This window comes from Blastomyces dermatitidis (assembly GCF_000003525.1).
Source record: "Blastomyces dermatitidis ER-3 genomic scaffold supercont1.4, whole genome shotgun sequence".
Taxonomy (NCBI): Eukaryota; Fungi; Ascomycota; class Eurotiomycetes; order Onygenales; family Ajellomycetaceae; genus Blastomyces; species Blastomyces dermatitidis.
In genome coordinates, this window is record NW_025544777.1 from 267,996 (window position 1) to 322,114 (window position 54,119).

The 54,119-nt window shown below is 33.7% G+C and overlaps 5 protein-coding genes across 5 annotated transcripts; 3 read left to right on the forward strand and 2 right to left on the reverse strand.

Annotated features, from left to right (window-relative positions):
* Positions 1-19,612: 19,612 nt before the first annotated feature.
* BDCG_16806 (uncharacterized protein) lies at positions 19,613-19,843 on the forward strand (the record flags this gene model as incomplete). The annotated part of the gene is made up of 2 exons (XM_045426003.1): positions 19,613-19,733; positions 19,767-19,843. 2 exons carry the CDS (start codon positions 19,613-19,615, stop codon positions 19,841-19,843), a joined length of 198 nt encoding a protein of 65 aa, XP_045280669.1.
* Positions 19,844-23,420: 3,577 nt separating this feature from the next.
* BDCG_03892 (proline-specific permease) lies at positions 23,421-27,121 on the reverse strand. The gene is made up of 11 exons (XM_045419561.1): positions 26,215-27,121; positions 26,101-26,128; positions 25,639-26,030; positions 25,392-25,572; positions 25,229-25,322; positions 25,128-25,169; positions 24,954-25,065; positions 24,376-24,874; positions 24,218-24,306; positions 23,926-24,139; positions 23,421-23,849 (listed from the first exon to the last, which is right to left on the reverse strand). Exons 3-11 carry the CDS (start codon positions 25,773-25,775, stop codon positions 23,637-23,639), a joined length of 1,581 nt encoding a protein of 526 aa, XP_045275830.1. The 5' UTR covers positions 25,776-26,030; positions 26,101-26,128; positions 26,215-27,121; the 3' UTR covers positions 23,421-23,636.
* Positions 25,975-31,971, forward strand: BDCG_03893 (uncharacterized protein). Its single transcript, XM_045419562.1, has 6 exons — positions 25,975-28,252; positions 28,331-28,915; positions 29,028-29,999; positions 30,052-30,855; positions 30,954-31,709; positions 31,769-31,971. The coding sequence occupies exons 1-5, from the start codon at positions 27,626-27,628 to the stop codon at positions 31,161-31,163; spliced, it is 3,198 nt and encodes a 1,065-aa protein (XP_045275831.1). The 5' UTR covers positions 25,975-27,625; the 3' UTR covers positions 31,164-31,709; positions 31,769-31,971.
* BDCG_03895 (zinc metalloproteinase) lies at positions 31,334-35,098 on the reverse strand. Its single transcript, XM_045419564.1, has one exon. It carries the CDS (start codon positions 34,852-34,854, stop codon positions 33,790-33,792), a length of 1,065 nt encoding a protein of 354 aa, XP_045275833.1. The 5' UTR covers positions 34,855-35,098; the 3' UTR covers positions 31,334-33,789.
* Positions 31,978-33,738, forward strand: BDCG_03894 (acetyl-CoA acyltransferase). Its single transcript, XM_045419563.1, has 4 exons — positions 31,978-32,146; positions 32,225-32,405; positions 32,472-33,051; positions 33,124-33,738. Exons 1-4 carry the CDS (start codon positions 32,070-32,072, stop codon positions 33,546-33,548), a joined length of 1,263 nt encoding a protein of 420 aa, XP_045275832.1. The 5' UTR covers positions 31,978-32,069; the 3' UTR covers positions 33,549-33,738.
* Positions 35,099-54,119: the final 19,021 nt, after the last annotated feature.

Consider the following 54,119-nt stretch of genomic DNA (forward strand, 5'->3'; position numbering starts at 1 on the left):
CCCAGCGAATGCCATGTATGAGATTGTGACAGATGAGATGTGAGAAAGAGGATGGAAGTGATGAACCAGATTCAAAGAAGTCCACTCCCTACTCAAAAGAAGGATAAAAGAGGGGGTGGTCATCACTGGAGTTGTACAATAATAACAGAGTGATATAGTGATATAATGATATAGTGATATAATGATATAGCGATATAACAATACAGTGATATAGTGATATAATAATACAGTGATAATGATAGACATTGTACAATCAATGAGAAATCACTGAAATGAATATCTTCTCTAGCTGATATGAATAATACTCTTCTCTGCTACCTGAATCAGAAGATATACAGAATCTCTCAGAGAGTTTACTCAAAGCAGTAAGAAAAGCAGCTGAGACTGCTGAACTGAAATCAAAGCTCTGTACACATACAAGGATTCTAAATGAGATTGAGACCTTGTGTACACAGTGGCAGATCAAGACAGAGGTCAAACAACAATTGACATTCACTGCAGACTAAGCATCTACTATGAAGAGCTTTGCTGATGCAATTGTCATCATCAATAAGAATAGAGAAAACCAGATCTTAGACCTGCAGCAGAAGATTGAATGTTTACACAGATAGATGACTATGCTGAACCTGAAGATCTCATCACAATTATTCACAATCTCTTCAGAAGTGTACACATCATCAGAGACTGCTGCACAGAATGAGAATCTGAGCATGAAATATATTAAGCTGAGAGATCTGTCAGAGCTATCAAGCTTCAATGACAATTAAAAAAATAATGCTGTAATCAGCTGGCTAAGTCAGATACAATTATATTATCAGATTGAATATGAACTCACAGACAGACAGTTAACAGAATTTCAACAAGTCTTAAGATCTGCTGTGTTTCTATGTGAAAAAGCAAAGTCATTATAAATGACTGATGAAAAGATGAATCTCACAGACTCAGAGCAATATTCATTCCCATGAACATGAAATAAGTTTTTCAAGTGAATCTTGTATAACTTTGAGAAAGTGAACACATGAGATAAGCATTATGAACACTTCACTGAGTGTAGACAAGTGAGTGATCTTACATTGTACTTCACACACTTCAGCTTATACTATCTCACATTGAATGAAGAGCTTTTAACATCTTTCTGTTTACAGATCTTCATTCATGATCTTACATCTGAGTTGAGAGTGAAATGAAAATGCTTAATCTCACAGTCAGACACAGTGAAGAAAGTATACAACATTCTCATTATACAGGAATAAGTGAGTCAATTGTGACAGAAAATACTGCAATTGAGTATGTCTCAGTGAAGAATGAGTAATCAGACTTCTATGACACAAGTCACATATCTGGACACAATGAATCTAGATCTGAATATCATCACTAAAGTGCTGAATTCTCTGAAAAAGAGATCTTCTGAGTGAAAATCTTGATGTTATAAGCATTGAGCTTGTTTCAACTGTGAATGTTAAAATCATGATACAAAAGATTGCACTCAGTGTGCACAGTCAAAAAACTAGCAGAATCAGTGAGCTCAGAGATACTCACTGATATTCTATGAAAAGTCTTCAAAGTGAAAGAGATATCTGCATTAGATGATTCTCTGAATTCTGTGAATATAAAGAAGAAGCAGACTTCTGACTGAGATATGAATGAGAATGAAGTGAACACTCATCTCAATACCTTGAGGCCTGAAATGTTAATATATAAGAGACACTTGAATAAGAATTGAGAGATGACTGCAAAAGTGTTAGCAGATATAGAAGCTTCAACACAATATATTAATAATTATATAATCTGAAGATTGAAAGAGGTCTGCTGAGTGAAGAATCTCTGATGTATAAGATTATCTGATAATCAATATTTGATATCACCTGTAAAAGTAAGAGTTCTCTTGCACTTCAGAGAATGATCTTGCTATATTTGAGTGTGAGAGCTGCAGAACATGAAATATAATCTTATTCTTGAACTCAATTGATTTCAAAGGTTCAATCTGCAGATTCAATGATGTATATATCATATGCAGTTGACTGATAGAAAGAAAATGGTTTATATGATTCTATCAACTGATATGAGAAGAACATTCCATGTCTCTGATATAAAAGGATTAAATCTGCTTACACATTAATAAGCAAAGAGAATGATTTGCAAGACCTTATCTGAAAGTATTCTGTATATCATATGAGACTCAGAAGTGAAGAAAACCAAGATAAAGAATATACAGAAGAACAAGTGTATGAAGAAGCTTCTGAAAAAGCATGGAAAGGTCTTCTGAACAGATCTTTCACTGGAATTGCTGCTGAAATGAGGATTTGTACATGAGATTGACACAGAGGATGCAAAACCAGTCAATCAGAACATGTACCCTCTGTCACAAACACATCTCAAAGAACAGAAGTGTCAGATCACTGACCTTCTAGAATATAGTCTCATATAACTCTCATCAAGCGCGTGAGGCTTTCCAGTCCTATTTGTGAAAAGGATGAATGAGAAGTGATAAATGTGTATTGATTACTGAGCACTTAACAAGCTTATGATCAAGAATGAATATTCACTGTCACAGATTCAACAACAGTTGAATACAGTTGAAAATGCCTGATATCTATTAAAGATTGATCTTCTCTCAGAATACTGGCAGATCTGTGTAGATGAACTGTCAGTCTTATAAACCATATTTAATACATAATGAGAGAAGTTTGAATTCCTGACAATGTCATTCAGTCTGACAAATGCACTTATTATCTTTCAAATGATGATGAATATAATTCTTCATAAACAGAATGAAATCTCATACCTTGTATATCTTGATAACATTCTAGTCTTTTCAAACTTATATAACAAACATCTGAAGCATCTTAATGAAGTGCTTACAACTCTGACAGAGTATAAGCTCTATGCTAAATCAATCAAGTATGTGTTTGAAACAGAAGAGTTGAAGTTCATAGAATATGTAGTGAGTGATGACTGTATACATCTCATTCTGAAGAAATTGAATGTTATAGTGAATTGACCACAGCTGAGAAATGTACATCATGTATGACAGTTTCTTGAGTTGGCCTCATACTACTGCAGATTCATCAAGGATTTTACATGAATATCTGCATCACTCTCAGATCTCTTAAGAGAAATGAATACAAATCTGTGAAAGAAGAAGTTTCATTCAATCATCTGAAATACTGTGTGTGAAGAGGCTTTTCTCACACTGAGAGAATGTATAACAACATTCTCAGTGCTTATTCAACCAGATCATGATAAACCTTTCTATATTGAGACAGACACATTTGAATGAGCTATCAGAGATGCTCTTCTACAGATAAGCAAGAACAGCAAGCTGCATCTGATGATGTATAATGATAGAAAACTATCAGATACTGAGCTCAATTACTCAGTGTATGAAAAGGAATTGCTAGTAATCAAGCACATGCTGGTGTTGTGAAATAGATATATTGACAACAGGTATACAACAATGATGATCACAGATCATGAAAGCCTTGTCTATCTATAATTAATAATAAAACCTTTCAAATATTTAGTATATTGAATCTCAGAGTTTCAAGCATACAATCTTTATATCAAATACTGAAAGAGATTGAATATAGTGATGCTGAATGCAATCAGTTGCAGATCTGATTTCATGAATGAGAGTTCTGTGAATCAGGTACAAGAGATGTTTGTATTAAATATGCTGAGGAAATGCAAGAAATCAGAATGAGTGAACATCATGATCTCTTACTTGAAGAATGACAAGATGTCAGATAATAAGCATCTTATGAAAATAGTAGAAGAGATGCTTCTGAACTTCAAGCTAAGGAAATTGAAAAACAACATTGTGCTTTACCATGATCTAGAATACATAGAAGCTCTCTATCTAGAACCTTCATTTTAATGTGACTTGATAGCTCACATGCACAAAGAATTCAGTCACTTAGAAAGTTCTGAACTCATGAGTGTACTCAAATCAAGAGCATACTGGTCAAGCATGACTGAGGATATTCAGATGTACACTCATGAGTGTCTGAATTATCAGGTTGTGAAAGAATCTAAGAAAGGATTAGAATGTGAAGAAGTATAATATCAGATGAAGTGTATAATACAACTGTTTAAACAATGAGAGATGGATCTCATAGACATATTACTGCAAACATCAAATGGAAATTGATGAATAATCACTGCTATTGATTACACTACTGACTGGTCAGTTATGAAAGCAGTTTCAGAGGTGACAGAGAAGATAATGATGAAGTTTCTACATGATGAGATCTATATCAACTATGGAATACTGTATGAGATTCTAACTGATAATGGTGTGAACCTCATAGAAGAAGCAGTGAGGCATTTTGTGAGCCAGTTACAGACAAGACATTGTAGAACAATGCCATATCATTCACAGATGAATGAGAAGATGAAACACTTGAATGAAATCTTGAGCAACATGCTGATGAAATATCTAGTGAGTAAGTCTATGAGACTATGAGATGAATATCTCAGGCAGGTGCTATTGGCCACGCGGATTCAACAGTATGCAGTCTTCAAGCATTCATCATTCTATCTGTTGTATGGATTGCATCCGCGCATCCCGGAGAATGCTTCAGAAAAGATGAAGAAGGAAGTAGTTACAGATACAATAGTAGCAGTTACAGATGCAACAGTTGTGAATGCAGAACCAAGATTGAAAGAGATCAGCCATGCATGTGCAAAAGCTAACAAGTTACTTCTGAACTGAGCAATTCAATCAAAAAGAATATGAGACTCACTTGTTAAGAAATTGAGTCTCAAGATGAAAATGTGAGTTTTTGTATACAATGAGAGTTCTGAGAAGTTTCAATCTAGATGATTTAAGTCATATAAGATACTTAAATCACATTCTCTGAGAATGTATGCATTGAAAGAATCAGAGAGATGAGTCTTATACAACTTAATTAATAATTCATAACTTATAAAAGTAAAGATGCAAGACCTGAGCAGATTATAGTCATCTGCAGCACTATCATCAGTGTTGAAAAAGAAGAGACTTATAATTGAAAAGTCTTGTGAAGTAAGAGAAATCATAGATGCTTACAAATCAGATAATCTCATTTATTCTGATCTTTTCACAATTATAAGGAAAGAATGAGAAGAAATGAAGAAATCAGGTGAACATCACACTTCAATAAGTGATGAGACTGTAGTCAGTTATATGATAACACATCACAGACAGTGAGTGCAACACAGTAAAGAGCAGTCTCAAAGTAGCAGACTTATACATGAATCAGGTTGCAGAAGAAAAAGAAATTCAAAGTTGAATTTAACTGTTTACATCAGTTCAATCATGAAGATTACAGAGAACAAACTATCTGAAACATTCATGAACATGTGAGATCAAGTCATCTTGACCTCTGAGAATGCTCAGAGATCAGGTGAGATTAGTTTCAATGAGCTGTTCACTGTAGTAATCTGAGTGAGTGAAGAGAGACAGTATAATACATGAGACAGAATCACAAAAAGTTGAAAGCTGCTGAACCTAGTCACTGAATGCTGTATTATATAGAGATTGTATAAGAGTAGTGACTAGCAGATAGAGAAAAAGTGTAAGAAAAGAAATGATGAATTGATTATCAACTGTAAGAATTAACTGTAAAAGATAAATATTATTATACATATCTCATTCATTTTTATACATCACATATTTAATCTATTTTCAATATCATGTCACCTGAAAAACATCAAAAACAAAGAAAATCTCAAAACTCAAGACTTACAAGGAATTTGAGAGTCACAAGCTGCTCTTGTAATAACACTGTGTATATCTCTGATTTCTCTATCACTCTGCATATAACATTAATGTCATTGATTGCAAGATTGACTGAAATGCCAATATAGAAATGCACATGTGTATGTGTAGAGAAATTGAAGAAGAGCATGAGACCTGCAGGACCAGAAGCCAGAGCAGAGAGGGTGAAGGTGAAAGAAACAGAAGAAGAAGAAGATACAGAACTGAATGAATGACAGAAGTTACTTGAAGCTGAATGCTTATAACTCAGTGTGTATACAACCTTCTCTGCAGAGAAGGGAGAAGAAGTGATGAAAGAAGCTTAAGAGTGAGAGAGAGTAGTCTCAGTGATGTTATCATCTTCAATTAAAATGGCCTCTAGTGCCAGAGTAACTAAGAACTATTATTAGCATATGAAACTGTAAAAACAGAGGTAACAATTACTGAATGAACATTCGCTGATCTTAGAATTGTATGTATAATTACAACACACATAAGGCTTCTCAGAAAGAGAGAGAGAGATACAGAGGAATGCAGGAAGCAGAATACAGCATGCGAACAGCTCATTCCCATGACAACACCTCAGACAAGGTGTACAAGCCTCACATCTGTGAGTGTAAAAGAGTATGACATCTGTGTTTCTGTTTCTGAAAACACAGATATCTTTTGCCTGCATCATGAAGTTGAATAACAGATGCTAGAGAATAGGCTGATACAGATCTATCATTCTGAAGAAATTCATTAGAGCAGATATCTCTGTGATGTTGAACTTTACAGTTGTAAAAAGTTCCTTAGTATCTGTGAACATCATGACTTTGTGCACAGTAAAACCTATAATGATTTTTCTTAAGAACAGAAAAATCAGCATTAGAAAGAAAAGATGAAAAAGAAAAAGACTTATAATCTCAATACTGTTAAGAGAAGAGATGATTCTCTGATATGAATGAACAATTGTCTCACTACAAATATTTAAAATGAATGTAATAATCAGTGTCTGTGACTGAGCTTCAGATAGTCATATCATACACAGTCTTCATACAATAAATCATTCTAGAGATCAGCAAGAAGGGTGAGAGTGTATGCACTGAGAAACATGATTCACTGAGTCTACACAACATCTTCTTGAAACAGAGAGAGCTGGTAAGAAAGGCAGAGGCAGTAAAACCAGGAGTAGCAGAAGTAGGGATCACGGGAACAGAGGTAGTGGGAGTGGGGGAACCAGACACAGAGACAAGTGTAGGAGATTGAGAGGGAGCAGCAGGGGAAGAAGTGACAGAAGAGGCAGGGAGGGACACTGAAGACTTAGTCACACATGACATGAGCAATTCCTTCATTATCACATTCTTCAAGTTCTCAATCAATGATTCAACACTGAGTTCACTATCATCAGTGAATGCAGATCTGTCAATGTGTGAAGATTCTACATGAATAAAAACAAACATCAGCATCTGTGTTCATGCAAAATTGTGTCAGAAAACATGATCAGAAACTCACTGAGAAGAAGAAATGATTGAGAATGTACAAGAAGATGAAGAAGATGTGTTATCATTCATGATAATACATCATTCTGATGATTGTTAGAAGATAAACAAGTTCTGATCATGTTTCACAACATGTTACACTTACTGCTAATGAACTGCTCAGTATGAGCACTATGATGACACTTGTTGTGGAAATAGAGAGTCATTGTCAGAAATGCATACAATGTGATAGATGAACAGATGAAAAGAGTTGAACAGAAGAAGGAGTAGAAATCTTGAATGAGATAGTGATGTTTGATGATGATGATGATGAAGAAGATGATTGAAGAATGAGAAAAGTTAGTGAATGAGTGATGTAATATAGTGAAAGTTTCTTTGTGAGAGCATACATGAGATGCTAGCTGAATCAGAGATAGGTCACATGATTGCAAAACACTAGTGATGAGCTAATCTGCATGAAGCTAGAGTGTATGACATGGTCACGTGGGCGTGACTGAATCTGGTGAGAGAGGATGTGATTCAGAAGAATGTATGACTGTCAGATAATAACACAGCTGCTTTCAAACTACTAGCATATGTATATGCTTCCGAACTACTAGTGTATGTGTATGAATGTAAAGAGGGCCCTAGCAGCCACTAATTAATTTAGCATACAAGATTCAATATATAAGAAGCCGGCGTATGCCTGTAATTGTACGCTGACTTAAGCAATCTTTGAATCACAAGAGTAGAGCTATCTTGACTGAATAATATTAAGATTGAGAGTGATACTGAATATTTTATGAAGAAAATATTGAATAAGTGAATATATTACAGTAAGCTTCAATATCTTGTGAAATGAGAAGATTATTCATTATCAGAGAATTTATAAGAATCACTTAAGCATTTGAAAAATGCTGAGAAAGAGATTACAAGCTATGAGACAGCTAGTAGAGACTGTTTCATTACATATTAGAGATATTGAATAAGAAATACTACTTAAAACTTCTCATTTTTCTCAAAGAGTTTTTTTAGAGATAATCTTACAGTGATAAGTCAGTGTCTTATAAGCTCTGTAGCACTCTTCTTCTATTTTCTCTTAAAGAGTTTTTTAGAAGTTTAATGAGACTACACATAAGTGTAAAATTTCTGAAGTGATTAATAAGAAAAGAAAGAGATATTTGAAATTAATAAAAAAGATTAATATTATTAACTCACAGATCACTGCTATTCTAATAAGACTGCAGTCTGCTGAAAAAGTAAAAAGAGAGAACTTCAGAGTCTATTTATTAATAATCACACTCTTATTAAACTTATTCTTCACTGTTAAAGTCTCTAATACTGATATCTTTATCTGCTGAGAAGTTAGTGCTGCAGTACTGTAGAGAAGTATATTGTAAAAGAGTATAAGAGATACTTAAAGTATCAACTTATCAATTTATAAAGTATCTCAGTCATCTATTTCAATTGATGTGAGATTCTCTTCAATCAGTAATTAATCTCTGTGATACTTTTAACAGTGATACTGACTAACTTCTTCTTAAGATCAGTTATTCTGAGATGTTTTTTCATCTCAGAGATTCATACTTTTATCTTCTTTTACAGATGAGTAAGAGAGATCTCTTCAGTCTTGATAGAATCTGTCAACACTTGAAGCTCTGAGACTCTTACTCTGTACTACTTAAATATCTGAGCTTCTTATCAGAGTTAACATAATGCTTTCTTATAAAGTAGGTAATACTTACAGAGAGATAGAAGTTATTGTTATAAATATAATAGAAACAACAGAAGTGAGAGAAGAGATAAATATATAAGATCTCTCTCTTCTTCAGCTGCTTAGTATAGTGTAGATAAATAGCAGTGTCAGTCAGAGACTGCACTGAAGCCTTCTTATAGAGAGAAGATAAAGAAACTGCAGAACTCTGCAGACTTAACTCAGCATCATTCTGAGCAGAACTCAGATATGCTGTGAAAGAGAAACTACAGATTAAGCTTCTCAGAGTCACTATCTCTGAAATCAAGCTCTCTCTGAGTTTCTCTTCAAATGGTCATACAGAGTCATACATTATCATGTTAACTGAGAGAAGAAGCAGTGTTACAACAGTAATGAAGAAGGCAGAGAAACAACTGAATATGAATGAACTGATCAGTAGAAGAAATGACACTTCACTACAAGACACAGTGACTATCATCACAGCTGTAAGAGAAGTAGAAGAAGAAGAAGAAGAAAATGTGATAATAAGAGCAGTACTCTCACAGTCTGTTGACACTGCTGTCTTCATCTTTAACTGAGCTTTCTTGACAATTACAGAGATCACAGCTATATCATGAAGACATTTACTCACTAGAAAATGTCAGAATAAGTCTTTTATTATTCTTCAAGAATAATACTCTCATGCACTCACTATTACAATTGAGAAGAAGAAAAGAAAAATGTTTCATAGAGAAGAAAGAATCTTTTCAAAAAATTCTGTTACTACTGTTAGCTTTGTCTCTAAAACACACTACTTTTGCAGAGAATTTCATATATAGAATGAAATATAATGAGAGATCTGTAAGTCACTTATTAACTACATTTTTCACATTTTAAATTAATATATAAGAAACTCACTTATCACATGTTTGATTTGAATGAGAGTGAGAAAAGAAAGATTTACACAGTCAGCAGAAAAACTCATCTATTTCTTTATATCATATGCAGTACATATGCTGGGAAATCAGTTGATAACTGTTATCATACAACAAAGATAATTTCTAATTCAGTAATCTTGAGAGCATCAGAACTATATTTTTAAAGAGAAGAGTATTATCATATCTCTGACTATGCTAAGACCTTACTGCAGTTTCATATAACTCATTGCTTTCATGCAGATGATTTCATTTATTATGCAGATTATCTGAACTAGACTGGCCGCCGGGATCATGAATTTCACATTTGATCTCATTTGATCTGATCTCATACATTTCTTGGCGTGAATTCTGCTGGGACTGACTATCAAAAAAACATGCAAAGTGACTATATATCAGATTTTAAAATGAGATCATGACTTGAAAAAAATGAGAAAGTGGTCTCATTTGATCTCATTTAGTCTCATTCTTAGCATAAAGTTACTATTTTTAGACATTTTAAGGTTTTTTTTAGACTATTTTTAATTTTTTAAAAAGTAACACTTTTTGGTAACACTCAAATGAGATTTAAAGTCATTTAAAGCAATAAAAATAATTTAAATTGAGAAGTGGAAATCATGATCTCATTTGAAAAATGTGATAAGAGTAGACAGTAAGTCTCACTGAGACAGTATGAAACTACTATCTAATGTTAAAACTGTGTAATGAGATCAGTTGAATTGATAATGAAACTATTAAAAAATCTGGTTCTAGTCCCAGACACAATCACACGGTCAGTCTAATCTGAACCGGTTTTCAATCACTCTATAACATTATTCAGATATATCATAGAAAGATTCAATTGATGAATATAAAAACTTCACTTCTATACAAGGTCAGTAGATTACTCTTTCTTAGCAATAAGACACTGCTGAGGTATTACTTCAGCTATTCTCACTCATGGAATGAGAGAAGAGTGTCTGCTCATTGTCTATATAGAATAGCTAGATGCTGACTTCTCATTAAAGAAGTCAGTGATTCATTTTTCTTCTACTGAAATATATATAAGAGTTACTGCATATCTTATATAATCTTCTTAGTATACTAAGTATCATATCTGTGATATTCTCACAATAACTCTGTAGCCTACGAGCTCACTATTCAAGCAAGATAGTCAAGCTCACTTATACTATCTCTACATAACACTGTTAACTAGCCACTGCTTCGGTTCCGCCACATTACACTAAGTCTGAAAAATATTATTATATAGAGATTTAGTAAGAAGCTGAATCTCTTCTAGATAGAGTCTTATAAGATTATAAAGAAAATTAGTTTATAGTTCTATATATTAATACTATTATCTGAGTTATAGATATATAATATTTTTCATATCTCTTTACTTTATAAATATAAGAAATTCTTAGAAAAGAATTCTGTGACTCATAACTCTATTTATAAAGTATTAGAGAGTGAAAGAGAATATCAGATTAAAGAGATTATTAACTCAGAGAAGTGAGATTATAAGCTCTGATTTAAAATTTAGTGATAAGAGTCTTCTGATAAAGTAAATGAGTTCAATTCAAAATTATTCAGATAGATAAGATATCTGCAGAAGCTGAGACATGACTTTCATACTATAAATTCTAATAAGTCAGAATGATATAATCTTCACTAAGAATATAATTATAACAAGAATATTAATACTGTTATTTATAAATTCTAGTTTATAAAGATAATAAGTTTCTACTGAGATAAATAGTCTGCAGTGAAAACAAAGAAAAGAAGAAATCATATTCTTATTAAAGTTAAAAAACAAGGAAAATAAAAAGTGAGCTGTGAACACAATTTAGTAACTAATAAAAGAAAAATAAAGAAAACTTATATTTACAATCTTATTATCTGTGATACTCAATCTCTCTATAACTATCAATTTCTCTTTTTAAAGAAGCAGAGAGTATTATATCTATGATATAGATAATTATTATATTTGATATAAAGCCTGCTGAAAATGCATAGACTTTTAGAGAGTCAGACATCAGAATATACATAGTTGTAGTAGAGTTTTAAGAGCTGAGTATTTATATATATTATCAGATATCTCTTACAAAGCTGTATTCACTCTCTCAGTTATAATGAAGTATTCAGCCTGAAAACTATTAAGATATGAAGAGAAGACTGATCTATTCAGATCAAATCTTAGCATCATTTCATAGCATTCATATTATCTTAATTATCTGAATTTTACAGGTATCTGAGAACTCATCTCTTGTTGATATTAAGATTATGAAAATGTGCTGTGATGCAAGAATCATTGATAGAGAATCTAGACATATTTGCATATATCTGATTAGAGATGATATAAATAGAAAAGAAGTGATTATAGATCTGCAGAGTTATAGAAAGCACTGATAACACTGAGATGTTCACAGAAACTGTTAGCTAGAGTCTATAAGAAATCACTTATAGAGAGACTTACAGCAAAGAATAGAACTGCACTGCTGAGAGTTAGAGACTGATCTAAGAGAGGTACAGAATTGACTACTGATCTGAAGATCAGATACAGTAATTATTATTATTATTCTTTAATTATAGATGTATACAGTTAGAGATTATGATATCTATCTAAGAACTTTTAGTTCTCAGAGATTTTCTAATATCTATCAAGTTAACTATTATACATTTATCAAGTTCAGATATTTAAAATCAGAAAATTTCAGCTCAGAATATAAAAACTTTTTACAAATTACAGTATTTTAACATCTTTTGATACTCTCAAATCATTTGAAAGTATTATGACAAAAGAAAAGAGAACAAAGTCTTAAAGATAGACATATTAAATAAGTAAATAGAAAAGAACAGAAAAGAAAAAGTAAAGTAAAGAGAGACTATAATAAAATAAAATTATTAAAGAATAGTGTATAGCTGTTTTAACAGACTATATCTAATCAATTTTCATCTCTTCATATTTAGATATTTCTGAATGCAGTTATTTTCTTAGAGCTGCTTGAGTTTCTGATAGAAAGTCTATTAAGTATTTAATTCCTGTCTCAGTTGAGAATAAGAATCTTACATTTAATTGATTTAAATCATACTTCTCTTTCAATCTTACTCTGAGACTATGGTATAATTAAACTGACCGCCGGGACCATGAATTTCACATTTGATTTCATTTGATCTGGTTTCAAACATTTCTTGGCGTGAATCCCGCTGGGACTAATCATTAAATAAACATGTAAAGTGACTATATATCAGATCTCAAAATGGAACCATGACTTGAAAAAAATGAGAAAGTGGTTTCATTTGATCTCATTTAGTCCCATTCTTAGCATAAAGTTACTATTTTTAGACATTTTAAGGTTTTCTTTAGACTATTTTTAATTTTTTAAAAAGTAACACTTTTTGATAACACTCAAATGAGATTTAAAGTCATTTAAAGCAATAAAAATAATTTAAATTGAGAAGTGAAAATCATGATCTCATTTGAAAAATGTGATAAGAGTAGACAGTAAGTCTCACTGAAACAGTATGAGACTACTATCTAATGTTAGAACTGTGTAATGAGATCTGTCGAATTGACAATGAGACTATCAAAAATTCTGGTCCTGGTCCCAGACACGGTCACACGGTCAGTCTAGGTATAATGCACAATGCATTATAATATACTCAGGATTTTCATTTGCATTGCAGAATAAGCATTTTATTGAATTAAATCTATTATTAAATCTTTGTATATAAGATTTAAAATACTCATGTTTTAGTTTCAGCTGAATTATAGATGAGAATATTTTCTTTTTACATTTAATTAAAGAAGATTTTCACTTGAGTTTTATCTCAAATTTTAAATAATGTATGCTCTTCTTTTGTTTCTGCCAGCTTTTATTTCACTTATTTAAACAAGATTTCTTTATCTTTCTCTTTATAAAAGATCAGGACACTGTTTTTTGAATAGATCTGCTTAATTCTGAACTCTTTTTTACTGCTAAATCAGCCAATTCATTGCCATAAATATTTATAAGATGCAGTGATAAGACTGAGAGAGATGAAGATACTATTACAGATAATAACACTCTCACTTCATTAGCTAGCAGAAAGTGATTAGAAGAGTTATAGAAATACTTATAAAAAGCTCAGTAAAAGTCAGACATTGTTTATAAAGATATTAAAATTAAAAAAAAATTTATTCTTGAGAAGTTCTTGAATTAATATATAAACATTGTCAGAAACACTTTCTCTCTGTCATTTAAGTGAAAACACTTTACAGATAAATGAGAATACTCACAGTTTATAGAAATAAGAGCTATTATAGAACAAGAGAAAAGAAGATAAGATTCTACATATAAATCTAAGATATTTATACTACTCTAGAGAGATTTATTTATACTATAAATAATTCTATAAAATAGTCAGATTACTCTAGTAAATAAAAAGTAATATAAATTATAAGTCTGAATCTTTCTATATAACTATAAAGAGTGATTACAGATTATAGATATCTTAATTCTACAATTCTACAGTGTTAATAAAAAAATGAAAAATTTCTTACAACTCTATAGTGTTAAAGAATGATGATTTATAAGACTAAGTAAAAGATTAACTTATAAATACTTCTTTTTAATAAGAATAATTTTATAAAAAGTAATTCATCTGTGAGATAAATCTGTATAATAGTTATATAAGAATCTTATAGAAAAATAATTGAATATTAACTGAAACTCTTTAAATTGAAAGATACAAAATGAATCTATATAATAATTATATATAAGAATCTCACAGCAATGATTAAAAGTCAATTAGAACTCTTCTATATAAAAGATATAAGATAAATCTGTATAATAGTCAGAGAAAGATCTGTAAATTATAAAGAATCTTATAAAATAAGAAATTAAGTAATAGACTCTTTTTTCTTTACAGTAATAAGAGATTTTTTCTCACTGAGATTTTTTTATAAATATAAAGAATTTTTAGTAAGTATCATTGCAGTACTGAGTCTGATTCTATAAAATTACTTAGTAAAAGACTTTATAAACAAAGTCTTAGAGAGAAGAAAGTATGTAAAAAATCTCACTTCTTACAGATTCTTTATCTCTATTTCTATCTCTTATATAATTAGTAGAGTTAGCAGCTCTTAACTATATATAACTATATAGACTAGAGTTTATAAATATTATTTATAACTCAGTTTGAATACTATTATACATTTAATTTCTATATTTATCTTTCTATTATGAATACTTCTAGTAGCTATCAGTATATATTACATCAAGTTGTAAACATCTGAATAATTGCTTATAAGCACTTATTCTCACAATAATATAATAGATAGATAGATTAAAAAGTATTGAACAAGAGAGAGAGAGAGTAGAAATCTTATATAAAATAATAATATTTAATAATAATAATAATGAGAATGATAATTGAAGAATGACAAAGTTAGTGAATAAGTAATATATTATAGTGAAAGCTTCTTTATAAGAGTGTAAGTGAGATACTAGTTAAATCAGAGATAGACTATATGATTATGAATATTAGCAGTGTGCTAATCTGCATGAAGCTAGGGCTTATATTATGATCACATGAGTGTGACTGAATCTGATGAGAGAGATGTGATTTGAAAGAACATACAGAGTACAGTCATCACTGAATAATAACACAGCTGCTTCTGAATAAGCTTATGAATGTAAAGGGGCTCTAGCAGCCGCTAATTATTTTACATATAAGAAGCCGGCGTACGCTTGTAATCTTACGCTGGCTCAAGCAACCTTTGAATCACAAGACTTTTAGTATTTGCGGAGCGAAGCGAAGCAAATATATGATGAAAACCCTGGTCATTAAAAGTGGAGAATTTTCTTTTTGAGGTTCTTGGCGTGAATACAGCTCACTGATTGATGTAGAATTAAGTGAAGTGCAATTTCATGACATTGCACTATGACTTCTTCTACACGCTCACAACGCGTTCATCTTTCATCTCATCAATTATATCATCAATCATATCATCTACTCTGTACAGATTCTTGAATAATAGATCACAAATCTCATCAACTATCTACTCTGTACAGATTCTTGAATAGATAACACATCTGATCAACCACCTTTCATAGATTCTCAAGAATGAATAACACATTAAAAGCCTGTATTTGCTGCTTGTGAAACCAGTCTCTTAATTAATTCATTTCTTTACAGTGTTCTACTACTTCTACAGCTGTCTGCCTTCAATGCTGCACTCAGAGAACTCAGATATTGTAATCTTCTCTCATTACACCTTTTCTATCACTGATTACCTCTTTACACTGTGTAGAACTGTAAACAGATGTGTGCAGTGAAATCAGATTCTTCTACAGTTATAGATTCTGTGATGAATGAGCCTGAACTTCTCTCATCATATTAACACTTCATGCAATCAACAGCAGCCTCTCAAGCCTGTGAATAGTCTATTGAAACAGATCTGTTATCTGAGGTTAAGTTTTATTACTGTGAGATTCATAGTTCTGATGCATCTTCATTGACAGCAGTCTGTAAAAAGAAAACTATCATTTAAAGAGCTCACTGTGTTGTCAGGCATTATAGAGAACATCTTTCATTAACTTCATTCTTAACTTAATTGAGAAAATGACTGCAGTTGTCATCTTTGACAATTAATTCATCTCTTAGTTCTGCAGATCTCTCTTCAGTCTTTCATCAATCATCTATATTATTATTCAACTCATTCTCAAGTCAATCTTATTTCACTTTTACAGGTATGCTTTCACTGCAGACATCTTTTACATCATTTTTCTTACTCTTAACTTCTCAAAGCTCTGTTTCTCAGAGCCCTGCAGATCTGTTCATTAATTAACTCAATAAAAGAGTTAGCAGTCTCTTGATATCTCAGCACTTTACATGACCTGAAAGCTCAATTGACACATTAAATATAGAAGCTCTTACAATTCTTCAAAAATATGATCAGTTACAGGCTGCAATTGTCTCAGACTCTTCAATGAACTCTCAGAGTTCTACTTATCTTACAGATTCAGCTGTTAATTCTGATGATTAGCAGTGTATACAGGAATTTCATCATATACTTGAAGATTTACAGATGAAGATCTGTAGCTGTTATCAAATTTACTGATTCAGAATGAATCTTCAAGATAACATTTGTACTCATTATCATGCTGTTGATTTGAGACAGCTATCTGATGAGCTGTTTTTATTCTCTTAAGAGAATAACCTTGATCTCAGTGATCTTGATTCAGATCTCCCTGTTCTCAATCAGATTGAAGAGATGTTAATTTCACATGTACATGTCTTCATTGAGATCTGTCAAGTCAGAGAACATCAGTATAAGTATAAAGATCATGTTGTTAGCTTTCTTAGAGACACTGACTATGTTTATAACACTCTTTCACTTCTTTCTAAGAACCTTGATATTATTATATTAAAGTCTTCAAATTCAAATGCAGATCCCTGCTTGCAATATCAGTTTCACTGAGATTTTATAATTTGTAAAGAAGCTGTTGCTCAATGACTAATCTATCTTTATAAAAATCATTCTGATTATCAGAACACTGTGATTGATAAAGAGACTTGAAATCAGTTATCTGAAAATGAAGATGTCTCTGATCAGATTTCTTTTCATGAGCTTGATAAGCAAGAATTGACAGTTATTAAGAATGAGAATTATTTGAATCTTAACAACTTGAATATCTCATCTGAATACTCTGATATTCCAGATCTTTTGATCTCATAGTTCAAAGTTAAGCAACTCTGTCATGAACTTGAAATGTCACAGTGAGAACAGATTAATTATCTCACTCTGTCTTCAGTCTATAATACATCACTTAGTGAGTTTAACAACACTCACTCACTCTTTTCTTGAGTCTTTTCAACACTTTTCTCACAAGGTGAAGCTGAATTCATTCTCTCTAGACAAAGAATAATTAGTCTTACAGATTACACACAGTTTCTTCTTAAATATCATAACAGTCACTTTGTCTATTATAGCTGTTTTCAATATATTCTTTTCAATTCTCTATTTCACAGATAAATTAATAATCAGGACTGCTTTTTCTACAATTAAACTGACTCTCTTATTAAGAATCTCACTCTAGAGAAGCTGCAGACTGCTTTTGCTACTAACACTTCACAATCTGCTGTAATTTTGAATTCACTTACACAGTTTGCAGAGAGTCTTTGTGAAATTTATTCTTTTTGAGATGTAAAATGTTATCAGCTATAAGTCTATGTTTAAAATATCAGATCTCTGCATCTATTTCTTACTCTCTCAGCTGCAGATCATCACTGAGATGATCTGATGCATCACTTCTCTGACTATGTCATTTGAAAGTGCAGCACTGATCTTGAGAGATTGAAGTTTGCAAGAGATAGTATTTGTGACTATTTCACTATAGTTACATATTACTTTTATCTATGACTTGCAATCTTCAAGGAAAAGATTCTAGGCCTGAAATTCAAAATCCTAGATCACTGAACTTGTTATAAGTGATAAGACTGCAGATCAGTGCACTCACATAGTGTATTTTAATGTAAGAATGCACTGAATTCTGAACTTAACATAGATAAAGACTCTCTTCAAGTCTTTGCTGACTACTGAGATCTCATTATTATGACTGAGAATTCTGAGCCTAATCACACTCAGTCTGAAGATGTATGATCATCTCTTTTCCTCAGTCATTCTGATCAGATAAATGTCATTGAACATTTATCTACAGTTCTCAACTGTGTTCAACATCATCACTGTAGTGAAAAGTACTGCATTTATAAACACTGAGTTACTGATAATCTATATTACTGATTTCACTTTCTGCATGAATGCTGAACTGACTGTGCTATTCTCAAATCTTTGAGTAGTAGATATTACTGGCTGCATCTCTGTTGTAACAACTCAATTCTCAATAACTATAACAGATTAATTACAGTTAGCTGGCTAGTAAATACTGATATTGTTCCCTGCACTGGCAGCTGTGCCATCCTTGATTATCTGTCTAAGTACATTGTCAAGGCTGAAACAGACACAGAATTCTATCATCAGATTATTTAATAAGTGATTTCAAGAGTCAGTTCAAGCTATTCACTACTCTCTACAGTTGTTAAACTTATGAATTGACTCATTAGCAAGCATGATTAATCTGCTTAGAAGATTTATCATCTTCTTTTAAATCTTTCTTTATAAATGAGTTCTCATGAGTCAATTGCAGTTGATTGTCAGCCTGAATCTTAATATTATCATAGCTATATTCTTGAATCTGATGAATTACAATGTAGTTTATTCTTTTTGAAAAAATATAAGCAGTGATCAACTGAATTTGAAGATCTTTCATTTCTTGAATTTCTTCAAATCTTTTCTCACAGTCATTAAATTAAGAGATGTTCTTGTATAAAACTCTGAGTGTTGATCTACTTTTCTATTTATCAGTTTGAAACTGATTCAGAGAACTATACTCATATCAAACTTCTTCTTCATCACTCTTTTCATCAAATTAAAGATCTCAAGATTGTTGATCTTCTCACTTCTTAACTCTCTTTTACAGAGATCTTTAATTATTACTGTCTTTCTTATAATCACTCAGTTAATGTCTATGATGAAGACATGCTGAAATCAGAACCTAAGTTTGAAGATAATCAGAATAATAAAGAGAAGCTTGATCTCTCTTAAGCATTGCTCATCTGTCAAAACTCACAGTATGATAATAATGACCTCATTGACATCTAAAACTATGAACAGCTTGATCATCAGTTCTTAGATTTCAACTATGATTGAAGCTCTCATGTTGACACTTATATCAATCTTGACACAGAATTTTAAAATAATATGAAGACTGACTTCTCTGCAGACACTACTCTTCATAAACATGACTTACTCAAAACTCTAGATTCTGATCAACATCTTCTTCATGACACTATTCTTTATCATTATACTGAGATTCTTAACAGTGAGTTTCTGAATTCTTTACTAATTAATCTAGATGATGAAGATGACACTGATAAAACTTATCTGATTATGATTTTGTCTACAACTCTTCAAAATCTTGCAGAGACTTAAGATCTCTCAATCTCAATCATTTGAGCTGTGTCAACTGATGTAGCTGCTCACTTCATTAATGCTCAAACCTTGCATGCATTATTTCAGCTTCTCATACATAAGAACATGTTATATGAACTGCTCAACCCTCAAAATCTTCAATCTTTGCAGGCTCTTTTTAAGGATGTTCACTATCTGTTAATTGATGAAAAGTCAATGATTGATTTACAGCAACTTTCATGAATTAATCAGATCTGTCATTACATATTCTCTTATAAGAATACTTATTTTGATAATCTCAGTGTCATTCTCAGTGAAGATTTCTATCAACTCTTATCTGTTTTTCAAACTCTGCTCTATCATAACAGATGTATTAATTATAAAGAAGACATTCAGAGTCATTAAATCTACTTGACTTTTAGTAAAATCATTCAACTTACTGTGATTCAATGATAAGTGAATAAAGATGTCATCAGCTGTCAGTTTTATAAGATCTTGAAAAATCTTTATCTTGATCAGTTAACTCTGAATGATTGAAAGTTTCTTTCAAAGTGTGTGCAGGCTCTTATCTCTCATGAAGCTCTGATCTTTGAGAATGCAATTCACATTTATATAAAGAAGTGCCATGTTCATATCTATAATAATAATGCTATTCAAAGTCATAAACAACCTGTTATTAATATTCAGATTATAAATATTGATATAGACACTTCTCAGTTAGATTCTGACAAGGCTGATAATCTTCATTAGAATCTTTCTCTCTTTATCAGCTGCTGAATCATACTTCTACAGAATATTTAAACAGACTGCAGTCTCATTAACAGTGCTCTTGAGACTTTTCATAATATTATATGAAGTTCAGATGTGAAGAATTCTTATCAAGATTCTTTATTTACACTGTTAATCAATTTTGACAAATATAACAGCTCTACTTATTTGAAATAAGAGAATCTTAAACTTGTGCCTATCTTTTGCAGCTGCCATGACTTTTCTCATGTTAATCAAGCCTGCAGCTACATGCAGTTCTCTATTACAGTTGCATATGCTATTACTGTTCATAAATTTCAAGAATTATCACTTGATCAGATCATTCTTGATATTTCTGAGACTGAATTTCAGACTGATCTCACATATGTTGCAGTTTCACAGGTCAAAATATATCAAGATCTTCTATTCAAATAATTCTTTAATTATTTCAGATTTCATCAGTCTGATGATGAAGTAAGCAGAAGCATGCAGATGTATGAGATTGATTATATAAGATATCAAAGTTAACAGATAACTAAGTTATATCTCTTTTCTTTTTATATATCTCTGCTAATCTATATTCTATATAGCTTCATCTGCTCTTTATTTCATCTTTTTCACAGTTCACATTTAATCTGCTCATTCACTTATTCTTTATTACTGTAAGTTCTTCATTCTCTGTTCTATCATTCTCTCTGCCTGTTCTGCTCACAGATTCACTGAATTCAATCATTGAATTTGACAAATCTATTGCAGCTGATTCTATTATAATCACTGAATCTGAGAATGAGTAGTTAGCAGTCTACAGAAGATATTGAAATAATTCAGATATTAATTTATACAGCTCAGATTTAATATAATAATATCTTTGATCTGAGAGATCAAGAATCTTCTGAGACCTGTGTTATTAAGATCTGTGTTGTATTATATGATAAGAAATATTGAATTCTTACAGTTATTAACACATGTATAAGAGAAAGTGAATGAATCTCAGAGTGTTTTCTTTCTCTTTGAAGAATTCATCTTATCTCTCATCTTTCATCTCTGTCAGCTATTTTTTTTTTTTTCAGAAATTATATCATTTATCTCTATTAATTTATCAGAAGTTCAAAAAATCATCAATACTATTATTATAGCTGAAAATAACATCTCAAAACACATTCATTGTAAGTAAGATTCTTAAAATGATGAAAATTATAATTCTAACAGTCAGTACAGTTCTTAACAATCTTGTTCAGTCTGCTGAGCTATCAGTTATTAATCTCATTTTCAGTTCTGTATCTATGCCTGCATCTGCCTCTGCTATGTCTGTCAGTTCTAGATTATCAAGTCAACTATTGACTCATTTAACTGAAAGAATGTCTGAGAAGCTGTTAAAGAAGCTACAGACTCTTATTAAATTATTCTATACTTATGAGTCAGTCTTGCAGAAGAGTTGTCAGATTAATATAAAAATTAATACAAATTATAAAGCTCTTCTTCTATAATTCTGTGATGCTGTTTTTATGATTCTCTGCAGTCACTGTGCTAGAGAAGAAGACTCTTTTATCATCTGTATCAGTGCTCTGAATCAGTGTCATGAAGCTTGTATCAGTTATTATTACAATAACACTGAAAGTTGCTGCTCTTATCATAGAAGTGAGTCACTTTTTAATATAAAATATGTCAATTTCAATACAATTAACTAATAGTTATATATAGTCAATATCAGTAAGAAGAATGATAAAGTGAAAGAAAAGAAGTAGAAGAATGAAAAGAGAAAGAAAGTCAAGAAGAAGAGTTTATTTAAGAAGTATTCTGCAGCTGAGAATACAGAAGCTAAGATCTTGAAAAAATAAATAACAAGTGTTAAGTCAGTTAATGATTATGATATTGAGATTTTAACTCTTTATATTGAAAATGAGACTCTGTGCAAGAAGAATGCAGTTCTGAAGATTAAATTCAGAACTATTACAAGTCTTTTTCAGATCACTCAAACTATTCTTGAGAATGATATATGAGCTAATGAGACAGAGTAGAGTGTTTTTTATTTTTTTTCTTGCTTAGTTAGCTGGTGCTTTTACACTGAAAAATGAATCTTTATATGTTTTTACAGTTCTATTCCTTCTATTATTATTAATAATAAGCTGTAAAATCAATCTTGCAGGGTCTTCTGTTTTGAGCTTAGCTCTGCAATGTCTTTGCACACAGAGGCTCGTGTGCATTAAGATATTTTATAAAAAATTTGTTTATTGTATAAACTCACTGTTTTCAATAACACAATCACAATCATTTTATAAATACAATAAACATAATAGAATCATCTTTGAATAATCACACTGTAGAAAATGTTATTATATTATATTAGCTGTAAATCAATATATCTCTTTTCTGTATTAATTATTATTTAAGTATACACTTATATTGCTACAAGTATTAACAATGATTACTATACACACAATTTACATATGAATAATCATTATGTAGATGACTGAGAACAGCTTCTAAGAAAGAAAAAAAGCAATTGTACTATCAGATATTAACTGAGATTTAATTCTAGCATATCTAAGCCTATATTAAGATTTATATCTAAGCAAATCACACACATCTATAAATTAGTACTGAAGAAGTCTGAGAGAACACTTCTCTTCTCTTTTCTTCTTCAGTGATTAGCTCTATTTACATCTATAATATATCTTTTACTTGCTTCTTCTTACATACTATTAGTTCTTCACACTGTTCATTCCCGCCTCACAACATTACTAACATGGGTTATAAAGCCACCAATGACCCCCCCGTATAACCTCTAGTTCTGGGGATGGCGAATACCTGGGAGGCTTGTTAAGTCCGGCTGTCTATGCAAAAGGGCATCTAACAGGCAGGAGTTTATAGAATTCAACAGAGCGCAGGTTATATCGAAACATGATAGTTATGAACTTGGATAATCAATAAACAAAATTATATTCACATGCATTAATTTATATTGGAAGTGAAAATGGTAACAGATTGGTATATCCACCCATGCATGCCCTAAAAATATAATCTCGCTGTTTAAATTAATCAAGCTTCTCGTCGTAAGCCGCCCACGTTACTTCGTCCACACCCAGACCCATTGGGCGAATTCCTGCAGATTATCTTTGGTAAGACCGTCGTCTGGGAACTGTAATCTTCCCTTCCTCCTCTCGCTCGTGACCTGGACGCAGTTGCGAAGATCATTGGACCTCTCCGGGCCCCAATGCGAAAAGTCGAGCCCATGCTTGGACAACTTGTAGCCTACAATAAGCACGAAAAATACGGGAACCTATATTCCAAATTAGATTCTGCAATTCTAGGAATCCACTGCCATCATTGTAAAAATTCAACTCGGGGAGGCTTACTCCAATGTATGACGCGAAAAATCCGCGGAGATCGAATGGGTCCTGGAGGAAAGAGGGCACTCCGTTGAATATAACCAACAGGGTGCATGCAACCAAACCGTAGCAAGCTTTTAGCCACTGTCCGTGGGATTTGTAGGGGTACTGAGGGTGATTACGATCATAGCACGCAGCTTGGGCTTCGGATGTATTCCCATAGAGTTTAACGTCATGTAATCTATGTATGTACATGTACATGTACATATCGTTAGCCTTATCGTAACAACAAATAGCTGGATATGGCGATTGCGCCTACGTTTTAAAAAACCCTAGGTAAGTAGCACAGACTACAATGTACACAATCAAACATGACACCGTGCAGTTCGTTGCAAGCTCGCTCAATCTCTACACGTCATTTTTCAATCATGGTCAGCAAAAGTTCATCTCAATACCAATAAATGTTGTTTTACTAACCTGGCCTGAAGATCCAGTCCCCAAGTACCCAAGGCACATCAATGCTCCAGTCACCGAGACTGCCCTCAGTGGAACACCATTGTGACACTGACGCAACCTTCTGGTGATAAACTCTGGTCCCGTCTGATCACGTAGCGCCAAAGTATGCAAGACTCTCGAAGAGACGTACATGGTGTTAATCCCGGATGCAAAGGCAGAAAACAAGTAGATTGCGTTGAAAAAGTGAGCAGCGGCCGGGAGTCCCCCTTGGACTACAGCGATCAAAAATATTGAGTGCGAGCTCTCAGATTGGCCTTCACCGTTGAGGAAAGGATGATCATATGGGACCAGAAATGAAGCTGTCAACATGCAGAGAGTGTACAGAGTAACGACTCGAATCGAAACCTTGCGCGACGCCATCTTCATACTCTCGGCGTTGGATAACGCTTTACTTTCCGCTGCTGTGGCTGCAACCATATCCATTCCCACATAGGAGAAAATAATGTTTGTGAAAGTAGTCCTATATGCACAACCAGACCACTCAGCACATAGCCAGGCACTAGGGGTCACAAATGTAAAACACGTAGGTCAAGTCTTACCACACCCCAAGGAATGTGCCAACCGAACCTCCGATCTCTCGCTGAACGTCACCCGTTGTGTGGCCTCGAACCGTATACGTTGGCCTAAAAAAGGAGTACGGTGAGTCCCAGTCTTGGATCATTCGTTAGCTTCAATCTGGTAACTAAATATGTCAATTATGCTCATATACATACAGCGGGTACCAACGGGCGTGCTATGGTATCTGGTGTCCAGGGCTATTTTCCCGGATAAAGTTAGTATTGCTTTGCAGCACTCACGAAGTTGCGTAACTAACGCTTCATTGTACCCAAAATAACCATCATTAGAATGGCTAAAACGAGGAACGAAAGTTTTATACAACCGAAAACGTATTCGAGTTGGCCATAGTACTGCGAGCGTTAGTAGAAGTCTTGTTTATTATATGGTAACAGGCAATATCGGATACCATCATTGCTTACCTTGACGGGCCACGTATTGATCAACGTTACAGTTACTAGAACTACTGACACCCACACTGCTGCATGAACACTCCTTCCAGTTACCCATTCCAAATGCGTTCCATAATCATCGATATATTTAAAACGAATAGTGTTTGCCACGGCAACTAGCTGGTCAGCTGCAAGCACTCCGTAGGCGAACCTTATTCTGTTAGCTGCCATCGCCTAAAGAGCTGAGATAAATAGTGTATAATATAGTTAACTGTACCAGTATATCCAACCGACAGCAAAACCAACACCACGATCTAGGAAGCGCCGAGGAAACTCCATAATTGGAGCATTTACCGGCATCAATGCAGTCATTTCACCCAAGCAGGAGACGACTGAGGAGATAACCGTGCCCATGAGCACATAGCCCAGAACTGCGCCGCCAGGCCCAGCAGAAGCAAGGGATCGACCGCTCCCAAGAAAAAGCCCTTTTTTTTTTTTTTTTTTTAATAATTAGACGTTAGATCCTCTAGCTGCGAAGTTGTGGGAGAGGAGCTACCATTTCCAATTGTCCTATTGACCAAGGCATATTTCGTTAATTGACAAGTTCCAACGTCATGGTGCTGGGAGTTTGACGGGATTGGGTTTATTATACCCAGAAAAGGCTATCATCTAAACCGGAGGTTTAATGTGGAGTTAGCGAAACTCTTGTCCACACTCAATAAACTAATTCCTAACTCACATTAATCTGCCGCTCATTCAACACCCGCCTGCAAAATGAAGAAGAAGAAAAGGCATTAATAGGCTGCAATCCAAATCGCTGACTCTCACATCGGACAGGAATCAAGCTCCTCACCAAACACTTTCTCCGCTGGTTTTCTGCTCTTCTTCCACCTGGCCAGCTTCATCGATGAAGAAGTTGTGGCCAACCCGCGTGCCCGCTTCGTCCGTTAACTGAACATCCTCTCCAAGGATTTCATGGAAGTGCGGCGAGACCGCTTCGGGCTTTTCGTTATCCATAGGAACAGATTGATACGATATTGCCATCCTGATGGGTAGTTTTACGTGCACCATCAAGGTCAAGAAGAGAAATGAGATATGCAGCTGCGAAAGGCCCAGGGATATATATAAAGTTGCAATGCGGAAGAGCAATCTCGTATTCGTCCCACATTTTACCCTCAGATTTCCCTCACGTTCGGTAGGTAGGGCAAGGAGCAGCGATCAGCGATCCAGACACTGCCCCTCTGCAAGCAGCCAGCAACTTCCCGTGCCCAGCAATGGTTGGGAGCCACACCACATCCGAAAAGCGATGGCCTTCTTGCAAGGGAAGGGATGACACGACGCATTTGTATACGAGAACACGCTGCAGGGATATTTGATCATATCCCGCTGCTATTGGCGGAGCTAGTGATACAATTCTCCAGCCTCGGGGCACTAAAAGGTTGAAGACATGCAGCAGTACAGAGTACAGTACAACCCAAACGGAGGGACAATGCCCGGGCCACAGCCAATGATGACCCAGTGCGGGGAGGGATCAATTAACGTTGCTCGAGCCGCTCCTCAACACCTAAGTTAGGCGTTACCGAAACTAAGGACACCTCCAGCCATGATTTCCATGATTCCCAAATACGACACCGTATAATCATGATTGAACGTTAGTCTCCCGATGAGCCGCAACGGCATGCCTCCTGCGTAAATCAAAGACGTCTTCAGGACGACCAGGCGGGTCAGGGTCAACACAGCCACGTGAGGTTGGACTTTTGCCTGCTGTGGCTCTTCCCGAGTTAAAGTCGACCGAAACGGAGCTGAAATAGTTAGCCAATTACTATCTTCGGTATCCCAAGCCCCACAGGCTCTGTTAGTATCCCTGTCTGTGCTACAGCCACGGACCGAACCAGAATATTTCTATCCCAATCTGCCCCTTTTTTTGTCGTTTGCGCCTCAATCAGCAACTAATGCTCAAATCATCCAGCCCTCAGTTTCTTCGAACCCACACAAGCCGCCCAGTGAGCCACATGCGCAGAACCAGAGTCCCATGGCGGGGATAACAAGTGCGCATCTCATTAGCGAATAACCCTAAAACCATCTATGACATTCCAGTCCCTTTACATGTAACTACAGCGCGGAGCTAAAATTGCTCGCAGATCACCTAACCCTTAACAAAAATCCAACTTATAACGAGCAAGTGGTGCTCAAAACGGCCGAATATCCAATAGTTTGGGAATTCAACGTGGCGAAAGGCTTCAGGATTCACTCGACTGCATGAGATGGCTACGGCCACAGTCACTTCCTCGCTATCTATGCGCTTGGGAAATGTTTGGCAGGCCCTTGCGCTTCGAAGCGACGTGGAGGATATCATCAGAGAATTACTAGGCCATTTCTCTCTGGAGAAAATATATTCAGATGGTAATAAAGAATCCTATCAGGCCCTCGTGACAACATTGCTCTCCCAACTGAACGCTATTTTCTACATCCAACGTCTATCACTACCCGCTGAGAAAATGCACACGGGGCCATACCTTGGGTTTTTGGCGAGTTGGGAGACAAGCTTGCGATGTGTGGAATTTGTCATACAAATTGTTGAAGAGGGCCGAGACAGTCTATGGGAAGTTCGCCGACTTAGGGATCATTACCTTGCAGAGTTCCTTCTGTTATCCCTCCGATTTCTCTCGCTACATCCGAAGGCACCAACGGGCCATCGAGCCGAAGATCGTCGAGAACGGTTTTCGCGCATACATAGGTCACTGGAGCGTGTTTATGATAGCTATCCGGGTCCAAAATCTTTTCTTTTGCAGGTCTGCAAGGAAGTAACAGGTTCATTGCGAAGAGATCCTGATTCTCTCGCTCTTCCTTCAAGATTGAGATATGAACTGCCGAATCTGGGATCAGAATTGGTATGCGGCAACCAGACATGAAATAGAGGGTGGATATGTGTATCTATTCTTGTAACTAATAGTTCTTCCTATGTTTAGTATCCACTCGCACACTGTCTGCTATCGGAGTCGGTTTCTACTATCGTGCCAAAGGACGGATCTGATGGCTGGCTGTGTCAACTTATGGCCTTGAGGGATGTCACGCTGTTCGTAGTTGGGGCGAATATTCAATATGCAGTGAATACAGGAACGCGAAGTCCACAACTCCAGGCATTATCATCGGAAACTCGGAACACAGTCTTGACTGCTTTGGACAGTGTCAGGTTACCGCATCACTTATCGAAACCAGACTTGATTGCGTCGTTCAGCGACCACTTTCGAATTGTTCTTCCGAATACCCCCAACGTTACAACTCAGGATTCGTCTGAACCTGACGGCGATGTAAATGTGGCTGATGCGCTGGATGCTCTCTGCCAAAACCTTAGTTGTCGTCGGCTGATTAGCCGTGTGAGTGATAGGGAAGTGGTTCACAGCATAACTGAAATAACCCGGAGCATTGCACTGTTCGTCGATCCTAGTGGCCAGTTCAGAGCATCCCGCCCCAGTCTGTATGTTCTAAATTGTCGAGGGTGTCACTTAGCGGGATATTCCCAGCTGAGATATTTGGAGAATATTGATATTCCAGTACGTTTTTAAGCTTCTATAGAAAGCCCTTCTAATACTCTCGTCTACAAAATCTACTTCGTCAACTTAACCCCAACTTAACCCCAGCTGCTAATTCCCTTTTTCATCACAGCTTGATTCTGGAGAAGCTGCAGAAGTTACTATTCCCCCGGGGACAAACTGTCGACAATGCGGAGATGTTGTGACAATGGCCCGAGAAATCCAGCTCGTGCGGCGAACTTGGAACCTTCTTTCCCATCTCGAATCAAATGCGGACACAATCGGTGTAGAGAGACATCTACCGACACAGTTTCTATTACCCCCTCCGAAAGCTGAAGCTGGCAACTCATTCACATCGTACAATAACTTAACCAGCCCAGTGAGCCCGAGATCACAAGAAATCGACTCACCTCATTTCACTCGGCCGATGTTCGCGCCCTCAGAGCGATCCAGTGCGGCTCCTCTTACTCCATCATCCCCATTTACCCCAGTAATACGGCCCAAATTTCATACCCCTCGAACGGAATTTTCACCCATGGATAGCTTAACTGCAATCAACGAAACAGAAGACAACACATTAAGGCCGGGTAGCATCAGTGAATCGCATGCCCGCGGTTCTCACGATTACTCTGCTCAGGGAGCAAGTCTACCCGGAATTGAGAAGTCTATGACCACAGCAACTTTTGAATCTATCCCATTTGTGCGGTCGCGGACCTTACAATCCGCTGGGTCTCCTGACAAAGGAAAATCAGGCTGGCTGAAGATCACCGGCACAAGAAAGGAGTCCATATCAGTGTCTGGGGACACTAGTTCTCTTTCATCATCTCTTTTGGAATCCCAGAGGCTTGATGAAATACCCCTGAAAAGCTTAGTCAACGCGATGAAGAGCACGAAAGGAAGATTTACAAAGAATATCAATGTTTATCTTTCGCAAAATTCTACTTTTGCCCTCTTTTGGACTCAAACCACGATACATGTGTGGGATGTGGGGACCTCTCCGCCAACCATGAAACGCGCATTTTCGACCGACAGTACATGTCTTCTTGCAGCAGTTACCAAGATGTATTTGGCGTACGTTATTGGTACGCGCGATAATAAATTAACGGTAACTTCCCGGGTCCGTATCTGTTACCACAATTTTGCTAACTTTAACTTAGCTCCGGATAATAAACCTTATTGATGCGTCGACCCCTGTTGTTGAGCACCGCATGCCTTCGGCACTCTGGTGCAAATGCATAACAGTTTGCCCAATGGAGAACTACGTCGTGGTTGGATTTGAGAACTCGATTGTCCGATTCTTTAAGACCACAGATTCGGAACCCCCGCGAGAAGAACGGCTCCACGGTCTTTTCCACAGGACTTGTACTAATTGCACATTAGATACACTTTCGTTCTCGAGAGACGGACTTGTACTTCTTGCCAGCACCCGGAACCCAAAGGGGGTAATCCAGGTATTCCAATGGAAATTTCCTTTTGTGGCGTTCCACGAGCTGCCAGCTTGTAGATACTACGTCCCATTGCACGAGTCGGAAGACAATGGAGTGTCAGCAGCAGTATTCCGAGCCTCACGCCGGGGCGATGAACTCGTGTGCATCACGACGTGGACACAATCAGGGGTACCTATCCTCGCGCATCCCCAAGAAGGCAATAAAACGGAAATAAAGGCCGACCATGCCGGCCGGCATGGGAAACTCGGTAATAGGATCCAATGCGCTGCTTTCTCTCCCTCTGGTTCTGAGCTCGCGATGGTAAATGACCGGGGTTATCTGTACCAAATATCCAATCTGGACTCGAGTCCTATGGATATTAAAAGACTGGCTACATCCAGGGAACTCACGACGAAATCAGATTCCTTTGCAATGGCATACATGGCAACGACGGATGAGGATGCCATCATCATGGCCTGGGTTGACGCGACATCAGGAGCAGCATTTGTCAAAAGGGTGCCAGTAGCAGCCCAGGTACGTATTCCTTCTTATTAGCTTTGTCACATTCCACCGTAAGTGTCATCACGAGCTCTGGTTTGGTGTCATAACCTTTACTAACTGGAAGATAAAAGGGAGATATTATGGCGTCTGCACCACCTATGCCACAGAAGCCCGCGTCTCCGAAGTACGAGTTACCGGAAAGTAGCAGGGATCCACCGCGTGTGCATGAACTACCACGGCAGGCGGAGCCCCTGGCTCCGAAGAAAAACGTAAAGCCAGCGGTGGAACTCCCTACAGATCCACCGAGATTTTTAAGTCGATTTCGAGGGATAACCAGATAAATGCCCAAAATACACCGAAACATCGTCTCTTCGATAAATCGGCTAGAAGTCTTGACTGTGTTTGGTAACAACGTAAGTCTATCGGAGATTCTCATACCGGCGCCAAACTACTAATCATCGATCCAAAGGCCTTGAGATTCTGGGACGCAAGGCGACCCTGTCAGATAATTCCCAGATAGCACGTGTCCAACGGAAGATTGAATTGCAACACCATCCAAATTTAGGGACTCAGCTTTGTTCTATGATTTCACGTATATGCTCCGTTTGGCCCACTTTTTCCATCGGCTTTCACGATTTTCGCACTCATTTATTATTACTTTAGACACGACCATTGTCTCACTTCTTCCGGGACTGGCAGACTAAACTCCAGTTTGGAAACTAGCAGTTTCACGAGGACTCCGACCTTACGAATTTGTTCTTATACCCCATGGTTTATATTGGATTTTTATGGAGCGATTCGGAAGTACGGTAGCTATATGTTTCTATATATAGGAAAATAAAATTCCCATACCGAAATACCGTCTATTTTAGATTATATATGTACAGGTGGTGCCCCGGTTCGATTATGTATTCAACATAACCTGACGCACTAATTAGCCGAGAAGCCCAAATTAGTGCCCGAACCGACCTCAGGATCTTAGCCGAAACCACACCCAATCCCGACAAGTGACTAAACCCAACTAGGTTTCCCCACTAACATCCAGCCCGGAATGCCGAGGTTCATCTTGAAATACCCAATACAAGAAGAGGTGGTGCGGGGAAACCGAAGCGCTTATTTCTATTAGATACAAATATAACATACTTGACATATCTACTCCATTCATCCACTGGACAATACAACATGACGAACTAAAAAAAAAAAAAAAAAAAGAGAGAGTGAGTCGAGAGAAAAGCACAAACCATAACATGGCCAACGAAAGATTGCAGGCTGTCCTAGCACAGCTGAAGCCACCGACAGGCTGGCAGAGCGCTGTTGACAAGATGTGAGATTCATTCTACCTTTTTCCAGCTTTGGAATATCTCATAGTGGTTGGGTTATAAATAATGATAACGACGTGAAGAACACAAAAGAACTCCGATGACATTGTCATTACGTTGGCGTTGCGGACGCCGATGGCGAAGGGATTCAAGGGTGGTTTCAAGGATACAGATCTCGATTACCTGGTCCTCCAGCTGTTGAATGAAGTGATGGCAACGTCGAAACTAGATCCCAATCTGATTGGCGATGTTGTTATGGGGAATGTACGTATATATCTCCATGTACATACAAGTGAGGGAATCAGGGCTCAATACGCTAATAAACACCAGGCAAACAACGCCAAAGCCTCCACAATATGCCGAACAGCTGCTCTCGCCGCTGGTATTCCCTACACCGCCGGTGCGGCCGCTATCAGCCGCTTCTGCTCCTCGGGCCTCATGTCAATTCAAAGCGTGGCCTATGAGATCGCACAGGGCTCCATCGAGATCGGCATTGCCCTGGGTGCCGAGTCCATGAGCAAAGGCCCCGACCGGACCCCGCAACCTTTCCATCCGGAGATCATGAAGGAGCCGGATGCGGCAGACTGCATGCAGCCCATGGGTCAGACGAGCGAGAATGTCGGGGATGACTTTGGCATTTCGCGCGAGATGCAGGATCGGTATTCCGTCGAGTCGTTCCGGAGGGCGGAGGTGGCGCAGAAGGCTGGCTGGTTTGAGGATGAGATTGTGCCGATTCGGACGACGGTGAAGGTTGGGAAGGATGGGAAGGGTCCGGAGGAGGTGGTGGTCAGCAAGGACGAGGGGCCGCGGTACGGGACGACGCTGGAGTCATTGAGTAAAATTAGGCCTGCGTTTCCGCAGTTTGGCAATAAAACGACGGGTGGGAATGCGAGTCAGATTACAGATGGAGGTGTGTAGCCCCTTTTTTTCTCCCATCAAGTTCTTTATGCATATACCGTTAACATTTATTCTCACTAACCAGCCGCCGCGGTAATCCTCATGAAACGCTCCAAAGCCATCGAACTTGGCCAGCCCATCCTCGCCAAATTCGTCGGCGCAACCGTCGCTGGTGTCCCACCACGCATCATGGGTATCGGCCCTTCCATCGCCATCCCCAAACTCCTCTCAATGTACAATCTGCGCAATGAAGACATTGACATCTTCGAGATCAACGAGGCGTTTGCCTCCATGGCTGTTTACTGTATTGATAAGCTTGGCCTGGATCACGAGAAGGTAAATCCTCGGGGAGGTGCTATTGCACTGGGCCACCCGTTGGGATGCACAGGGACGAGACAGGTTTGTACGATTTTGAGTGAGGCGCGGAGGACGAAGAAGAAGGTGTTGGTGACGAGTATGTGTGTTGGGACGGGACAGGGGATGGCTGGATTGTTTATTAATGAGCAGTGAGCAAAGAAGGAGGGCAGTTAGACAGCCCGATTCCCGATTAATATAAGATGTGATATATCTCTTCTGACTAGGTAGACTCCATGTATAAGGTGGCATAAGAAATCGGATGTGCGAGTAACGATGTCTTTCTAGGCTAAAGACAAAACACCGCCACATGACAAGTAGTCATTTATGCGTCGAGCAAAAAAAGGAATACATATAACCATATATCATAAATTCATGTCTCAACCCCACCTCCCCATCACCCTGGTTCCCCTCCCATTTCCTTCTCTTTCTCCTCCATTTCCCTCCTCGCCATTGCAGCCCTCCTCTCCGCTGCCTCTGCCAAAATCTCCCTCCGACTCAATCCCACCTGTTCCCTTCCCCCGTTCCCACCCAACGAAAACTCTCCTCCCGTCCAAGCACCATGATCCACCACCCCCTCCCGCCCAGTCTGCATATCCTCCCAATCCGCCGGATTATAAAACTCCTCATCCGTCAACCTCTTCCCACCACCCCAGTAATCCGCCCTCTCCACCTCCCTCTCAACCTGCGCCGTGAGATCCCAAAAGTCGCGATCATGGTCGCCAAACACGCAATGCGCAAGCTCGTGACAGAGCGTCTTGCGGATGGTGCGGTAGTCGCGGTAGCCATCGTAGGCGTCCGTGCGCAGGCGCAGTTCTATGACTTCCCCCTTGTTGCGGTTTAGGCCTAGGGTGCGCGAGGAGAAGGTGGTGTGTTCGGCAGGATCCATCTCCGTCAGTAGGGGGACGGAGAATTTATGTGTTTTCATGGCGGCGCGGATGCCGGGGTCATCGCGGAGGCGGGTTAGGTAGGCTAGGGAGCGGGAGGGGTTGGGAAGGTGTGCGAGTGGGAGGAGGGTGTGGAACGTGTATTGGGAGAATGAGGTAGGGGGGCGGTTGGGGGTGGGCTTTGCGGGCTTTGCGGGCTTTATGTGAGAAGATGCGAAGGGGCGCGGGGATGAGGGTGCGGCGTCCTTGATTGAATCTACTTCAGCAGTGGTGCTGCCGAGGAGGGTGATTTTGAAGCGAGGCAGGGAAGACGGGAGGGTAGTGAGGGGAATGGGTTGAAAAGGATGCTTTTGCATGCCGGGTTTGGGAGATATGAGGAGCTTCTGGTTGGCGGCCGGGATGGAGAGCCGATCGGCTATGGAGGCGGAGAGATCTTGGAGGGTGGAAGTTGGGGACAAAGAGAAGGCATGGTCCGTTCCACGATGGTGGACAGTTAGGGTCATTTCATTCTCGTGGACATCCTCTGGTTTGCCTGAAGGCGCAGGAGTGGTCCGTTGTCCTTGAAGGTCCCCCATCGCTGGGTGAGATCTATTGGGAGAGTGTAGGAAGTTTCAAATAACTAGATGCAGCCACCTTGTTATTAGTTCTAGGTACTTGGATCCAAGGATGTAAAGTGTGGTGAAGGGAGTAGCAAGAGTAATAGGAGATATCTCCCTCCCCATCATCGCCTCCCGTCGCGTTGCATATGAATGGTGGGGCGGAGAAGAACGGAGAATGTTCCGCCGTTGCTAGAGTAGCAGGAAGCAGAAAATACCTCGCTAAGTGCGCCACTTGACCTCGTTATGTAAGCTGACCTCAATACATCTTTTCTTGTAATTTGTGTCACGCTCCCGGCCGCGCCAAGGCCCCGTTGCGGTTCCACACGGCCCATCGCTTCCATGCGGATGATTCCATCCTGTTCGAACTGGTTTCCAACCACCCTATGACATCATTCAGATATATCATAGGAAGATCTGATTGATGAATATAAGAACCCCACTTCTATACAAGGTCAGCAGATTACTCTTCCTTGATAATAAGACATTACTAAGGTATTGCTCCAGCTATTCTTATCTGTGAAATGAGAGAAGAGTATTCACTCATTATCTATATAGAATAGCTAGATACTGACTTCTTATTAAAGAAATCAGTAATTTATTTTTCTTCTACTGAAATATATATAAGAGTTACTGTATATCTTATACAATCTTCTTAGTATACTAAGTATTATATCTGTGATATTCTCATAATAATTCTGTAGTCTATAAGCTCACTATTTAAGCAAGATAGTTAAGCTTATTTATACAGCTTTTTAAAATAACTATCTCTATATAATACTACTGACTAGTCACTGCTTTGATTCTATTATATTATAATTCAAATTACTTAATCTGATTATATATTTAAATCAGTTAAGCTTTAACAGACTAATATAATCTTATATACTTATACTGAGACTGATCTGATCTCACTCTCTGAGAGAAATACTACATTATTTTCTAGAGTATATACATCTTTATTCTGACAGAAATCTGAGATTTCTGAACTCACTGTATATTTTAATATAAGCTTTTCAACTACTCTATCACTGTCACAGTCTCTATATATCTACATCTATTATAAAGATAGAGAGATTAAGATTGAAAATTTATTAAAATATAAGAAAAATATCTTATCTGAATTTCATAGCTTTATCTATACTCTTGAACAGAAATTTCACCTTAATCTGAGCTAGTATAATACTTATAAGATATAAGTAATATATACTGTTAATCTTCTTGAAGATATCTCTGTAACTACTTAAATTATTAAGAAGAGAAAGCTTGAGTATATTAATACTATTATAACTTAAAAAGAATTCAAGAACTTTCTATTAAATTAAATTAAAGATTACTGTAACTGCAGCTTTATAGTAGTATAGTAGTTTAATTTATTATATTAATAAAATAATAAGAATTCTTTCAATTTTAATATAAGATTTAAAGAATATTAAGAGAAATTAATTAATAATTTAAATCAATTAAAAATATAGTTTTATCTTATAAAGCTGACTTATAAGATACAGATAATGATATTATAATATCAGAGTTTATTAATTAATTATACTGAGCTTATTAATCTGATCTTGTGATTCGGAAGAATGTACGACCGTTGGATAATAACGCGGCTGCTTCCGAACTACTAGTGTACGCGTACGAATGTAAAGGGGGGCCCTAGCAGCCACTAATTAATTTAGTGTACGAGATTCAATATATAAGAAGCCGGCATATGCCTGTAATCATATGCTGGCTTAAGCAATCTTTGAATCACATCTGATAGCATGTCTAAAAACTGGTGAGAAGTACAGACTTCTTCAGAGTGTGATAATTTCATCTACAAAGTGATTTGTAGTTATCATACCAGTGTGGTTCTAGAAATATCTCAAAAAGATAGTATATAAAGAGTGATGAGCAGAAGAGCATCTGATTGATACTGCTTCACTTATTGAGAAAAAACTCTACACTCAGATGCATGTCATGTATAAGACATGAATGAATAAGATGTGAGAAAGAGAATGAGAGTGATGAATCAGATTCAAAGAAGTCTGCTTCCTACTTAAAAGAAGAATAAAAGAGAGAGTGACTATTACTGAAGTTGTATAATGATAACAGAAATCATATAATGATATAGTAATAGAATAATATAGTGATATAATGATACAGTGATATAGTGATATAATAATACAAGTAATATAATAATAGACATTGTATAATCAATCAGAAATCACTGAAATGAATATCTTCTCTAGCTGATATGAATAACACTCTTCTCTGCTACCTGAACTGAAAGATATGCAGAATCTCTCAGAGAGTTTACTCAAAGCAGTAAGAAAAGCAGCTGAAACTGCTGAACTGGAATTGAAGCTCTGTACATGTATGAGAATTCTAAATGAGATCAAGGCCTTGTGTACACAGTAGTAGACTGAGATAGAGATTAAATAACAATTGACATTCACTGCAGACTAAGTATTCACTATGAAGAGCTTTGCTGATGCAATTATCATCATTAATAAGAATAGAGAAAACCAGATCTTAGACCTGCAGTAGAAGATTGAATATTTACATAGATAGATGACTACACTGAATCTGAAGATCTTATTACAATTGTTCACAATCTCTTCAGAAGTGTATATATTATCAGAGATCACTGTGCAGAATGAGAATCTGAGTATGAAATACATCAAGTTAGAAGATCTGTCAAAGTTATTAAGCTTCAATGATAACTGAAAAAATGATACTGTAATCAGCTGGCTAAGTCAGATATGATCATATTATCAGATTGAATATGAACTCACAGACAGATAGTTAACAGAATTTCAATAGATCTTAAGATCTGTCATATTTCTATACAGAAAAGTGAAGTTATTATAAATAGCTGATAAAAAGATGAATCTCACAGATCTGAAGTGATATTCATTCTTATAAATATGAAATGAGTTTTTCAAATGAATCTTATACAACTTTGAGAAAGTGAATATATAAGATAAGTATTATGAATACTTTACTGAATGTAGATAAGTGAGTGATCTTACATTATACTTTACACACTTCAGTTTATACTATCTTATATTGAATGAAGAGCTTTCAACATCTTTCTATTTACAGATCTTCATTCATAATCTTATATCTGAGTTAAGAGTGAAATGAAAATGTTTAATCTCACAGTCAGGCATAGTGAAGAAAGCATACAACATTCTCATTGTATAAGAATAAGTAAGTCAATTGTAACAGAAAATACTGCAATTGAGTATATCTCAGTGAAGAACAGATAATCAGACTTCTATGATACAAGTCACACACTTAGATATGATAAATCTAGATCTGAATATTATTACTAAAGCACTGAATTCTCTGAAAAAGAAATTCTCTGAGTGAAAATCTTGATGTTGTAAGCATTAAGCTTGCTTCAACTGTAAATATTAAAATCATGATATAAAAGATTACACTCAGTATATGCAGTCAAGAGAAGCAAGAGAGTTAAAAAACTAGCAGAATCAGTGAGCTCAAAAACACTTGCTGATATTCTATGAAAAGTCTTCAAAGTGAAAGAGATGCTCATGTTAGATAACTCTCTGAATTCTGTAAATGCAAAGAAGAAGCAGACTTCTGAATGAGATATAAGTGAGAATAATGAAGTGAACACTCATCTCAATGTCTTGAAGCCTGAAATGTTAATGTATAGAGAGCACTTAAATAAGAATTGAGAGATGACTGCAAAAGTATTAGCAGATACAGAAGCTTCTATGCAATATATTAATGATTATATAATCTGAAGATTGAAAGAGGTTCACTGAGTGAAGAATCTCTGATATATAAGATTATCTGATAACTGATATCTGATATCACCTGTAAAAGTAAGAGTTTTCTTGCACTTTGAAGAATGATCTTGCTATATTTGAGTGCAAGAGCTGCAGAATGTGAAATACAATCTTATTCTCAGACTCAATTGATTTCAAAGATTTAATCTGCAGATTCAATGATGTACATGTCATATGCAGTTGACTGATAGAAAGAAAATGATTCATACAATTCTATCAACTGATATGAGAAGAACATTTCATGTCTCTGATATAGAAGAGTTAAATCTGCTTATACATTAATAAGTAAAGAGAATGATTCATAAGATCTCATCTGAAAGCATTCTGTATGTCATACAGAATCTGAAAGCAGAGAAAACCAAGATAAAGAATATGTAAGAGAATAAGTGTATGAAGAAGCTTCTGAAGAAGCATGAGAAGATCTTTCAAACAGATCTTTCACTGAAATTACTGCTGAAATGAGGATTTGTACATGAGATTGATATGAGGAACATAAAACCAGTCAATCAGAATGTGTATCCCCTGTTACAAATACACCTTAAAGAACAGAAGTATCAGATCACAGACCTTCTAGAATGTGGTCTCATATGACTCTCATCAAGTGTGTGAGGCTTTTCAGTTCTATTCATGAAAAAGGCAGATGAGGAGTGATGAATATGTATCAATTATTGAGCACTTAACAAGCTTATGATCAAGAATGAATATTCACTGTCATGAATTCAATAATAGTTGAATATGATCAGAAATATCTGATATCTATCAAAGATCAATCTTCTCTCAGAATACTAGCAGATTCATGTAGATGAACTGTCAGTCTCATGAATCATATTTAATATACAATTAGAGAAGTTTGAATTTCTGATAATGTTATTCAGTCTGATAAATGCATCTGCTATCTTTTAAACAATGATGAATACAATTCTTTATAAACAGAATGAAATCTCATGTCTCATATATCTCAATAACATTCTAGTCTTTTCAAACTTATATAATGAATATCTGAAGCATCTCAATGAAGTGCTTATAACTCTGACAGAGTATAAGCTCTATATTAAATTAATCAAGTGTGTGTTTGAAACAGAAGAGTTGAAGTTCATGAGATATATAGTGAGTGATAACTGTATATATCTCATTTCAGAGAAATTGAATGTTATAGTGAATTAACTGCAGCTGAGAAATGTACATCATATATAATAGTTTCTTGAGTTGATCTCATACTACTGTAGATTTATCAAGAATTTCACATGAATATCTGCATCACTCTCAGATCTCTTAAGAGAAATAGATGCAAATCTGTGAAAGAAGAAGTTTTGTTCAATCATCTGAAATGCTGTGTGTGAAGAGGCTTTTCTCACACTGAGAGAATGTGTAATAACATTCTCAGTACTTATTCAATCAGATTGTAATAAATCTTTCTACATTGAGATGAACACATCTGAATGAGCTATCAGAGATGCTCTTCTACAGATGAGTAAGAATAGCAAGCTACACTTAGTAATATACAATGGTAGAAAACTATCAGGCACTGAGCTCAATTACTCAGTGTATGAAAAGAAATTGCTAGTGATCAAGCATATGCTAGCATTGTGAGATAGATATATTGACAACAGATATATAACAACAGTGATCACAGATCACAAAAGTCTTATCTATCTACAATTAATGATAAAACCTTTCAAATGCTTAGTATGTTGAATCTCAGAGTTTCAAGCATACAATCTTCATATCAAATACTGAAAGAAATCAGACACAGTGATGTCTGATACAATCAGTTGTAGACCTGATTTCATGAGTGAGAGTTCTGTGAACCAGATACAAGAAATGTTTGCATTAAACATGCTGAGAGAATACAAGGAATTAGAATGAGTGAATGCCATGATCTCTCACTTGAAGAATGACAAGATATCAGATAACAAGTGTCTTATAAGAGTAGTAGAAGAGATGCTTCTGAACTTCAAACTGGGGAAATTGAGAAAGAAAAATGACATTGTGCTTTACTGTAATCTAGAATACACAGAAGCTCTCTATCTAGAATCTTCATTTCAATATGACTTAATGACTCACATGCACAAAGAATTCAGCCACTTAGAAAGCCCTGAACTCATGAGTATACTTGAATCAAGAGTGTACTGATTAAGCATGACTGAGAATATTCAGATATACACTTACAAGTGCCTGAATTATCAGGTTGCAAAAGAATCTAAGAAAGAGTTAGAATATGAGAAAGCATAATATCAGATGAAGTGTATGATACAATTATTCAAATAATGAGAAGTGAATCTCATAGACATATTGCTGTGAATATCAAATGAAAATCAATGAATAATTACTGCTATTGATTACACTACTGACTGACCAGTTGTGAAAGCAGTTTCAGAGACAATAGAGAAGATGATGATAAAGTTTCTACATGATGAGATCTATATTAACTATGAAATATCACATGAGATTTTAACTGATAACAGTGTAAACCTTGTAGAAGAAGTAGTGAGGCATTTCATAAGTCAGTTACAGACAAGATATCATAGAACAATGCCATATCACCTGCAGATGAATGAGAAGATGAAATACTTGAATGAAATCTTGAGCAACATGCTGATGAAATATCTAGTGAGCAAGTCTATGAGATTATGAGATGAATATCTCAGGCAGGTGCTATTAGTCACACAGATTCAACAGCATGCAGTCTTCAAGTGTTCATCATTCTACCTGTTGTATGGATTGCATCCGCGCATTCCAGAGAATGCTTCAGAAAAGGTGAGAGAGAGAGCAGTTACAGACACAGCAGAAACAGCAGTTGTAGATGCAGTAGAAACAGCAGTTACAGACACAGCAGTAGCAGTTGTGAATGCAACAGTTATGAATGTAGAACCAAGATTGAAAGAGATCAGTCATGCATGTATAAAAGCTAACAAGTTACTCCTGAACTGAGCAATTCAATCAAAAAGAATACAAGACTCACTTATTAAGAAATTGAGTCTCAAGATGAGAATATAAGTTCTTATATACAATGAGAGTTCTGAGAAGTTTCAATCTAGATGATTTGAGTCATATAAGATACTCAAATCACATTCTCTGAAAACATACACATTGAAAGAATCAGAGAGATGAGTCTTATATAACTTAATCAATGATTTATAACTTATGAAAGCAAAGATGTAAGATCTGAGTGAATTATGATTATTCACAGCACTATTATCAGTGTTGAAAAAGAAGAGACTTACAATTAAAAAGTCTCATGAAGTAAGAGAAATCATAGACACTTATGAATCAGATAATCTCACTTATTCTGATCTTTTCACAATTATAAGAAAAGAATGAGAAGTAATGAAGAAATCAGATGAACATCACACTTCAATAAGTGATGAGACTGTAGTCAGTCATATAATAACACACTGCAGACAGTGAGCATAACACAGTAAAGAGCAGTCTCAAAGTAGCAGACTTACACATGAGTCAGATTGCAGAAGAAAAAGAAATTCAGAGTTGAATTTGACTGTTTACATCAGTTCAATTGTGAAGATCACAGAGAATGAACTATCTGAAACATTCACAGACATGTGAGACTAAGTTATCTTAATCTCTGAGAATGCTCAGAGATTAAGTAAGATTAGTTTCAATGAGCTGTTCACTGTAGTGATCTGAGTGAGTGAAGAGAGACAGTATAATGTGTGAGACAGAATCACAAAAAGTTGAAAGCTGCTGAATCTAGTCACTGAATGCTGTATTATATAGAGATCATATAAGAGTAGTGACTAGCAGATAGAGAAAAAGTGTAAGAAAAGAGATAATGAATTGATTATCAACTGTAAGAGTCAGCTGTAAAAGATAAATGTTATTATACACATCTCATTTATTTTCATACATTACATATTTAATCTATTTTCAACATCACATCATCTGAAAAACATCAAAAATAAAGGAAATCTTAAAACTTGAGATCTGTAAGAGATTTGAGAGTCACAAGTCACTCTCACAACAACACTGTGCATGTCTCTGATTCCTCTATCACTCTGTGTATAATATTAATGTCATTTATCACAAGATTGACTGGAATGCCAATATAGAAATGCACATGTGTATATATAGAGAAATTGAAGAAGAGTGCAGAACCTGCAGGACTGAGAGCCAGGACAGAGAGAATGAAGATGAAAGAAACAGAAGAAGAAGAAGACATAGAACTGAATGAATAACAGCAGAAGTCACCTGATACTGAATACTTATAACTCAGTGTGTGTACAACCTTCTCTGCAGAGAAGGAAGAGAAAGTGATGAGAGAAGTTTGAGAATGAGAGAGAGTAGTCTCAGTGATGTTATCATCTTCAATTAGAATGACCTCTGACATCAGAGTAACTAAGAATCATTATTAGTGTATGAAAATTGCAAAATCAGAGATGAGAACAGTTACTGAATGAACACTCACTGATCTTAGAGTTGTACATGCAATTGCAACATGCATGAGACTTCTCAGAAAGAGAGAGAGAGACACAGAGAAATGCAGGAAGCAGAATACAGTGTGCAAACAGCTCATTTCCATGATAACATCTCAGACAAGATGTACAAGCCTTATGTCTGTGAGTGTAAAAGAGTATGACATCTGTATTTCTGTTTCTGAAAACACAGATATCTTTTGCCTGCATCATGAAGTCAGATGATAGATGTCAGAGAATAGACTGATACAGATCTATTATTCTGAAGGAATTTATCAGAGCAGATATCTCAGCAATGTTGAACTTTACAGTTATGAAAAGTTTCTTAATATCTGTGAATATCATGACTTCATGCACAGTAAAACTTATAATAATTTTCTCTAAGAACAGAAAAATCAGTATCAGAAAGAAAAGATAAAAAGAAAAAGACTTACAATCTTAACACTGTTAAGAAGAGAGATAATTCTCTGATATAAATAAATAATTCTCTTACTATAAATATTTAAAATGAATATAATAATCAGCATCTGCAACTGAGTCTCAGATAGTTGTATTATACACTGTCTTTATATAATAAATCATTCTAGAGATTGATAAGAAGAATGAAAGTGTATATACTGAGAAACATGATTCACTGAGTCTATATAACATCTTCTTGAAATGAGGAGAGCTAGTAAGAAAGGCAGAGACAGTAAAATCAGAAGTAGTGAGAGTAGAGATCACAGGAACAGAGATAGCAGAAGTGAGAGAATCAGACACAGAGATAAGTGTAGAAGATTGAGAGAGAGCAGTAGAAGAAGAAGTAGTAGAAGAGACAGAAAGAGACACTGAAGACTCAGCTACATATAATATAGATAATTTCTTTATTATTATGTTCTTCAAGTTCTCAATCAATAATTCAACACTGAATTCACTATCATCAGCAGATGTGAATCTGTCAACATATGAAGATTCTATATGAATAAAAACAAACATCAGCATCTGTGTTCATGCAAAATTGTGCCAGAAAACATGATCAGAAACTCACTGAGAAGAAGAAATGATTAAGAATGTATAAGAAGATGAAGAAGATGTGTCATTATTCATAGTAATATGTTATTCTGACAATCATTAGAAGATAAACAAGTTCTGATCATATTTCATAATATATTACACTTACTGCTAATGAACTGCTCAGTATGAGCACTACAATAATACTTGTTATGAAAATAAGAGATCATTGTCAGAAACATGTATAATATGATAGATAGACAGATAGAAAGAGTTAAATAGAAGAAGAAGTAGAAATCTTGAATAATGATGATGTTTGATAATGATGAAATGAAGAAGATGATTGAAGAATGAGAAAAGTTAGTGAATGAGTGATGTAATATAGTGAAAGTTTCTTTGTAAGAGTGTATGCAGAATGCTAGCTGAATCAGAGATAGATTACATAATTGTGAAATGCTAGTAATGAGCTAATCTGCATGAAGCTAGAGTGTACAACATGATCACATGAGCATGACTGAATCTGATGAGAGAGAATGTGATTCGGAAGAATGTACAACTGTTGAATAATAATATAACTGCTTCCGAACTACTAGTGTACGTGTATGAATGTAAAGAGGGGCTCTAGCAGCCACTAATTAATTTAGCGTACGAGATTCAATATATAAGAAGCCGGCGTACGCCTGTAATCATACGCTGACTTAAGCAACCTTTGAATCACAATCTTCTGAATCTATTTAAATAATTAATTCTCTGAGAAAAAGACTAATAAGATCTCTTCTAAGTAATTAATAATAAGATCTAAATAGTATTATAACAGCTTCAGTATGAAGAAAGTAAAGAAGAATTTTAAATATTCTAATTCTTCACTCACTGTAAAGAAATATTAAAAAAGATTTAATAAAGATCTCTATTTTAACTGTGAAGCTGATAATTACTATATCAGTGATTATAAGAAACTAAAGAAGAGAAGAAATTAAAAAGATATCTTCTTAAAGTTAACTTCTCTTCTGATAAATATATTTATAAAGATAAAGAAGAGAAAGAAATAAAGAATTAATAATTCTTATATCTCTGAGTTTATATTATAATCATAATATATATTTTAAATAAGAAGATATCAGTGAGATGCTTACTTAACTCTGAGATAAATATTAACTTTATATTCTATTTCTTTTCTTTAATGAAGAGTTAAAAGAAGATAGATCTGTCAGATTATATAAAATTTACAGATGAAATGAAATATTATTATTTTAGTATAATTTAAGTAAAGTATATAATCACAGACTTAGAAGAAATCTTTAAGAAGAGCAGTCTACTTCTTTATACAGTTAATATTATAAATAAGAATATTATTCTAGATTTTTTATAATTGAGAGAAAATAATTCTCTTATTAACTGAGTTATTTAGATGTGATAATATTATCTCACTAATAAAGAAATAGTGATAGAGAAATCTGAAGAGTTTCATTAGAAGAATCTTGAGAAAAAGATTAAGTTAATATACTATATAATAGATGATTAAGACTTGAGAATAAATGAAGAAGTTATCACTTTCACTGTAAGATTAGCAGCAGTATCTATTATTAAAGATAGATATATATAACATCTCTTTACAGATTTTAAGAATGTCTTTTCAGAAAGAAAAGTAGTAAAGTTTTCTGATATTAAGATATAATATAAGATTTATCTTAAAGATAATGTAATAATACTGTACAGATCTCTTTATAACTTGTCTGTAAAGAAATTAAATATTCTGTATAAATATCTTAAAGAAGTGCAATTAAAGAACTGAATATATTTATCAAAGAGTTTAATAAAGACATTTATACTCTTTATACTTAAGAAGAATAATAGACTATATCTATACATAGACTACAGAGATCTTAATAAGATGATGATTAAGAATCACTATTTACTACTATTAATTAATAAGATAATTAATTGATTATCTGAAGTAAAAATATTCTTAAAAATTAATATACAGAATATCTATCATAGAATCAGAGTTAATAAAGATGATGTTTAAAAAATAACTTTTTATACTAAGTACAGTAATTTTAAATATCTTGTTTTATCTTTTAATCTTTATAACACTTCAGTCATCTTCTAGATCTATATAAATAAAACACTGTAGAGTCTTATTAATATCTTCTATATAGTATACCTGAACAACATTTTAATCTTCTTGAAATCAGAGAAAGAATATGATATTCATGTTTAAGAAGTATTAAGTCACTTGAGACAGTATTAACTCTATATAAACACTGAAAAATACTCATTCTATATACAGAAGATTGATTTCTTAGATTATATTATTAAGATAAATAGCATTTCAATGAATAGAAGTCAGATTTCTGTTATTAAGAACTGATCAGTGTCATAGATATATTATAAAATACAGATGTTTCTAGAATTTATAAATTTCTATAGATAATTCATCTATAATATTTATAGATTACTGCTTCTCTTACAGATCTGTTAAAGAGAAGTATAAAAAATAGAAAAATAGAACTATTTACTCTCACTTAAAATACTGTACAGATATTTACAGAATTGAAACAAGCTTTCATAGATATTATAATACTGAATCACTTTAATTCTGACTTACTCAGTCAGTGTAAGACTGATATATTCAGAAATAAAATCTGTGAAATCTTTTTATAGTTGATACTGAAGATCTTTTAATATTAAAAGAATCAGAGAATAATTATCTCTGAGAAAATAGATAATAAATTATCTGTAAGAGAAGACTTTTTCACAGAATCTATAAAATACTATGAATAAAGATTAGTAATCTTCTTCTTCAAGAAATTATCACTTATACAGAGAAGATATAATACTTATAATTAGAAGATATTAATAATTATCAAATTCTTTAAGATCTGATAACATTATCTTCAGAGTAGTAAGTACTCAGTATAAGTTCTTACTAATTATATAAATCTACATTACTTCTTGACAATAAAGAGCTTAACAGAATGTTAAGTCAGATGAGTGAAGCTACTTTCAGAGTATAATTTCTATATCTGATATTATTCAGATCAGCTTAATCTCACTGACATATTATCTAAACAGTCTGATTATAATATTATTAATATAGAGAAGAATTCTATAAAAGAATCTCTGTTATTACTGCAGAAGAAGCTAGCTACAGAGAATTAAGATTCTCTGAAGCTTGAAAATAATACTGAAGAGACAGCTGCATGACTCAGTATAGAAAATAAAAGAAAACTCAGATTCTCACAGAAAACTGACACTGAAGATTATAAGCTTCTTATATTATATTTTACAATTATTAAATTAATAAAGAATAAAATAATCTACAATCTTTTAATCTGACTACTTTTGAAATTTATTAATAAATTATAGAAGAGAAACATCTCTACTGTAACTTAAATTCAGAAATTGAAGAAGAAAGAATCTGATTTAAACTTGAAAGAGACAGACTCTGAGCAGAGTAGTATCACTAAGAAATCAAGTCACTGATAACTAGAAGAATATGAACTTCTACTACTGAATAATTCAGTCTTTATCTCTTATAGCAGAGTGATATGTTAGAAGTTATTAAGAATTCATTATAATAATTCTTATACAGAGTACTTTAGATTAGAGAAGACTGAAAAACTTCTGAAATATAAATATATTTAAGATAAGCTTCAGACAGATATTACAGAGTATATTAAAACTTATAATATCTGTCAAAGAATAAAGATTTTATAATATAAGTAATATAGTGAGTTAATATCACTGTCTATTTTAAAGAGCTTATAACAGAATCTATCAATGAATTTCATAGTTAATCTACTGAAGTTAACAAGAGTCAAAGAATATAACTCAATTTTAATTATTATTAACTACTTTATAAAGATAATTAGATATATCTCTATTTATAAAAAGATTAAAGTCTCTGAATTAACTGACCTGTTTTTAGATATCATCATTTATAATCACAGTACTTTAAAATTATTAATAACAGATTAAGAATTTCTCTTCATCAGTAAATACTGATCAGCTTTTTACTATTATCTTATAATAAGATATCTTCTCAGTACTGCATTTTATCTGCAGACTGATAATCAGACTGAATATTAGAATCAGATACTAGAACAACATCTTTAAGTATTCTATTTATATTATTAGAATAATTGACTTAAACATTTTCTAATTATTAAATTTATATATAATAATGCAAAGAATGCAATCTTAAAGATATCTTCTTTCTATACTTATTATAAATATAATTCTTCATTACTCAGTGATATCACAGATAACATTTCAAAGAGAGAAATAGATAATCAGAATATTAGATAGATATAGAGAATGAAGTATCTCTCAGTATTAGAAGTAAAAGTAAGATTGAAACTTTTAAATAAAATTTATAAGAAGATGATGAAAAGTATTCACTATATTTAGAAATAATAGATAAAATACTATAATTAAAAATATCTTTCAATGAAGTTCTTAATAGAGAATTAAGTACTACTTTTAACAAAGAATATCAAGATAATAAGACTATATAAAAAGCTCAGTGAGTGATAACTAGAATCTTTCTCAGTAATAAGAGTGATAAGTAAGCAGATATATAAGTTAAAATTACTCACAGAATTGAAATCAATTTATTTTATTTTTCACATTTTCTATTTAAAGCTCTATAAGTAATACTCTGAAGTAAAGTCATCTCAGCTGAATGATATCAAGATTGAGAGTGATACTGAATATCTTATGAAGAAAATATTAAATAAGTGAATATAATATGATAAGCTTTAATATCTTATTAAATGAAAAGATTATTCATTATCAGAGAATTTATAAAAACTACTTAAGTATTTGAAAAATACTGAGAAAGAGATTGTAAGCTATAAGACAGCTAGTAGAGACTGTCTTATTATACATCAGAGATATTAAGTAAGAAATACTGCTTAAGACTTCTTATTTTTTCTCAAAGAGTTTTTTTAGAGATAATCTTATAATAATAAGTCAGTGTCTTATAGACTCTGTAGCACTCTTCTTCTATCTTCTCTTAAAGAGTTTTTTAGAAGTTTAATAAAACTATATAAGTGTAAAATTCCTGAAGCAGTTAGAGAAAAGAGATATTGAAAATTAATAAAAATATTAATATTATTAATCTATGAGTTACTACTATTCTAATAGAGCTGCAGCTCACTGAAAAAGTAAAAAGAGAAATCAGAGTCTACTTATTAATAATCACACTCTTATCAAACTTATTTTTTATTGTTGAAGTCTTCAGTATCAGCATCTTTATCTGCTGAGAAGTTAGTACTACAGTATCATAGAAGAGTATAAGAAATGTATAAAAATATTAACTTATTAACTTACAAAGTATCTCAGTCATCTACTTTAATTGAAGTGAGATTCTCTTTAATCAGTAATTGATCTCTACAGTACTTTTAACAGCAGTACTGACTAATCTCTTCTTAAGATTAATTATTCTGAGATGTTTTTTTATCTTAAAAATTCACACTTTCATCTTCTTTTATAGATAAGTAAGAGAGATCTTCTCAGTCTTAATAGAATTTATTAACACTTAAAGCTCTGAGACTCTCACTCTGTACTACTTAAGTATTTAGACTTCTTATTAGAGCTGATATAATATCTTTCTATGAGATAATACTTACAGAGAGATAGAAGTCATTATTACAGATATAATGAAAATAATAAGAGTAAGAGAAGAGACAGATATATAAAATTTCTCTCTCTTTCAGCTACTTAGCATAGTGTAGATAAGTAATAATACTGATCAGAGACTGCACTAAAGCCTTCTTACAGAGAGAAGACAAAGAAACTACAGAACTCTGTAAACTTAACTTAGTAGTATTCTGAGCAGAACTCAGACATGCTGTGAGAGAGAAACTATAGATTAAGCTTCTCAGAGTCACTGTCTCTGAAATCAAGCTCTTTTCAGATTTCTCTCTGAATGATCACACAGAGTCATATACTACTGTATTAGCTGAAAAGAGAGACAGTATTACAACAGTGATAAGAAGAGTAAGAAATAAACTGAATATAGATAAATCAATTAGTAGAAGAGATAACATCTCACTACAAAATATAGTAACTACTACTGCAGCTGCAAAAGAAAGTAGAAGAAGAAGAAGATGTGATAATGAAAAGCAGTACTTCTGCAGCTCATTGATATCACTGTCTCTGTCTTCAACCTGGCTTTCTTGACAGCTATAAAGACTGCTGTCACATTATGAAGATATTTACTCACTAGAAAATGTCAGAATAAGCTCTCTACTATTCTTCAAGAATGATACTCTCATACACTCACTATTATAGATAAGAGAGAAGAGAAGAAAAATATATCACAGAGAGAGAAAATCTTTTCAAAAAAATCCTGCTACTACTGTTAGTTTTGTCTCTAAAACATATCACTTTTACAGAGAATTTCATATATAGAATAAAATATATTAAAAGATCTGTAAGTCACTTATTAATTACATTTTCACATTTCAAATTAATATATAAGAAACTCACTTATCACATATTTAATTTGAATGAAGATGAGAAAAGAAAGATCTACACAGTTAGTAGAATAACTCATTTATTTCTTTATATAGTATATACACTATCAATTGATTGATAATTATTACTATATAACAAAGATAATTTCTAATTCAGTAATCTTGAGAGTATCAAGACTATACTCTTAAAGAGAAGAGTATTATTACACTCTCAGCTATATTAAGACTCTGTTGCAGTTTTACACAGCTTATTGCTTTTATACAGATGATTTCATTCTATCTGAACTGATTTTCAACTACTCTATAACATTATTCAGATATATCATAGAAAGATTCAATTGATAAATATAAGAATCTCACTTCTATATAAGATCAGCAGATTACTCTTTCTTAATAATAAGATACTACTGAGATATCACTTCAGCTATTCTTACTTATGAAATAAGAGAAGAGTATCTGCTCATTATCTATATAGAATAACTAGATGCTGACTTCTTATCAAAGAAGTCAGTGATTTGTTTTTCTTCTACTAAAATATATATAAGAGTTACTATATATCTTATACAATCTTCTTAGTATACTAAGTATTATATCTGTGATATTCTTGCAATAACTCTGTAGTCTACAAGCTCACTATTTAAGCAAGATAGTCAAGCTCACTTATACAGCTTCTTAAAATAACTACTTCTATGTAATGCTACTGACTAGTCACTGCTTCAGTTTCACTACATTATAATTTAAAATCACTCAATTATTTATCATCAATTCTACAATCAATTTAAAATCAATTTAAAATGAATTTAATACTGAAATTATTTTTGAATTTAATAATAAAGTAAGTATTTATATAATTTATACTGAATTCATTATCAACTGATTTTCAATCAATTATTAATTACTTAAATATATAAATTAAATCTATTTTTATTATTATAATTAATTAACAATTAATTCAGAATTAGTTCAAAATCAATTTAAAATTAATTTAATACTGAAATTGTTCTTGAATTTAATAATAAAGTAAGTATTTATATAATTTATATTGAATCAATTATTAACTGATTTTCAATCAATTATTAATTACTTAAATATATAGATTGAATCTATTTTTATTATTATAATTAATTAATAATCAATTAATAATCAATTTAGAATTAAGTCAGAATTAGACTAGCTACTGAAACTATAAATTTTACATTTAATTTCATTTAATATAATCTTATACATTTCTTGATATGAATTCTACTGAAACTAGTTATTAAAAAAACATATAAAGTAACTATATATCAGATTTTAAAATGAAATCATAACTTGAAAAAAATGAGAAAGTGATCTTATTTAATCTCATTTAGTCTTATTCTTGATATAAAGTTACTATTTTTAGACATTTTAAGGTTTTTTTAGACTATTTTTAATTTTTTAAAAAGTAACACTTTTTAGTAATACTTAAATAATATTTAAAGTTATTTAAAGCAATAAAAATAATTTGAATTGAGAAGTGAAAATCATGATCTTATTTAAAAAATATAATAAGAGTAGATAGTAAGTCTTACTAAAACAGTATAAAACTACTATTTAATCTTAAAACTATGTAATGAGATTAGTTAAATTAATAATAAAACTATTAAAAAATCTAATTCTGATCTCAGATATAATTACATAGTCAGTCTAGTCAGAATTAATTTAAAATTAATTTAAAACTAATTGTTAAATATTTTTATCTTAATATTTTAAAATTCTGTAAAATATCTCTTTATATTCTATATGAATTTGTCTGTTTATTTAATTGATTATAAATCAGCTATACATGCTTTGATTAATTGATAAGCTGAGTGAATGAATGAATAAGTGAATTGAAAGATTGAAAGTTAATTACCAACTGATTATTACTGTAGAAAGTAGAAAACTTGACCTTGCTAAGTGTATCACTTAATCTTGTTATGTAAGCTAATCTTATAAATATAACCTGTGTTACTATCTGATCTCACTCAATACATCTTTTCTTATAATTTGAAATCACTCAATTATTTATCATTAATTCTACAATCAATTTAAAATCAATTTAAAATCAATTTAATACTGAAATTATTCTTGAATTTAATAATAAAGTAAGTATTTATATAATTTACACTGAATTGATTATCAATTGATTTTCAATCAATTATTAATTACTTAAATATATAGATTGAATTTATTTTTATTACTATAATTAATTAACAATTAATTCAGAATCAATTTAAAATTAATTTAAAATTAATTTAATACTGAAATTATTTTTGAATTTAATAATAAAGTAAGTATTTATATAATTTACACTGAATTAATTATCAATTGATTTTCAATCAATTGTTAATTACTTAAATATATAGATTGAATTTATTTTTATTATTATAATCAATTAACAAGCAATTCAGAATCAATTTAAAATCAATTTAAAATTAATTATTAAGTATTTTTATCTTAATATATTTTAAAATTCTGTAAAATATCTCTTTATATTCTATATGAATTTATCTGTTTATTTAATTAATTATGAATCAGCTAATACTTTGATTAATTAAGTGAATTGAAAGATTGAGTAAATTGAAAGATTGAAAGTCAATTATTAACTGATTATTACTGTATTATATGAGGTCAGAGTCATGATTATGTAATAAGATCAAGTGACACACTTAGTAAGGTCAAGTTTTCTGTATACACTTATTACTGTGTGTATACAGAAAACTTGACCTTGCTAAGTACATCACTTAATCTTATTACATAATCATGACTCTGACCTCACATAATACAGTAATAATCAGTTGATAATTGACTTTCAATCTTTCAATTCACTTATTCATTCAGCTTATCAATCAATCAAAGCATGTATAACTGATTCATAATCAATTAAATAAACAGATAAATTTATATAGAATATAAAGAGATATTTTACAGAATTTTAAAATATATCAAGATAAAAATATGTAATAATTAATTTTAAATTAATTTTAAATTGATTCTGAATTGATTCTGAATTAATTATAGTAATAAAAATAAATTTAATCTATATATTTAAGTAATTAATAATTGATTGAAAATCAGTTAATAATCAATTCAGTATTATTATTAAATTCAAGAATAATTTCAGTATTAAATTGATTTTGAATTGATTTTAAATTGATTTTAAATTGATTTTAAATTGATTCTGAATTGATTATAGTAATAAAAATAGATTTAATCTATATATTTAAATAATTAATAATTGATTGAAAATCAGTTAATAATCAATTCAGTATTATTATTAAATTCAAGAATAATTTCAGTATTAAATTGATTTTGAATTGATTTTGAATTAATTAAGAATTGATTGTAGAATTGATGATAAATAATTGAGTGATTTCAAATTACAAGAAAAGATGTATTGAGCGAGGTCAGGTAGTGGCACGGGCCACATTTGCGAGGTCAGCTTACATAACGAGGTCAAGTGGCGCACTTAGCGAGGTCAAGTTTTCTGCTTCCTGTATTACTGTATTGTGCGAGGTCAGGGTCATGATTATGTA

Bases quoted from the DNA above. Each gene is read 5' to 3' on its own strand.
- BDCG_03895 (XM_045419564.1), bottom strand. From the start codon at position 34,854: ATGGGGGACCTTCAAGGACAACGGACCACTCCTGCGCCTTCAGGCAAA.
- BDCG_03892 (XM_045419561.1), bottom strand. From the start codon at position 25,775: ATGGGCACGGTTATCTCCTCAGTCGTCTCCTGCTTGGGTGAAATGACT. The intron at 25,323-25,391 runs GTAAGCAATGAT...TAACGCTCGCAG, and splicing joins TCAATACGTGGCCCGTCAAG to TACTATGGCCAACTCGAATA. The intron at 24,875-24,953 runs GTAAGACTTGAC...TTGTGCATATAG, and splicing joins GGCACATTCCTTGGGGTGTG to GACTACTTTCACAAACATTA.
- BDCG_03893 (XM_045419562.1), top strand. From the start codon at position 27,626: ATGGCTACGGCCACAGTCACTTCCTCGCTATCTATGCGCTTGGGAAAT. The intron at 28,253-28,330 runs GTATGCGGCAAC...TCCTATGTTTAG, and splicing joins CGAATCTGGGATCAGAATTG to TATCCACTCGCACACTGTCT. The intron at 30,856-30,953 runs GTACGTATTCCT...GGAAGATAAAAG, and splicing joins GGGTGCCAGTAGCAGCCCAG to GGAGATATTATGGCGTCTGC.
- BDCG_03894 (XM_045419563.1), top strand. From the start codon at position 32,070: ATGGCCAACGAAAGATTGCAGGCTGTCCTAGCACAGCTGAAGCCACCG. The intron at 32,147-32,224 runs GTGAGATTCATT...AACGACGTGAAG, and splicing joins CAGAGCGCTGTTGACAAGAT to AACACAAAAGAACTCCGATG. The intron at 33,052-33,123 runs GTGTGTAGCCCC...CTCACTAACCAG, and splicing joins GAGTCAGATTACAGATGGAG to CCGCCGCGGTAATCCTCATG.